The sequence below is a fragment of the Pinus tabuliformis genome, chromosome 4_2 (assembly GCF_031772625.1).
Source record: "Pinus tabuliformis cultivar Carrire ecotype Pingquan chromosome 4_2, CPIR1, whole genome shotgun sequence".
In the NCBI taxonomy this organism is placed as follows: Eukaryota; Viridiplantae; Streptophyta; class Pinopsida; order Pinales; family Pinaceae; genus Pinus; species Pinus tabuliformis.
The window spans coordinates 1,043,871,617-1,043,943,705 of record NC_142304.1 but is presented as its reverse complement, the minus strand read 5'-3'; positions in this window follow the sequence as shown (position 1 = coordinate 1,043,943,705).

Sequence of the window (72,089 nt, the reverse complement as noted above, 5' to 3'; positions counted from 1 at the left end):
GTTCTGTCTATAGTAAAGGGCCATCCAAGTTGATAGTCGCAGGTGGGGGAGAGGTTTTAACTAGTCGATATTGTTTACGTCTCGGCTGATATGCCATACCATCACCTCGAGGAGATTGTTTGGATAAGGAAGGAATAATTATGTCAGCTTCCAGCGTAGCTTTCCAGTTAGTTATTGGCGCCTGTCTGGCAAGGGCCTTCTCAGCTTCCAATGTGGCCCGAACCATGGCTGACTCAGCGGATTGATCAGTGAGGAAATCCATGCAGTATTTAAACCTGACTCCACAGTGTCAGATATCGAGATCCCAATGGATTTTCTGACAGTCGAAGGACCTCATGGATTAATATAAAGGGGAAAGGTTAGGTGGAAAAACCCGCTCAATAAAGATCTTTGAGCCAAACAATGGTATGATACCCAGAAGGAATAAGGAATGACGGACTATGGATTAGAATGTCCATTCACCAGAACCTTCCCATCTGACAAAAAGCTAGAAAAAACAACCATCAGTCATGTAAGATGGTCTATGGATAGGCAGATGTAAAGATCACGAATCAATAAGGGAAGAAATGTATGATGGCAGTCATTAATGGAAAAGATAAGGAGAGGCAGGGATCATGATGTCATGGCCAACCAGACAATCATAAAATTTCCAAATGAAAAATACCGACATCGGAAAAACTAGAGATCAATCTCTGCTCTCAGAAAACACCATCAGGAAGATACATCAGGGCATCTAATGCAGCAGCAACATATTTCGTATATACACCACCAATGTCCTACCCTGAAGCGGATATTAGAACAAGGTTTGGAAATGACAAAATAGTTCTTAAGGTTGTAAATGGATATCCACGACCAACCAAATGAAAAGGACCAAGACATGGGAAACTAAATCGATGAGTGAAAAAAGAAACACCAGGGGAATGGGGATAGAGGAAACACATTCATCGGTCATAGATCATAGATAAATTTTTCTGTCATTCCCCATATTATAGATAAAATATAATCCACAACAAGCTTTATAAACCAACATATAATCCAGATATAACTTGAGAAAATTATGCTAGCAGAAGATAATATGGGTACCAGTATATAAACTGACCTGAACCTGGAGCGTTATCTGAGTGAAGAGCACCACGAACCATTCAGCGGATGCAACGAGAGTCGATGACAAGTTAACTGGGGGCTGCTGACAATAGAGAATCAAAGAGACTGGATGACAAAAACAGATACTATAGTCTTGTAGGACGTATATGGAGAAAAGCCGAGTAGGAGAGTCTACCACTGGTAGATGGAATAAGACGACTCAGTATGACAGGCCAAGAGAAAATTATAGAATGTACCAGAATAGATATTTATGGAAAATCTAAGTCAATATTGAGGACACGTCTATGGACAAAGACTCAAGAGCTATGCGTCTACCTGGCTGGAATGACAGTAAAATAATGGGAAATCAGGCACGTATCAACTTTATAGAATGACATGCGTCCAGTTGACCGGGGGAGTATGCATAAGGGCGTGGTAGGCGAGCACGTATCGGTTCATGAAACAACCCACGTCCAGACTAGATTCTTAGATCATATGTGTACTCTAATCAACATTCATAGGAAAGAAGTTGGACAGACTCATACCTGATTGGTCGTCTCCCGGTGCTCTCCACTCGGCCCTTCAGAATCGGTTTCCTATCGAGAATTGAATTTTTTATTTTCTATAAATTTAACTAAATGGAAGATTTTGGGAATAGAATTAAAATACATTTTTTGGATTCATCACATCAAGATTTTTATTGCCAATCTTTCAAACCAACCAATGTGGTCCATTTATTAGTCTTGAATAGATGAACCACATTGGTTGGTTCAAAATGTTAGTAATAAAATTTTTGATGTGATGGATCTTGAAGATGTATTTCCAAATAAAATTAACAATTATAATGATTATTTATTAATAATTAAATCAACTTAAACCAACCTAAGCCCCAAGAGTTAGCTCAATCATTCAAATCAGTGCCTCACCAATTGGGAGGTCACAGGGTCAATTCCCGAAAGCTCTTGGGGTCAAGTCAGTAAATAGGCTGAGGGGTGTTGATCCCCTTCGGGTGGGGTCCACTTAGTGTTGAACCATGGACGTAGCGGCTGCCCAGTGACCATGGGTATCCGTGAACCACACATAAAAAAAATAAATAAATTAAACCAACCTAGATCCATCTTAATTCTGGATATAGCAAGCACTGAGAGGGTTCAAATCTCTCTAGGTATAAACATTTCTTCAAGTTTTACATTAAAAAAAAATCTTGCACCTTGAGAGATTTGATCTATCTCAATACTTATAAATCTAGAATTAAAATATATCTAAATTAGTGATAATATAATTTTTAACTATTTTATTTTTTATTTTTATCATAAAAAAATAATGGTTTTAGATATTCATTTACCAAAATCTTATTTTTGTTTTCATTTTGGTTAAAGTTTTATTAATCACAATTACACAATGATGATGGAAAGCATATTTTGTTCAAGCTTTTTCGGTGTGCTTGTTGAGCTAAGAAGCCCATTCTACAACCCAATAAGAGGGGATGTGTAAGTTTGTTCCTCAGTAGTTCCCCTTTAAAATAAAATCAAAAATAAAAAAATATATCCTAAATAGAAAAATAATGTAAGTTATAATTCAAAAGACGAGTATGTTATAAATTAATTAGAAGTAAAAAAAAATGTGTGATTCGGATCTTTAAATCTTATACTTTTCAAAATATTTCAACAAGAGATTTATACCAACCTAGATCCATCTAACTCTAGATCTATAAAGGAGTATGTTATAAAGTAATTAGAAGTAAAAAAATGTGTGAATCGGATCTTTAAATCTTATACTTTTCAAAAATATTTCAACAAGTGATTTATACCTACCTAGATCCATCTAACTACAGATCTACTATCATCTGCCAAGTGGGATCATGTAACACATATAATCACACATCACTTGCAATAATATCTTTTTTTAAAAGTGACCTATGATAACTTCACTAGCACATTAATCGGGGTCTCATCTAAGTTACCAGAGTATTAATGGATACACCTTGATCTACTATCATCTGCCAAGTGGGATCATGTAACACATACAATCACACATCACTTGCAATAATATTTATTTTTAAAGTGACCTATGGTAACTTCACTAGCAAATTAATCAGGTTCTCATCTAAGTTACGTGAGTATTAATGGATACACCTTATGATTGATACACTATGGTTTAAATACCATTCTCATATGATTTGCGTTGATACCACTGTACTAATACATTTATTCCTATAGGCATATTCCATTGAAGTTTAATGTATTATATGTATACATTTAATTAATTTTCTCGAGGTAGTGACCACCCTCTGATTCATGGCTTGTACGTGCCTGCAAAACATTTAAATTTTAATTCAATCACCTAGTTGGACTGCTGTCGAATGCCGCTAGTTGCCAGGCGTACACCCTTCCGGTTTCCAAGTGGTTTCTCCTAGCATGGTTGATCTAAGAGGCGTGATCTGATGGTCCACCATGATCCAAGGAACTATGGCTAACCACCTGGTGACCTGCCTTCCTCGTTTGGTCATTTTGCTCGAAGATGCCCCCGGAATATTGCTCTACAAAACCCTAACTCTATTGGGGTTGCGTTATGGCAATTGGGCTTTGTTTCTCCGACTCTACTCGGCAGTAAATTTGTCTCTCCGACTCTATCCACCAGTGAACCTGACCAGAGCATCTAGTCAAACCACTGTTGCAGCCATATATTTCCCGTTGTTACCAGATTACTGCCTTCTAGAAATATGTGAGGTTTATTGGTTATAATGACTTAATTGATACTGCTCAGGTTAAAATTTCCATGTGCCTCATACATCTAATTTGTTTACTTAACTAATGTTTGGTTTCTTACGTCTATCTGCAGGTATTGTGATTGTTGTGACATTAGATGACTTTAGCATCGAGAAAAGGCTCACTCAATCTCCTTGATATAGGTAATGTGTTTGAACCCTAGGTTTTGGCTTCTTTGAATTTTTTCTACAATATTATCTTGGTGTTGAGCTACCATGACATTTGGTGCAGGGCTAGCCTTGAACTATAAGGTTTTGGACACGTTCTCCTAGTTCCAGCACACCCATCGATAAGAGGAAGCTGTGCTTCCTCATGGGTTAGTGGAACGGTATGGATGCCTCTCTTTAGAATTGGTTTGCCTTCTATATGCACCTATAGAAATGGATCACTCTACTCTGTTCTGTTTTCACAAGCAACTCATTAAGGAATTTCTCTTGTAATTAAATATGGGTGCGAAACCCTTGTTGTATTAGGGCGATATGCCCATTTCAAAACTATCTTTCTATTATTTTCTTGTTAGATGTATTATTAATCGAGGGATGGTTTGTCCACCCAATTGTCCTAAACTAATAATGATTCAGTTGTCTTTTAACATGAATTATTCAAAACATACAGACATAATTGTGATTTTGATTTACCCTGCATTTACTTATCAGCAAATTGGTGAGCAATTCTAGTCATTTATTTTAGTTATATATTTCCTGTAGATTACATAACAATATCTTTCATCTTAAGTAGACTATCTAGTTCTATGTGGTTAAAATATATAGTTATTTGCTTTTAAATTTTCTATTAGGTACTAGACATTCATTCATCTAGAACGACTTCTTTGGTGTCCCAACAGGATTGGATGAAGAATAAATCTGGTTAGAACAGTCGTAGTTTACTCCTAATGCTGAGCAATACTAAATCCCATTCACAGTTTCTTGAAGCTTCGGGAACAAAATTGAATTTTTCCGGCAAATTATTTGAGTTTGTTTTCTTAATTCATGATGCAGAAAAGCCACATATTTTGTGACTTGATCCTCGGCCAGTGGGTTATGGGCCCATTGTATGGTTAATTTTTATCATGAGATGCTTTCGTTGCGGTGGCCCATAGTTTCCTTCACAAAATCCTTCACAATATCGCAACTCGCACAATCGTGTGACTCCTCTCGCACGCAATAGGCTTAAACACAACCAGAATGAAACGATCATTTGACTTGTATGACCAGCATTCAAATAAAATTTAACCCTCTTTGATAACATATCGGGTCACAATAGGTCTGTTGACCCACACACATGTTCTTGCGCGATTATCATCGGTCAATCAACCAATGAACGATCTTGATGGCCGGAACTCAATGAGGTTTTAATCTAGTTGTATAAAACCTTATCGCGTCCATTTCTAACGTTAATGTGCGTGCACTTTCGAAAGTGATATGCGTCCAATCACCCATTAAATGGATGGTCCGATCACTCTGAACCTTAAACTCTTTTTAATAACCACATCGTGTTTGTTTAAAATGTTAACTTGCTTGCATGTTCTGACATGATATGCGTCAATCTCCTCCGATCGGACAATCACCGCTTCCCCACGATTTCCGTCAATTTTAGCAGTCTATCAAATTTCTTTATCATCCGCCACTTTTTCCTTGACTCCAGTGTGCACTCTGCGGCCACAATACTCCTCCGAATTCACACAATTTCTGTCAATTATCTTCAATCCGCTAGATTTTAGACTGTCATGATTATTCCTTTGCGGCTAATCAATAACCAAACATGGGTTTACAGAACATCCAACCACCAAGCCAAGGGTAGTTACCAGCATAAACCTCTATCACCAAAAGGATTATTATAGAATCAAAACATAATGAACATAGAATTGTGTGAGTTCAAAACATATGGAACACAGGTTTAATCATTTCACAGGGAATCCAAAACCTCTGGAATTCGACCATTCATGCATATAAATTACGAAGATGTAGCAAGATACTAATTAGGAAATAAATAATCACAGACTCTCGCTACCAGTGCACAAATTCAACTATTCAAATGAAGAAACCCTGATTGTCACATAGATATATACAAATCCACACTGTTTTGGTATTTTTAAAATATTTACAAAGGAAACCATCAAATTCGACTGTTTCAGTTCCTTTCCATAAAATCCCTCTACTACTCTTTCTAACCTGTAGCTAACCTCCAATTCTCTTCCCAGATGGAAGAACTATTTATTGAAAAAAAACCTCTTGAATGTTTCTAAAGCTTACAATATATAAAAGAAAAGGATTCGTGAACCATTTCAGTTTTGATCCCACAATTCTTTCACTTTCTAAATTAGATATTTCAAATCCCTAAAATCCTCACTCTTCTTAGGATTACTCATTCATTCCTCAGACCTCTACAACTCACGAGATATTCCCTATTAATCAAATTACATTCCAATCTCTTTAAAACTCAAAATAAACTAAGGAAAATAAATACATAATTAAGGGAACCCACTCCCTTTAGTGAATTTGTGATAAGACTCCTAGGTCTTATAAACCTTGAAGAATGCTCCTGCATCAGACTCCCCAGGTTGAAATAATTCATGGACTCCTATTCATGAGTCTTCCCACTTCCTCTGTTGTAAACTTCATCAGATTTCATCTTCCAATTGGTTGTCTGACCTTTTCCAATTGTAGGTGTATTTTTTGCATTCTCTCCTTCTCCTGGATGCCAAACTCTGTATTGTGGATGTCCTTGTGCTCTGCTGTCATGAGCATCTCCACTGCATAGTGTTTTGATGCTGATATCCTGCATAAACAACTCCTCAAACAACATACATTTATCCTCCTTTGTCTGTTGCTGTCTTGTCATTATCTCAATAAATTGAGCTCCAACTTTATGCATTTTCCACTGTCTTGTACCTGACTGTATATTTTGATTTTTGACTCAATCAACATCATCTTCTTTTGTCTATAAACCATTTCCTTTATGCTGTCCTGTATATCCTTCCATCTTTCCTTGACTTGCTGACTTTGACGATTTCTCATGCTCATCACCTTTGTTGTTTTCATCATCCACTTATCCACTATTTTGAGTGAAATCTTCTCAATTTCAAAAGAATATTGTTCCTTGCTTGATACAAAAACATATGACCTTTCAGCTATATACTGTCCATCAACTGTAAAATTTTTATTTATTGAACCTTGTTCAGTTGTCTCCATATTCATATTAAATTTGGTTGAACTGTTCACCCAATTGTTCAATTTCAAACTCAAGATAAACTCTCGACATTCAAATATTCTTTTTATCAAAATTAAAATTTGTTCATGAACTATAATTTCACATCCTCTGCAATCTTCTTTCTCTTATGAAATGACTTGTTTAAGAGCTATGCCAAATCTCCTTCCTCTATTCCAAGCTTTTGAGCCAACTAGTTGCTTTCTCCCATGTTCTTGTGTCCATAAGGAAAATTGTCTTTCTGCAATTATGGAACTTACATACTCCTTCATGTTTGCACAAATAAACATATCTCCAATTGAAATTTGTCTTTCATCCTGAAAACCACATTCAACAATTAATAATTCAAAATCAGAAAATACATTACAAGTTCCATTAATTCTGCTCCATAATTTCTCTGATTTGTCATCCTCCTGATGCATATATGACATGTCAAACTTGTCATATCCTCCTCCATATTGTTTTATTTTGAAATGGTCTTCTTTGTTTTTACTTTGCTCTGAATGTTGTCTAATTTATGAATTATGTTCTTTGCTCTTGTCTTTGGCCTTCCTTCCTTTCACACTCCTTTTCATTCTTCGTGTTTCTTCCTTACAAATCTGTAAGCCAATAAGTTGCGTTTTCCATTCCTCTTTATTTTCAATCAAAATCTGCCAATCTCTGATTTTAGAACCTAAAGTTCTCTTTGTTCCTATACAGGAAGCAAAATCACCCTATACAACAAATTTTCCATTCCACTGTAAAGTCCCTTTTACAACAGTAAAAATTACTGTCAACATCATGAATATCACATTCCACTGAACTCCTTTGCTGCTTACTGCAAATGCATAGTTCACAAAAGCATCCTTGCCTTCATCCTCTGAGATTTCCTGTCTCTTTCCAAGTTGCTGATTACATTCACCCTTACTCTTTTTGCAATTTGTACAAATAACACTGTCTTTAATTTTCTGCTGTGCATCAATCTCTATCAACCTCTCTTTAAGTTCCTGATCATCCTCTTTTCCTTTCTTCTTCATAGTCTTTAATGGATTAACTGTACCTCCTTGGACTGAATTCTCCTTATAAATTTCTATTTTATCATCTTCCATAATGTAATCTTTAATAATAGTCCTTTCCATTAATGCTTCATTATATCCTCCCAAGACAAATTCTTTCCCATTAACTATCAATACAAGTTCATAATTTATGAATAAAAATTGAAGAGATAATCCCATTAACTCAAGTGTTTGTACTGCACATATACTCTTGTTTGCTCCCGTCATAAGGTTATCTTCATACCTCTTTTCTACTTCTCCTTTTGCAATCTGCAATTTTATTTTGTCTTCAGATTGTCTGGCATCTTTTTGCCAAGTCTTACTGGACTCATGATTTTCAACTTCCATGTTAGTCTTCAATAATTGTCCATCTTCAATGTCTTTGAACACATGTTCAATTAAAAACTGTTCTATTACGACTATCTCTTCTAACAACTTCATTTCTTCAGCAACCTGCATAAACATATCTTCTAAAGGTTGTTCAATACCTGCATACATACACAAATCACCAGTTTCAAAACACTAGGCTCCTATTTCTTTGATGTCTCAATCATTACATCTCTCTGCTAATTCGAACTTGTCCAACAGTTTAGAAAATCATCAATGATTCCTTCCTCAACAAGGTAAACCTCTTGCTCAAGTCTACAATAGCTATCTTTCACCTCTAACTTAGCTGCTCTGAGTTCCTCACTTAATCTGATGTACATTCTCCTCTTTATCTATCTCTTCAACATCTTCCATTTTATTTTCTTTCTTTTCATAGTCCAACCATACCTTTGGTCTTTCTCACTCCTTTGTAATAGTTCCATCGGTACTTCAAGATGGACTATTATCTCAGCCTTTTTCCTCTCATATTCTTCATCAGTCAACTGCTTCCATATGCCATTTGCCTTGACACCTTTCTTTCTTCTATTGTGGCTTCTCTCTGAACCCCTACTATGCCTATCAGTGGTCATTTTCTCATCTCACTCTATGAGTTTCTCACTCACTATGCGCTGCACTAAGCCTCTTACAACAACAAGTCCTCCCTGCTGTCATTTACCTCACTAATCCCCTCTCTGGACTTGGTCTCTTGGTAAACATTGGTTCTCTATCTATGGAACCTCTTGAGCACTCTCTTCTGCTCTCTTTAGGTTTATATCCTCAACTCACCTCTCTTGAGAACACTTTAACTATCCTCCATATCCAACTTTTAGCTGGAATATTTAGGTTCACTACACTAACACAACTCCTCTCTTTCTTTACACAGTCTGCTACTGTGTGTTGCTGCTATCACTCTCTTCCCTATAAAACAATTCAAATGAAACTGACATCAAAATATAACTCATACCTGAGAGATATTCAAATGATCTATCTCTTTAACCTTTCACTGGCTTGGGAAATACACATGTTGCTTTTCTTTTCACTGTCTGCACTTCAGTTCTTCTTTCAACTAAATTCCTCTTCTTGCCGAGTACATACATATTCACTTCATTTGCTACAATTTCTTCATTTGATTCATTGTCACATCTACTTTCTGGAACATCTATTGTTACTTTTCATTCTCTAGATATCATTGAAATTTTAAAAGCTACACAACCTCTACCTGATTTTGTCTTTGATGAAATGCTGAATTCCTCATTGTCTGCAACATCTCAGGTTTCCTCTATGCATGAATCATTGTGTCTTGTTCTCCTTCTATATCAGATCCATTATAATGCAAATTATGTACCTGCTGGGAGTAAAATTCAATCTCTAAACAAACTCCACAGAGCCTTAGTCTAGCTCTGATACCAAAAATGATGCAACAAAGCTGAATCTTTCATGACCTGATCCTCGGCTGGTGGGTTATGCGCCCACTGTATGGATAATTTTTATCATGAGATGCTTTCGTTGTGGTGGCCCATAGTTTCCTTCACAAAATCCTTCACAATATCGCAGCTCACACAATCGTGTGACTCCTCTTGCATGAAATATGCTTAAACATAGTTGGAATGAAATGATCGTTTGACTTGTATGACTGGAATTCAAATAAAATTTAACCCTCTTTGATAAGATATCGGGTCACAACAGGTTTTTTAACCCACACACATGTTCATGCGCGATTATCGTCTGATCAATCAACCAATGAACAACCTTGATGGTCGGAACTCAACAAGGTTTTAATCCCATTGTATTAAACCTTATCGCGTCCATTTCTAATATTAACGTTAACCTGTGCGCACTTTCAGAAGCGATATGCGTCTTATCACCCATTAAACGGACAGTTCGATCACTTTGAACCTTAAACTCTTTTTAATAACCACATCACATCCATTTAAAATGTTAATCTGCTTGCATGTTCTGACATGATATGTGTCTGTCTCCTCTGATTGGATGATCACCGCTTCCCTAGGATTTCCATCAATTTTAGCAGTCTATCAAATTTCTTTCTCATCTGCCACTTTTACCTTGACTCTAGTCTACACTCTGTGGCCACAATACTCCTCCAAATTCACACAATTTCTGTTGATTATTTTCAATCCGCCAGATTTTAGACTGCCACAATTATTCCTTTGCAGCTAACCAATAACCTGACATGAGTTTACAGAACATCCAACCACCAAGCCAAGGGTAGTTACCAGCATAAACCTTTATCACCAAAAGGATTATTACAAAATAAAAACATAACGAACACAAAATCATGTGAGTTCGAAACATAAGGATCACAGGTTTAATCATTTCATAGGGAATCTAAAACCTCCGGAATTTGACCATTCATGCTTATAATTTACAGAGATGTAGCAAGATACCAATTAGGAAATTAATAATCACAGACTCTCGCTACCAGTGCACAAATTCAACATTTCAAGGGAAGAAACCCTGATTGTCACACAAATATATACGAATCCACACTGTTTTGGTATTTATAAAATATTTACAAAGGAAACCGTCACATTCGACTGTTTCAGTTCTTTTCCATAAAATCCCTCTACTACTCTTTCTAACCTATAACTAACCTCCAATTCTCTTCCCAAAAGGAATAACTCTTTATTGAAAAAAATGCTCTTGAATGTTTCTAAAGATTACAATATATAAAAGGAAAGGATTCATGAGCCATTTAAGTTATGATCCCACAATTCTCTCACTTTACCCTAAAGTATCTTTTCAACTCCATTTTCCCTCAACAAAATCCTAAATTAGATATTTCAAATCCCTAAAATCCTCACTCTTCCTAGGATTACTCATTCATTCCTCAGATCTCTACAACTCACGAGATATTCCCTATTAATCAAATTACATTCCAATCTCTTTAAAACTAAAAATAAACTTAGGAAAATAAATAAATAATTAAGGGAACCCACTCCCTTTAGTAAATGTGTGATAAGACTCCTAGGTCTTATAAACCTTGAAGAATGCTCCTGCATCAATTCAATCTTAGCGTTTCTTCTCCTAGTAACCCGTAAACATATCTACAATTCCCTACTCATTCCTGGGTTGCATTTCAATTTTGATTTCTAACCCTTACCAAACAGTGGAATGATTCCTCTTTCAAGAACTATAGAAGGTTATCGAGGTGGATGTTCAAATACTCAGTTATTTCCTTCTTTTGATTTGAAAACTTCCACAATTAATCATTCATATATTCTTTGTTATAGAATTCAATCATGCATACATTTCCACCCAATCTTTATTTACTGAGAAGTCATTTTCAGTAAAGTAATGAATTTACACAATCTTTATACATTCTTCAAGACAATATTGATTTACCCAGAAAGTAGTTTTGGTACACAACGATTGTACATAATCAAAATAATCTTTCTTCCTGTTAGAAAGCAATTTCAACAACTAAACAATTTTTACATAGTTCTGTGCATATATAATTTTACTTGTTGTGAGTAAATAATTTCAATAACTATACAACTTTACTAAACTTCATTCTCTCACATAGAATCGCTTATCTTCTACTATCACCTTAACTGCATTCTAGATTAAATGCAAGTAGATTAAATGCAAGTATTTCAAACACATACTTCATACCACTATCTCATAATATTAATAGGCTATGAATTTATTACTTATCTATTATTGGAAGATCATTCATTGCCAGATGAAACCTCTCCACCCTTCCAATGAGAATTTGGTGATTACGTCCAATATTCTCCCCCCAAGCTCCTCAATATCCTTCAGAACAGTTCCTCAAGGCAACAATTAATTTGTCTCAGACTTAGGACCCCAAGTCCAACCTGCATACACTTTCTTCCACCAGGGAAGATAATCTCAAGAGGTTTTCCCATTGAACTCCCATTCAGCTCTAGGAATCCTCCTTTTTTCGAACCCCCTTCTCCCCACCTCTCTTCCATTTTCTTAGAGGAAGAGGAGTTAAGGGGATAACTACTCCTAACTAATAATTGTCTAGTGAAAAGAGAGTTATTGAGGTTCATCCATAATTCCCCAGATCATCCATAGAGACAGTGTTAATTTTCCATAACTAACTTAATCATTATTTATTATTACTAACAACACAATAACTAATTGTTATCAGTTTACTTATCCGTAATAGTAAAAATGTCCAAAAAGTAAATCAAAAGTCTGGGGATGTCACATCTCTCCCCCCTTAGTGGAACACCATCCCTAGTGTTCATTCTTCCATCTGCTCTTGGAATAGTCTGGGATATGCCTCCTGCATAAAGTCTTTATCTTCCCAAGTGGCTTCCTTTGGGCTAAAGTGCTTCCATTGCACTTTAACTTGGATGATAGCTCACCTCCACAATGTTACTTCTCTTTGATCGAGTATGCGCAGGGGCTCGACCAAAAATTCTCATTTCGGCTCAACCTGAAGCTCTTGCCAATTTATGATGTGCCTGGGGTCATATACATACTTCTTTAAAAGGGAAACATGAAATACATTGTGAACCCGAATGTGACTGGGTAGTGCGAGTTGATATGAAACTGGTCTGACTGAGTCTAGAATTTGAAAAGAGTCACAAAACTGGGGGGCCAGCTTGTCACATTTCCCCATCTGAGAGTAATTCTCTTTGGTTTAATTCACACGTACACATGATCCCCTAGCTAAAACTCTTGGTAGGTCCTTTTCTTATCGACATAAGCTTTCTGTCTATCTTGTGCAGCCTTCAAATTTTTCGGACATTTTTCATGGTTCTTTCCATTTCCTCCAGCATATCCGGTCCTAATATCATTTTATTCTTGGGAGTGTTTCAGTTTTCACGGATGGTACACTTCCTCCCATAAAGTAGTTCAAAAGGACTCATTTTCAACGACTCGTGATAACCATTGTTGTAAGCAAACTCTACCAAGTGTAGGTATTCTTCCCATTTTCCGGGTTGTTGCATCACATACATATGCAACATGTCCTCTACCACTTGATTGACTCTTTCGGTTTGTCCATCGGTTTGGGGGTGATAAGCAGTGTTGAAGTGAATTTGTGTGCCTAACCCCGTAAATAATGCTTTCCAAAAAGCAGAGGTAAACTTAACATCCCGATCAGAGATTATGACTCGAGGCATTCCATGTAGCCTAAAAATATCTTTCATAAATATATTTGCTATTTGGGTTGTTTGGTATGTGGACTTGATAGGTATAAAATGGGTAGTCTTGCTCAATTTGTCTACCACAACCATAATTGAGTCATTTTGTCTTTTTGATCGAGGTAAACCTGTTATGAAATCTAAGGTTATGGTATCCCACTTCCATTCAGGAATGGGTAAGGGATGTAGTAACCCAACAAGATGCTGATGCTCAGCTTTGACTTGTTGACATTCTAGGCATTGGCCAAATATTCTGCAATATCTTTCCTCATACCAGGCCAGTAGTAATTTTTCTTGATTGCAGAAAAAAGATTTTGATAGCCTGGGTGAGAAGCACAAGGACTTCTGTGAAATTCATCTAACATAATTTTCTTATTGACAACTGATTAGGAACATATATACGATTTCTAAACATCAACAAATTTTCAGGGTTAATACTGTACCCTTTTTTCTCCGCGGAATTCTGTGCAGATTTAGCTTGTTTCCAAAGATAACCATATTTTGGGTCCTTCTGATTCTCAATAAAATTGAATTCTGCTTGACTAAATGAAATTTCGTAGACATAATGCAACTTCCTACTTAACGCATCTGCCACTCGGTTCTCTTTTCCCTTTAAATGTTTGATTTCAAAATCAAATTCACTTAAGAATGCAGTCCATCGAGCTTGGTGCGTGTTCAGGGTATCTTGATAAAAAGAAAATCGTTAAGCTACTGTAGTCTGTTATGAGAAAAAATATTTTGCCCAGCAGGTAGTGTCACCACAAGTTTAAGGTGTGAATTACAATAGTTAACTCCAAATCGTAAGAAGAATATTTCTGTTCATGATATTTTAACTTATGATATTTGTAACCAATTACTTTATCGTTCTGCATTAAAACTTTGCCTACACCCTCTTTTGACACATCTGTATAGACTATAAAATCTTCCTCAAGATCTGCAATCTTCAACACAGGCACGGTGGTGAGTAAATGCTTCAATTTTTCAAAAATCTCTTGACACCCCTTAGACCACTTGAAACTTGTTCCCTTTTTTCGTAAGGAAGTAATTGGATAAGCGACCTTAGAAAACCCCCTTATAAATCGCCTATAATAACCAACAAGGCCCATAAAGGAGCGTATATCTGCCACGTTTGTTGGAATAGGCAAGTCCATGATGGTCTTGATTTTCTCTGGATCCACCGCTATGCCTTCAGAGGAAATAATATGTCCTAGATATTGGATTTGATCCTTGAAGAAATCACATTTGCTAAATTTGGCGTAAAGCTGGTTTTCTCTTAAAGTTTGTAACACCGTCCGAAGGTGTTCTTTATGTTCCTCCATACTCCTAGAATACACCAGGATGTCATCAATAAATATAAGAACAAATTTATCAAGAAAAGGATGGAAAATTCCATTCATCATACTCATGAACGTTGCTGGAGCATTAGTGAGTCTGAATGGTAAAACTACGAACTCATAATGGCCATAGCGTGTTCTAAATGCAGTTTTATATATGTCTTCATCTTTAATTTGAATCTGATGATATCCCGATCGTAAATCAATTTTTGAAAATACCACAACACCTTTAACTTGATCAAAGAGGTCATCAATTCGAGGTAAGGGGTACTTATTCTTAATTGTTAACTTGTTTAGTTGTCTGAAATCTATGCATAACTGCAAAGTACCATCTTTCTTCCTCACAAATAAAACTGGGGCTCCCCAAGGGGATACGCTGGGTCGAATATAACCCTTATCCAATAGCTCTTGGAGCTGCATTTTTAATTTTGTTAACTCAGGGACACTCATTCTGTAGGGAGCTTTGGAAACTAGGGCATATCTTGGGACCAACTCTATGGTAAAATCAATTTTTCTTTTGGGTGGTAACCCAGGAATATCCTCCGGAAAAAAATCTTTAAATTCTTGAACCATTGGTATTTTCTCCAAGGTGAATAGTTTATCTTTAGAGTTTGTGTACCCCACGTAAACTGCATAGATTTGACAACCTTTACACATGCATCTTGCTAGCTGGTGGGTTGTAATGGGACATAACTTAACTTCTCTTCTTATACCCTGAATTTCTATTTTGGTGCCATCGTTGGACAAGAAATTAATTGTCTTATATTTACAATTTACTAAGGTCCATTGTTGTTCCAGCCAGTCCATGCCTATCAACACGTCATAGGAACCTAATGGAAATACATTGAAATTTGTCTTAACCTACTGTCCTACCAATTCAGTTACATAGTCTTCTATTTTTGCATTAACTCTTCTTTTAGCTCCTGTGGCTAGTTGGACCAACCACGGGTTTTTAAACTTTATACTTTTCAAATGGCATAAATAAACTATTCTTGGGCTAACATAGCTTAATCTTGCACCCAGATCTATTAAAATGGAAACATGGTGATTGGATATTTTACCTTCAAGTTCCACCATCGGGGGTTGATATTCTGCCTGGCGATCTTCCAATGCTGTGTTAATTCGGGGTATGTTCCGCACCATATCACCGATAGTAGAAGATTTTTGACTATTTGCAACTAGTTCTCTCTTGCTCTATGGGGGAAATTTTTGTAGTAATGGGGTTCCCCACAACCCCAACACTGCAAAGGAGGTTTAGGAACCTGACCAGATTCCAACTTGCTTGATGCTTCACTTTGCTTCACTTCATTATGAGATCTATACCTTTGCTGATTCCTATTAGCAAATCCATTTGGTCCCTTCCATCCTAGATACTTGGTACCAACATTTTTCATGTTTTTATTGGCTGTAAAATTTTTATGCCCTTTCTTACTTGTCCAATTTTTATTACCTTCACCCTTCAACATCATTTGATGATAACAGATCCGAGCCTTTAGACTGCTTCATCCATCGTTTTAGGGTTGTCAAACTCCAATTTCTCTTTCATGTAGACAGGTAAACTACTAATAAAGCGATGGACTTTAGCCTTCTCTTCACGGATGTAGGGGACATATCTTAATAGTGAAGTGAACTTGGATATAAACTCATCCATAGACTGTTGTCCTAGTTTTAAGTCATGAAACTCTTTTGCCTTATCATCATAGAACCGCTCAGTTAGATATCTGTACTTAAAATTCTTTTGAAATTGCTCCCATGTGACCTCCTAATCATTAATTTATTTGAATGTTTTGGTTTCTTCCAACCATAGGGTGGCCTTGCCCTGCAATTGATAAATTGCTAACCTTTCCCTCAAATTGTCATCATATTCATATATCTAGAAGTATTTATTCATATTAATTAACCAGGCCTCCGCTACTTGTTCAACCTCACCATTATATACTGGTGGCTTGATCTTTTTGAATTGCCCTTGGAGTTTAGTTTTTTGCCTTTTTGTTCCCTTCTTACCAGAGACATTATCGGATTCTTCTTCATTACCGATTCATCCCCCTTCAGACTCCAGACATTCCTCCTGTTGTCTATGTGACTCAACCCTATTTTATCCATCCTGGTTGGGGTTTGGATTCCTCCGATTTTTCCTATCTGAAAGGTTTTTCATAATATTTTCTTGCCTCAAACGTCATCTTTCATTATCATCTCACAAACTTTGCATCTCTGGTTGAAGTTGTTGGACTGTTTCTAATAACACAACATTTGTAATCTGATTTGCCTCACCCAACTATACCCACACCTCTGGATTATGTCCAACAGTCCCTCCTAAGGGGGTGGATCCTACTCCTTATCTCATGTTGCGTCCACTTCTTCTCTGTGCACCATAATTATTTTGTTATTCTATGGTCATCCACTTAGGCCTCAGTGTAGTAACTTGAGGGCTCTGATACCAATTGTAACACATATAATCACACATCACTTGCAACTATTGTTTTTTTTAAAGTGACCTATGATAAATTCACTCGTACATATATTGGGATCTCATCTAAGTTATGAGAGTATTAATGGATACACATTACAGTTGATACACTATGATTTAAATACCATTCTCATATGATTTGCATTGATACCATTGTACCAATACATTAATTCCTACATGCATATTTCATTGAAGTTTAATATATTATATGTATACATTTAATTTCTTTTCTCGAGGTGGTGACCTCCCTTCGATTCATGGCTTGTACATGCCTGCAAAATGTTTAAATTTTAATTCAATCACCTAGTTGGACCGCTGTCTAATGCCGCCAACTGCCAGGAATTCACCCTTTCAGTTGCCAAGTGGTCTCTCCTAGCACTGTTGATTTGAGAGGTGTGATCTGGCGGTCCACCATGATCCAAGGAACTATGGATAACCACCTGATGACCTGCCTTCCTCGTTTGGTCATTTTTCTCAGAGATGCCCCTGGAATATCAATATGCAAAACCCTAACTCTGTTGGGGTCGCGTTGTGGCAACTGGGATTTGTTTCTCCTGCTATACTCGACTGTAAATCCATCTCTCTGACTCTATCCAGCAGTGAACCCGACCAGATCATCCAACCAAACCACTGTTGCAGCCATATATTGCCCGCTGTTACTAGATTACTACTTTCTAGACACAGGTACCATGACTGTGGTAGAAACCAAACATTAGTTACTCCTAATGCTGAGCAATACTAAACCCCATTCACGGTTTCTTGAAGCTCTGGGAACGGAATTGAATTTTTCCTGCAAATTATTTGAGTTTGTTTTCTTAATTCAATCTTAGCTTTTCTTCCCTTGCTAACCTATGAACATATCTACAATTCCTACTCGTTCCTGGGTTGCATTTCAATTTTGATTTCTAACCCTTACCAAACAATGGAATGATTCCTCTTGTAAGAACTGGCGAAGGTTATCGAGATGGATGTTCAAATACTCAGTTATTTCCTTCTTTTAATATGAAAACTTCGACAATTAATCATTCATATATTCTTTGCTATATAATTCAATCATGCATACATTTCCACCCAATGTTTATTTACTCAGAAGTCATTTTCAGTAAAGTAACGAATTTACACAATGTTTATACATTATTCAAGACAATCTTGATTTACTCAGAAAGTAGTTTTGGTACACAATGGTTTTACATAATCAAAATAATCTTTCTTCCTGTCAGAAAGTAATTTCAATAACTAAACTGTCTTTACATAGTTCTGCGCATATATAATCTTTCTTCCTCTCAGTAAGTAATTCCAATAACTATACAACTTTACTAAACTTAATTCTTTCACACATAATCTCTTATATTCTACTATCACCTTAACTCCATTTACATCATTGTACCAATAAAGGGTAAATATCTAGATTAAATGCAGGTAGATTAAATGCAAGTAGATTAATTGCAAGTAGATTAAATGTAAGTATTTCAACCACATACTTCATACCACTATCACATAATATTAACATGCTATGCATTTATTACTTATCTTCTATTGGAAGATTAGTCATTCCAGATGAAACCTCTCCACCCTTCTAATGACAATTTGGCGATTACATCCAATATCCTCCCCCCAAGCTCCTCAATATCATTCATAACAGTTTCTCAAGGAAACAGTTAATTTGTCTCAGCCTTAGGAACCCAAGTCCAGCCTACATACACTTTCTTCCACCAGGGAAGATAATCTCAAGAGGTTTTCCCACAGAACTCCCATTTAGCTCAAGGAATCCTCCTCCTTTTTTTGAACCACCTTCTCCTCCCCTCTCTTCCCCTTTCTTGGAGGAAGAGGAGGTAAGGGGATAACTGCTCCTAACTAATAATTGTCTGGTGAAAAGAGAGTTACTGAGGTTCATTTGTAATTCCCCAGATCTTCCATAGAGACAATGTTAATTTTCCATAACTAACTTAATCATTATTTATTATTTTTGACAACACAATAAATAGTTGTTATCAGTTTACTTATCTGTAATAGTAAAAATCTCTAAAAAAAGTAAATAAAAATTCTGGGGATGTCACAGATCAAATCCCTCGAGGTGCAAACCTTCTCTTTGGATTTAGATTATCATTGTTATGTATATGTTTGAGATAAAATTCATATTTTGAAATTTATATTATGTTTTCTTTTTTCGACATGACTATATAATTCTCTTCTTTAATTTTGTTTTTGTTGCATGCCATGAATGGTGTGTACGTATGCCCTTGGATGCTTTGAGTGGTTTGTGTGTTTATGTGTTTGGATTTGGATGGTAATGTTTGTGAATGTTATAATTGTTTTGTTATATTTTTATACGTGTATGTAATTTTATGTTAGTAATTAGTTGGTGATGAAGAAGGGAGACAATCTTGTCAATAGTTTGCAAGAGGATTGATACTGCACATATATTTCATTTAATTTTATGTATCACAACTTTTGACAATTAATATTTTTTAATAGTGTCCCTCCAGATATTACTAAATATGTTTTGAAGAGTTTTTTTAATAATTTACTGCATCAAGATTACTCTTGAAATCATTTGTTTCATTGCTAATGTTTGAAATAATTTATTTCCTTCAAAATATTTTGATGAGTTTTTTTTTTTTATCTATAGTTTGTTTTGCAAAATTCAAGAAATAATGTAATTTTGATTTTTTTTAATGAGTGGTCAGATATACAAAATCTTTAAATTATTTGTTAGTTTTTCCATATTATATGAAATTGATAGTTGAGACCATTCAATTCTTTAAATAGAACTATTCTAATAAACATCATACCTTGTCTCTCTTGCTCTCCAATATTAATAGGTTGAATTACTATAACACAAAAATCAATGCAAATTGTCAATCATTTTTTTTGTGCTTACATTGAAATCAATGCACATTGTTAATCCAATCACTTTAAGTTAATGTACCATCATACATTGAGTTACATCAAATCAGAAATCATCATCTACACTGAAATCAATGCATCTAATGTACACAATCAAATAAGATTAGAAAACATCTATGCTGAAATCAATGAATCTAATGCAAGCAATTAAATAATATTAGAAATCAACATCTATATTAAAATCAATGAATCTAGTGCAAGCAATCTAATAAGGTTAGAAATCAGCATTTACACTAAGATCAATTCATCTAGTGCAAGCAATCAAATACAATTAGAAATCAATATTTACACTAAAATCAATGCATATAGTGAAAGCAGTCAAATAGGATTAGATATCACCCTCTACACTAAAATCAATGCATCTAGTGCAAGCAATCAAATAGGATTAGAAATCACAATCTACACTGAAATCAATGTATCTAGTGCAAACAATGAAATAGAATTAGAAATCACCATCTACACCAAAATCAATGCATATAATGCAAGCAAGCAAATATAATTAAAAATCAACATCTACACTAAAATCATTGTATTTAGTGCAAGAAATCAAATAGAATTAGAAAACATCTACACTGAAATTAATGCATCTAGTGCAAGCAATCAAATAATATTAGAAATAAATATCTACACTAAAAGCAATGCATCTAGTGTAGGCAATCAAATATCATTAGAAATAAATATCTACAATGAAATTAATGCGCCTAGTGCAAGCAATTAGTTAGGATTAGAAATCATCATCTACCATGAATTTAATGCATCTAGTGTAACAAATATTCTTCCCTCTCTCCCCCCTCCATTTATATCTATATCTCCCTCCATCTCTCCTTCTTTATCTCTCTATCTCACCCCCAAAAATACAAACTCTCTCTCTCTCTCCACTTTTCTCTTTGTATGCAATTTTTGTTCCCTCCCTCTCTCCCCTTCCAAATCCATCTGTTTGTTCTCCCTATCTCCTCCTCTCTCTCTCCTCCTCTTTCTCAATTCATCTCTCTCCCTTTTCCTCTCATCTCTCTTTCTCTCTCTCTCTTTTCCTTCCAACCCTGTCATTATCTCCCTCCCTTTCTCCTTCTCTCTCCCCCCTCCATATTTGTGTATCCATCTCTTTCTCTCTTACCATTCTCTCCCTCTCTCACTCCTCTCCTTCTCTCTCTCTTTATTCCTCCTCTCCCGTGTCCTCCAGTTTATCTCCTTCAATGCAAGCAATCAAATAGGATTAGAAATCACCATCTACATAGAAATAAATGCATCTAGTGTTAGAATTCTTCTTCCCTCTCTCCTCCCTCCATCTATATCTATATCTCCATCCATCTCTCCTTCTTTGTCTCTCTAACTCACCCCACCCCCAAACACACATGATTTCTCCCTCCATATCTATCTATCCCTCCCTCTCTCTATCTCTCTCTTCTTCCATCTCTTCAACTTACATATATATAAATCTATCTATGTTTCTATTTTGTCTCTCTATATCAATCCCAAAACATACACACTCTTTCTCCATATTTATCTATCTCTCCCTCCCTATATTTCTTTCTTCCCCTTCTCTCCTTCTCCCCCCCTTTTATTTCTCTTCCATCTTTCTCTCCTCTCTTCCTATCTCTCCATATCCCTTATCACTCCCTCTCTCTTTCTCCACCTTTCTCTCACCGTGTCTTTCTTCTTACCCCCCTCTTTCTCTCCCTTCCTCTCTCCTTCTCTCCCTCACATCCAATCTCTCTTCCTTCCTCTCTCTCCCTTTCTCTCCCGCCTCCCTCTGTCTCTCCCCCTTATCTCTTTGTCTTTGTCTCTCTCTTTCTCTCCACCCTCCAACTCTATCACTAGCTCTCCTTCTTTCCCCCTCTTCTCTCTATCTCTCCTTGTTTATCTCTCTATATCACCACAAACATATACACTCTCTCTCCATCTCTTCCTCTTTCCACTTTTCTCTCTCTATGTGATTCTCTCTCCCTCTCTTTCCTTCCAACTCCATTTTTATATCCCTCCCTCCCTCCCTCCCTCTTTCTCTCAAGTCTTCTCTCATCTTTCCTCTCTCTCCCTTTCTCTCCCTTCCTCTCACTCCCTCTGTCTCTCCACCTATATCACTCTATCTTAGTTCTTCCCTCCCATATATATCTAGAGTTAATATATATCATGATATATTAATATATATTATAACATGATAAATTTAATATTATATTAAATTTATTGTATTAATCCTAAGTTATTAAATTTATAATATTACTATTAATATTAGATTTAATGATATTTTTACATAGCATGATAACAAAATTTTCAAATATTACAACTTTGACGTGGAAATATTTATGTCTTTAGATATTTTAATATCTCCATAGAATATGGTTTTCCTTGATTCATTCATTTTACAAATATTTAATTAAAAAAATATTAAAAGATTTTGGAGCAAGATTATCGATTCTTTGTGTTGAAATAACCTTTTTACTTTATTTTACAAAATGGTATTGACTTCAATAAAGAGTAAAGATGTTTAAAATTTTACCTAATTTGGAATTTTAATGTGGTAAAATTTTTGTTGAAGGTAAATTTATTATCCATTAAAATTCAACGTATATGATAAAATAACTATTAAAAGCATAAGATAATTGTATTACAATACCATTATCTTATGCGTTTATGTTATGAAACCAGCTCAAGAAAAGATAGAAAAGATAGATCAACGCCTTAGAATTCAGCCTCTTCGAGGGGGCAACCTCCTTTACATTACATAAATGAACAATTCTTGGATGATACAAATGACAAAACCTCCTTTCTATATATAGGAGTCTAAGGAGTCACAATATAATCCAACCGACCTAACAATAATAATATAAAGCCACAAAAATAACAATAGAGGGATTCTATGGGGCAAAGAAATAACAATATGGGGGTAATAGGGGCACAACAATATAAATAAGGGGTATAACTACAATAGTAATGGGGTAATCACTAGTATTATAGGGACCCAACATGCCCCTCTCCTTCAAAAAAGTGTTGTCCTCAACGCTTGAGCAGTTCTGGATACTTCTGCATAAAATTCTCATCCTCCCATGTGGAATCTTCAGCGGATAAGTTCTTCCACTTGATAAGATACTCTGAAATTGATCGATTTCGTAGCTGTCGAGTTCTTGTTTCTGTGACTGCTTCCGGTTCCAATATAATTTTTCCTTCCTCGTCAAGTTCTGGCAATATTGTTTGAACTGGGAGCTTGTCGCCTATAACCTTCTTTAAACATGAAACATGGAAAACTGGGTGCAATCGAGAAGCTGCAGGAAGCTCCAATTTGTATGCCATAGTACCAATCTTTTCCAACACCTTGTACGAACCATAATACTTTGGTGATAATTTATTATCCTTCTTAGCTTGCTTTAGGGACATTTGCTTATATGGTTGTAGCCGTAGGAATACCCAATCACCTACATCAAAACTTCTTTCACTGCGATGTTGATCTGCCTGTTGTTTCATTCTATTTTGTGCCAACACGAGGTTATCCTTTAAGAGTTGGAGGACTTGTTGTTGATGTTCGATGTGATGTTCCACTGCCTGAACCTTAGAATTTTCTCTTAAATATGATGTGATGGATGGTGGTTGGTACCCATAAAGTGCCATAAATGGGGTCATTTTTGTTGCTGTATGGAAGGAAGTGTTATACCACCATTCAGCCAGAGGCAACCATTTGACCCATTGTGTCTGTTTATCAGATACAAAGCAACGAAGATATCCTTCCAAACATTTGTTTACTATCTCAGTTTGCCCATCAGATTGAGGATGATAAGATGAGCTATGAGCTAACTGAGTACCAAGACAAGAAAATAATTCTGTCCAAAAATTTCCAGTGAAAATGGGATCTCTGTCACTTACAATAATCTTTGGGTTTCCATGTAGCTTTTGAACTGTTTCCATAAATGCAGTAGAAACTGTACTGGCTTTAAATGGATGTGATAATGCACAAAAGTGTGCATACTTGGTAAGTCTGTCAACTACCACCATGATGACACTCTTTCCCTCAGACTTGGGTAAACCTGTGATAAAATCCATTGAAACCTCCTCCCAACGTTGGCTTGGAATGGATAAAGGTTGTAATAGACCCGGTGTCTTAATTGTTTCAACTTTATTTTGTTGGCAAACCAAACATTCCGCCACAAACTTTTGAATATCTGATTTAAGGCCATCCCAAAAAAATTCCTTCTTAACCCTGTGGTAAGTTTTTAAAAATCCTGAGTGCCCTCCTAAGGGAGAAGTGTGCAATTCCATAAGAATCTTTTGTTTTAGCTGGGAATTCTTACAGAGGTATAAGCGATCTTTGTACCATAACGAATCATTTTGCCAGCTAAATGTATCAGAAGTACTGGAATCTTGTTGTAGCTTTCGAATAAGTGCCCACACTTCTTCGTCATTCTTCCATTCCTCCTTTGCTTCATTTATCCAATCTGGTTGGATAATAGAAATGGCACACAACAATGCTTCCACATCCTCATCCTTTCTTGAGAGTGCATCTGCCACCACATTTTGCTTCCCTTTTTTGTAGATGATTTCAAAGTCATAACCCAACATCTTTGTGACCCACTTTTGTTGCTCTTCAGAGGATAATCTTTGTTCTAAAAAGTATTTAAGGCTATCATGATCCGTTTTTACCTTGAAGTGTCTTCCCATTAGGTAGGGTCGCCATTTCTTAAGTGCATGGAGTATTGCCAACATTTCCTTCTCATAAATAGCTTTGCTTAAAAACTTTCCCTTGATTGGACGACTTTCAAAAGCAATGGGTCTTTCATCTTGCATTAGAACAACACCAATTCCATTTCCTGAAGCATCACATTCCACAATAAAGGTTTTTGTGAAGTCCGGTGTAGCTAAGACCGGTGCTTGGCACATTGCCTCTTTAAGATGTTTAAAGGCCTTTGTTGCTTCCGGAGTCCATGAAAATGAATCTTTCTTCAATAATGTTGTTAGAGGTGCTGCTATTCTCCCATAATTCTTAACAAACTTGCGATAATACCCTGTCAACCCAAGAAATCCTCGCAGATGCTTTATGGATGTGGGGATTTTCCATTCCTTAATGGCTTTAATTTTGCTAGGGTCTACCTTAACTCCTTCATGAGATACAATATGACCCAAATATTCCACCTCCTGGACTCCAAAGAAACATTTGGATCTTTTTGCATATAATTGTTTCTCCTCCAATAGTTGTAGCACCTTGTCAACATGTTCAACATGATCCTTCCAAGACTTGCTGTAGATTAGTATATCATCAAAAAATACTAACACAAATTTTCTAAGGAATGGTTTGAAAATTGAATTCATCAAACCTTGAAATGTTGAAGGTGCATTGGTAAGGCCAAAAGGCATGACCAAAAATTCATAATGACCCTCATGAGTTCTAAATGCCGTTTTTAGAATGTCTTCAATCTTCATTCTGATTTGATGATATCCCGAACGAAGATCCAACTTGGTGAAGTAAATTGATCCATGCAATTCATCCAGTAATTCATCAATGACAGGAATGGGGAACTTATCTTTAATAGTGAGCTTGTTGAGCTCCCTATAATCTGGACACATGCGCCATGATCCATCCTTCTTGTGCACCAATACTACTGGAGCTGAGAAAGAACTTTGACTCGGTTGAATTATACCAGCCTCTAGCATTTCTGCAACCATACGTTCAATTTCACTTTTTTGGACATATGGATATCTGTACGGCCTGATGTTTGGAGGAACACTTCCTGGAATCAGATGAATAGCATGATCATGATCACGCATAGGTGGGAGACCTTTGGGAGTCTCAAATACCTTGGAATGATTGTCCAGGACTTTTTGGAGATCTGGAGAAATAGATGATTCCAATGTGGAAACATCTAGCGAACATAATTGTGCAATTACACCTCTTTGCTCCTTTTTTAGAAGCTTTGTCATGCCATTAGAGCTGATTATCTTTCCTGGTTTCCCTGCAATACCCCTTAATTCAACTTCCTTTCCTTCCACAGAAAATTTCATGAAAAGTTCTTGAAAATTAAAAGCTATTGTACCCAAGGATTGTAGCCATTGGACTCCTAGTACAACATCAGCACCTCCCATTGGAATGGAAAGCATTGGGCTAGTCAATACATATTCTCCCATGGATAGCTTGATATTATGGCACTTTCCAGAACAATTTATTGTTCCTCCATTTGCAATCATCACTTGACACTCTGGTGCTGGATATAGGAAGCAATTCAATTCTTTTGCTACCCTACAATGAATAAAATTGTGGGTGCTTCCTGAATCAATCAACACTATTACCTTTTTCTTCTTGATTTGTCCTTCTATCTTGATGGTTTGAGGAGTGGTAATTCCCGCCAATGCATTACAAGATATGGTCGGATTTATTTGTTCTTCATCTAGGCTTTGTTCCTGGAATATATCCTCTTCTTTTGACCTTTCTTGCTCCTTTTCTTCTTCCTCTTCACAATCTATGTAGAATAATTTCTTCTCAGCACACTTATGACCTTTTGTGTATTTTCTCACAATTGTAACAAAGCCCTTTTGCTCTTTTTTCTTCCAATTGTTGTGGTGTCAACCTTGTAGGTTGTGGAAGACTATGGGCAACAACACTTCCGTCTTTATAGTTGTGAATGGTATGCTTCCTAGTTGCCATAATTTTGCTTTCCATTTTTCTTGCTAACCTGAATGCCTTCTCTAATGAATCAGGTTCCCAAAGGCGCACATCATGTTGGATATTATCCTTTAAAGACCCTATGAACACATCAATCCTATGCTCCTCTGGAATATCTTTTACCCTTATGTTCAATTTTTGGAACTCCTCAATGTGCTCCATTATTGAACCCTTTTGTTTGAGACTTATCAATTGGCTAAAAAAAGTGTTGCTTTTTGTATCCTCATAATGTGCTATCAATTCTTCCGTAAAAATTGCCCAAGTGATAAATTGTTTACGAGAGCAAAGCCATTGATACCATACAAACTGATTTGGTTCCAAATATAAAGTTGCCATACGTACCTTTTGTGTGTTTTGCACATTATTGAGATCGAAGAATTGCTCCATCTGTAATATCCATGTGGCGGGATCCTTGCCATCAAACTTCCTCATATCGATTTTTGGAACATGGTGAGTCTTCGATCCAACATTAGAGTCTATGGAATCATGATTAACATTTCTTTTGTTCTCATCATGAGTTTCCTTTAGTACTCTTTCACCCTTAGTGACCATTTCTTGTAGCAACTTATTCATATTTATCTTCAATTCTTCCATCTTATCATCCATGCCATCAATTTTAGCGTCCGTGCCATTCACCTTAGCTTCCATGCCATCCATCTTAGCTTCTACGCCTTTCTTTAAACAGTCCATCTTAGCTTCTACACCCTTCTTTAAACCATCCATCTTAGCTTCTACATATTTCTTTAAACCATCCATCTTAGATTCTGTTCGTTTTTGTGCAAGGGACAGTTGTTGCACTTGGTCTTGTAATTTTGATATATCATGTTGCATTTCTTCCTCTTCTTCATGAGTCATGCTAGAGCTTTCAGGTTCCTTACTAGGTGTTTGCATTTTCTTTCCTCGGGGCATCAGTTACCGATAATAATGATCTACTATGCCCTTTGAATTCCTTCAAAATAAATTTTCAAACCAAGCTTAAGCAAAAATTTAAAAAAATCTACACACCTTTTTTCACTTTGTAGAAGCTTGATATTGCCTCTGATGTATCTCTGTACTTTCCAATCATCTAGTTCTGAAATTGTGACCTGTAGTAGCTCTCTGTGTCCTCTTTCCAATGCCACCAGTCTGATTCAAATTGGATTCTCCAAGAAAGAGTTATGCACAATCGCCCAAGATGACCTGATTATAGACCTTTCCAGAAGAGTGAACTTGTATGAAGTTCCACGTGTAAAATTTTCGACCTTTGGTTCTGAAAAAGATATAAAAGAAACTACAGTCTGTCCTCTTTCTGTACCTTCTTACTAAATTTCAATCCGATCCCCAGAGAGAAAGTTATGACGATTTTCCCTAGGTCACCTGTTTTGAATGTAATTCAGGAGTCTGTAAAAAGACCAACTTCCTCAGAGCATATCTCTGCAAATATCGTGCGAAAAGATCTGAAATTCGGACCCAAGGTTTAGCGCGATTTCTTCTCAAATGGGTTTTTTTTTCGACTTCTGAAACGTCACAGAAAAATAGTTATAGCGAAAATGCCACGATGACCTGTTTGGAGCAACGAAACCCTAGAATCCAAAGCTTTGATACCAAATGTTATGAAACCAGCTCAAGAAAAGATAGAAAAGATAGATCAACGCCTTAGAATTCAGCCTCTTCGAGGGGGCAACCTCCTTTACATTACATAAATGAACAATTCTTGGATGATACAAATGACAAAACCTCCTTTCTATATATAGGAGTCTAAGGAGTCACAATATAATCCAGCCGACCTAACAATAATAATATAAAGCCACAAAAATAACAATAGAGGGATTCTATGGGGCACAAAAATAACAATATGGGGGTAATAGGGGCACAACAATATAAATAAGGGGTATAACTACAATAGTAATGGGGTAATCACTAGTATTATAGGGACCCAACATGATATTAATATTACTAATATTAATATCAATTGAAAATTTATAATATTACTATTAATATTAGATTTAATGATATTTTTACATAGCATGATAACAAAATTTTCAAATATTACAACTTTGATGTGGAAATATTTATGTCTTTAGAGATTTTAATATCTCCATAGAATATGGTTTTCCTTGATTCATTCATTTTACAAATATTTAATTAAAAAAATATTAAAAGATTTTGGAGCAAGATTATCGATTCTTTGTGTTGAAATAACCTTTTTACTTTATTTTACAAAATGGTATTGACTTCAATAAAAAGTAAAGATTAAAATTTTACCTAATTTGGAATTTTAATGTGGTAAAATTTTTGTTGAAGGTAAATTTATTATCCATTCAAATTCAACGTATATGATAAAATAACTATTAAAAGCATAAGATAATTGTATTACAATACAATTATCTTATGTGTTTAATAGTTGTTTTATCATATACGTTGAATTTAAATAACTATATGAAACATTTTGTAACAACCTTAACTCCTAATTTTCTTTTTTTACTTGGTAATGTAACTATGTAATTAATCTCATGAAGGACTTGAATCTTTCATATGTTAAAACCCATACATGATTATTAATGTTATATCAAACATTTGGCTTGTATGAATTTATGTTTAATGCTGCGGTGGTTCTGCTGGGTCTCCTCGTTGGACCTCCACGTAGTCGGCTATGGTGTAATTTGCAATAACTCTCCTCGACTCGATCGACCTCAGGTAGGCCCCTCCTCATTAAGGCGGGAGAGCCCTGAGGTCCTTTCATGTCATATTTGTTCATCTCCTTGCTGGCCATTTGGTTCGGTGTTAATGCCATTAACTACAGCTTCTCGGAAAGGTCTCAAAGTACTACACCTGGCTTTCCATCCACCATTGGATTCATTTAGATATATATCTCGATGCATCAGGTTTGGCGGGGGAGTTTAATGACCTTCTCAATGGTGAGGGAGGTTCATTTGATTGAGTCTCGGTTCGTCTCTTGGCTCTGCAATGACGACCTGGTGCATTGCTCAGTCATGCTTGTGTCTGCAACTCCAGGTACTTAGCAAGCCCCTTGTTACTGGTACCTCGATATTTCTTCATTAATATTCCTCTGTTGATGCTAAGGTTCACTGTGGTGATTTATGAGGATGTTTGACGGGTTTTTGGGCCACTCTGGAATAGGTGTAATGGCTATGACATGGATTCCAAAATCCTGGTGGAGAGGGTCGATTTCGTGGCAGTAAGAGGTAACCATTGTTTTTTTCTCATAGTATTGACATTAAGGTTTATTTTCCACTTTCTTTCTGCTGAGACTACTTGGTCCATTTACAGGTTCGACCGCCGCTTTGAGGGATGCCCAACTTCCACTCAGGTAAGCCCCTTCAATTTATCATAAGGTTTCCATATGGTAATCAAGATTTTGCAAGATTTCGGGTCCTCACTAATGGTGTTTACTATGTAGGTAAGCCTAGGTAAGCCTAGTGATGGCTCGAATCCTTCGTTCGGCATGGGGATTTTGGAAGGCAACTACCTTACTAAACCAAGCTTCTTTCTTTGTTTACCAGGTGGGTTTGGATTCTTAACATCTCTACACCTTAAGCTCTTCGATTCGATTTTCCATGACAGAGGGTTTCAAGGAATGTTGATAGACAGGGTTTAAGGCTGCGACCAGAGTGTGTGCTTTTGATAAAGATTGTATTTATGTTATTTTGAAACTATCGACCTTTGAAATTCCAACATAGTACTTGGATTGGTTATTTAATTCCATGCATTTATTCTATGGAAATATACAAGACATTTCTTGGCATAATATTTGTATATTTATCTATATTTAGACTGATGTATCAAGCTTGCCACGGTATCTCAACTTTTAGTAATTTTTTTGGTTATGAGATACAGTTTTGTGTCGTATCAATTTTAATGAATTGATTTTAAGGGTTTTGTATGAAAACCGTTCGACTGTGCTATTATGTTATGGCTATCGATACTGGGTTATTTAAACAAAGTCTTTCAGTTTCTGTTTAAATATAGTTGATGTTTAATAGTTCAGAGGTTCAAGGTTTTAACAATACCTGGGTACTTGACTCTTGGTGAGTTCCTTCCCGAACTCGTCCAAGAGCCAATAAACCCTAGGTTGTTGCTATAAGCAACATAAACTGTAGGATAATTGTCGAATATGTTTATAAAGTTTCCTTCTGTCATTGATAAAGAAATATTACCAGTGTGCAATATGAGAACTGATACTTTGTATACTATGTGTGTTTTTCCATGGACTATCAAAATATAGTGTTATAGAAAATACAAAAAGACCAAAAAAGAATATTGATTAAATGTTCTTGCTTAACATGTTTTTCTGAATTTAATCATTAAACTATCTATTGTAAATATCTTGCCTAGTAAGCTAGTACATTCGCTATAACAATAAACAGTCTATCCCTTCTTAGTAATAATAATTGACATGGTAATATCACTTATCTGTTTTCTTGTTATGCACGTAACTTTTTATTTTGGAAGGTCTCACCACCCAGCCTCAGAATTGGCAATTACATCCATATTACCCCTCCGAGTGTTGGGTCTAGATCCTGATTATGTTATGTATTCAAAGGTCTCAGCTGGATGTATACCACAGGAAGATTGTACACCCCTCCATGCGGGGGGGTGCGGGGGGGGGGCTTGTCTCCCCTGCGGGGATTCAGGGGGTCCGATCCACCCTGGCTAGGGGGTTCGGGGGCCAGCGGCCCCTTGGTAGGGGCTCGGGGGCAGCGCGCTGGAAGCTAAAAATAGATGAAAAATTGCCTTGTAAAAGTTTAGTAATTTCTAGTCAATCTGTGCAGTTCATTAGGCGAATGATCTGATGGTAGAAGTTATGTTTAGTTTAGGGTTTTTTTCCCGAGAAGGCAAACCCTCTCTATATATGAGGGAATTGTATTGTGTCTATGTATATCTGTATTCTGAGTGAGGAAGACTGAGGAGATTGAGAGCGAAGAGGGAGTTACAACGGATTTGCTGTAGGTTGTATCTCTTCAGTTTGCTAGATAATATAATAAAAGAAGGACTGGCTGTTTCTTCATGGAAGTAGCCCAAACTGGGTGAACCACGTATATCTGTGTCTCTCTTATTTTATGTGTTTTCTGTGTTTATATTTCTGCAATATTTTATGTGTTCCATTGCTCTATAATATATAATTTTCTAACAACTGGTATCAGATTCGAAGGTCTATTTGGTTGATAAACTCGCAGGAGAGAAGGGTTCCTAGTTCGAGTGGGAGGAATGGTGGAAGATGGTAGGTTTAGGGTCAAAAAATTCAACGGCCAAAACTACCACCTGTGGAAGATGCAGATGGAAGATTATCTGTATCAGAGAGATCGGTACTTACCATTGAGTGGAAAGACAAAGAAGCCGATGAGTATGACAGACACAGAATGGAATATTCTCGACAGAAAGGAACTTGGAACAATACGGCTATGCCTAGCGGCGTTGGTAGCATTTAATATTTCAAAGGAAAGGAAATGACAACAGAGGGTTTAATGTCGACATTGGTCAAACTATATGAAAAACCCTCGGCCTCAAATAAGGTATTTCTTATGAAGCATTTATTTAATATGAAGATGTCAAAAGGTGGATCTGTTGCAGACCATTTGAATGATTTTAATACAGTTACAAGTCAATTAAGTTCTGTAGGGGTAAATTTTGATGATGAAGTTAGGGCTCTATTATTTCTGTGCTCATTGCCAGAAAGTTGGAATGGTTTAGTTATGGCCATTAGTAACTCTATGTCTGGATATAGTACTTTAAAGTTTGATGATGTTGTCGGTGCAATCCTTAGCGAGGAAATGTGACAGAAAAGCTTTGGTGAGACATCAGGTAATGCTTTGACTGCAGAGACTAGGGGAAGAAAAATGGAAAGAGGAAAGAGCTCAGGGTATCGTGGTAAGTCAAGAAAAGGTAGATCCAAGCCTAGATTGTGGATAGTGTGCTGGAAATGCAGGAAGAAAGGACACATGAAGAAAGACTGCAAGTCTCGGAAGGGAAAAGAAGGAGACGCGCAACAAGAAAACAATCATGAAGCGAATGTAACAGGTGATGTGTTTCAAGATGCTTTGATTCTTTCATTAGAAAATATTATTGATGCCTGGGTGGTAGATTCAGGGGCCTCATTCCATGCCACACCTAATAGGAAACATTTTCATGATTATGTTCAAGGAGATTTTGGACAGGTTCGATTGGGTGATGATAAACCCTGTAAAATCATTGGAATGGGTACAATTTTCATAAAACAACAAAATGGAAATCAATGGCTATTGAAGGAGGTAAGGCATGTTCTAGATCTGAAGAAAAATCTAATTTCAACAGGGCAGTTGGGAGGTGAAGGTTGCGTAACTACTTTCACAGATAAAACCTGGAAGGTCACTAAAGGATCCCTGGTAATAGCGAAAGGAGGAAAGGTTGGTACATTGTATTTATGCAATGGTATTTCTAATTCTGTTAATGATTTAACCTATATAGGAGAAGATACGACATTGTGGCATCATAGGCTCAGGCACATGAGTGAGAAGGGGATGTAGATCCTTCACTCAAGAAATTAGTTGCTAGGTTTGAAGCATGTCGATTTAAAATTCTGTGAGAATTGTGTTTATGGAAAACAAAAGAGAGTCAGATTCCTTAGAGTTGGGAAAGAAAAGAAGAGCGAAAAATTAGAGCTTGTGCATACAGATGTATGGGGACCTGCTTAGGTATCATCTCTTGGCGGCTCTCGTTATTATGTTACTTTTATTGATGATGCAACCAGAAAAACCTGGATTTATTGTATTCAAAATAAATCTGATGTATTTGATACTTTCAAGAAATGGAAAGCTTTGGTTGAAAATGAGACAGGAAAAAGGTTGAAGTGTCTCAGATCAGATAATGGAGGTGAATATTGTAGCAAAGAGTTTGATAGGTACTATTCAAAAAATGAAATTCGTAGAGAGAAGAGAGTTCCAGGAACACCACAAGAAAATGATGTGTCAGAAAGGATGAATAGGACAATCATGGAGTGTGCAAGGTGCATGAGATTGCATGCAAGATTGCCTTTACAATTTTGGGCAGATGTTGTAGATACTGTTATTTATCTAATAAACAGAGGGCCTTCAAGTTCCTTGGATGGTGGTATTCCAGAGGAGGCATGGACATGTAAAAAGGTAAACTACTCTTTTTTAAAGACTTTTGGTTGTGAAGCCTTTGTCCACATTAACAAAGAAAATAGAACAAAGCTTGAGGCAAAATCAAAGAAATGTACCTTTATTGGATATGGTGTTAATGATTTTGGTTATCGCTTTTATGATTATGAAAAACATAAAATCATTAGGAGTAGAGATGTCATATTCAATGAAAAGGTTTTGTATAAGGATCAGCTGCAGGAAAAGAAACATGAAAAAGAAAACAGAGAATACTCAGTGCTTGACTAGATCACAGAAAAAGTGACGGTGCCTGAAAATCATAATGATCAATAGCCAGAACAACAACCACAATAGCAACAAGCACTTCAAACACCTGAAAGTGGTGTTAGAAGATCTACCAGGATGAGTAGACCCCCTAAACAATACTCTCCTTCATTATATTATGTATTGTTGACTGATTTTGGTGAACCAGAATGTTATGAAGAAGCAGTGCAGGTAGATACCAGGAAGAAGTGGGAGCAAGCCATGAAAGAAGAGATGGACTCCTTAGCACATAACCAGACTTGGGACTTAGTCAGGTTACCTGCTGGTAAAACAACATTGCAGAATAAATGGGTTTACAAGTTGAAGGAAGAAGATGGAGGTAGAAAAAGGTATAAAGATAGACTTGTGGTGAAAGGGTTTGCACAGAAAAAGGGTATATACTTTGATGAGATATTTTCTCCTGTTGTGAAAATGACTTCAATAAGAACTATTCTAAGTCTAGTAGCAGCTGAATATTTGCATCTTGAGTAGTTAGATGTAAAGACATCCTTTCTCCACGGGGATTTAGAGGAAGAGATATATATGCAGCAGCCACAAGGATATGAGGTAAAAGGGATGGAGAAACTAGTGTGCAGGTTGAAGAGGAGCTTATATGGCTTAAAACAAGCTCCAAGGTAGTGGTATCTAAAATTTGACAGGTTTATGTCTGAACAAGGTTATACTAGGTGTCACTCTGATCATTGTGCTTATCTCAAAAGGCAAATTGATGGAAGCTATATTATATTGTTATTATATGTAGATTACATGCTTGTTGCAGGTTCTAACATGCAGGAAATAAATGTGCTTAAAAGAAAATTGGCAAACTCATTTGCAATGAAGGATTTGGGTGCTGCAAAAAAAATCCTTGGTATGAGAATAACTAGAGACAGGAAGAATCTCAAATTAACATTGTCTCAAAGTGAGTACATAGAAAAGGTGTTGAAAAGGTTTAATATGCAGAATGCAAAACCAGTTAGTACACCTTTGGCTAGCCATTTCAAACTTAGTAAGGAGATGTACCCAAAGACCCAAGAAGACATAGATTATATGTCTAAAGTTCCATATGCCTCAGCAGTTGGAAGCTTAATGTACGCAACAGTCTGCACAAGGCCTGATATTGCACATGTAGTGGGAGGTTTAAGTAGGTACATGAACAATCCAGGAAAAGAACATTGGATGGAGGTGAAGTGGATTCTCAGGTATTTGAGAGGTACCACAAATCAAGCATTATGCTTTGGTGGTTCAAACATTTCTATATAGGGATATGTTGATGCAGATATGGCGGGTGATAGAGATAACAGGAGGAGCACAACAGGGTATGTGTTTACTATAGGTGGAATAGCTCTCAGTTGGGTCTCAAAACTGCAAAGTGTTGTTGCACTCTCAACAATAGAAGCAGAGTATGTTGCTACTACAGAGGCTAGTAAAGAAATGATTTGGTTACAAAGGTTTCTGGATGAATTGAGTAAGAAGCAGGAGTTGGGCAGGTTATACAATGACAGCCAGAGTGCCATACATCTTGCAAAGAACTCTGCATTTCATTCCAAGACTAAGCATATACAGTTCAAGTACCATTTCATACGGTCAGCATTGGAAGATGGATAGTTGAAGATGGAAAAGATACACATTAGCCAGAATCCTGCAGATATGTTAACAAAAGTTGTAACCAAGGAGAAATTGAGAATCTGCTCAGTTTCAGTTGGTCTTCAAGTATGATGAAGAAGATGAGAAACAACCAGGTGCAAAGTGGAGCTATTTTTTAGCAAATGAAGCAGTGGTGGAGTTGCTATAATCAGTCTCCAAGTGGGAGATTGTTGGGTGTGGAGCCTGATTATCTTCTGTATTCAAAGGTCTCAGCCAGATGTATACCCCAAGAAGATTGTACACCCCTCCACGTGGGGGGGAGGGTGCAAGGGGGACTTGTCCCTCCTATGGGGGTTCAGGGGGGCCGATCCCCCCCCCTCCCCCCCCGACTGGGGGGTCCGAGGGCCAGCGATCCCCCAGTGGGGGCTCGGGGTTAACGACCCCAAAGCTAAAAACATATGAAAAATTTCCTTATAAAAGTATAGTAATTTCTAGTCAATCTGGGCCATTCATTAGGCGGATGATTTGATGGTAGAAATTATGTTTAGTTTAGGGTTTTTTGCCCTAGAAGGAAATCCCTCTCTATATATGAGGGAATTGTATTACATTTATGTATATCTATATTCTGAGTGACGAAGAATGAGGAGATTGAGAGCGAAGAGGGAGTTACAGCAGATCTACTATAGGTTGTATCTCTTCAGTTTGCTGGATAATATAATAAAAGAAGGATTGGCTATTTCTCCGTGGACATAGCCCAAACTGGGTGAACCACATATATCTGTGTCTCTCTTGTTTTATGCGTTTTCTGTGTTTATATTTCTGCAATATTTTATGTGTTCCATTGCTATATAATATATAATTTTCTAACACCGAGCTCTTCCACTTCTGACAATGATGAACAGTTGGTAGCTTGGGCGTCAGGACTCTGTCCAGCCTCAAGTCTCATACCCCACAGCTATTATCACAATTTTCTTTCCCACTGGTTATGTTTGCCCAGCTCTAGGAAGAATTCATCAAAGTGCAGTTCCTTTAACCCCCCCAGGGTTCTGTCCTTTTTCCTCTTAAAGGAAAAGGGTGAAGAAACAGTTGTAACTATTTTCATAAGTTAATTCAACTGTTTCTTTAGTCCTTTAACCAATTGATCCAAAATCTTTTAATTAATACTTAACAACATTTGTTCTGGCTTTTTAGCCTAATAGTTTTAACAATTCAGATTAAAACAAAATGAAATTAACAGTGATAAATAAACTTGGTAAAAAAAATTGACGATGTATCACTGTATGTTACATCTCCCTCCCCTTGAGAGGAACATCATCCCTGGTGTTCTTTCCTCTAAGTAAACAATGTAGGATAAGCTTTTCACACGGCTTCCTCTTCTTCCCAATTAGCCTCATCCAGGCCAAAGTGCTTCCACTGCACTTTAAATTGGGTGATGGCTTGCCTCCGCAAGGTGGTTTCTCTTTGATCGAGGATATGAAGAGGCTTTGCCAGAAATTCTCCCTTGGGTTCTACCTGCATATTCAGAATACGATGTCAGAAAATTCCTATAAACAACAATTCTTAATATATTGATTCCATTCTATCATTACCTAAATACTTTCCCAGTTAATAATATGCGAGGTTCGTATACATGATTTTTAATAAGGATACATGAAAGACATTGTGGACTCAGATGTGGCCCAGAAGTGCTAGCTTGTATGCCACAGGCCTAATCCATTCTAAAATCTGAAAAGGTCCACAATACCGTGGTGCCAACTTTGCACAACCTTTCCATTGTAAGGTGCTTTTCCGGGGTTTAACCTTCAAATACACGTGATCCCCCAGTTGGAATTCTTTATGAGTCCTCTTCTTATCTGCATACACCTTTTGCCTATCCTGCACCACCTTTAAGTTATGGCGAACCTTCTTAATGGTGGCCTCCATTTCCACTAACATATCAGGGCCCAATGCTAATTTATTATCCGGACTATTCCAGTCCGTGGGTACCTGACACTTTCTTCCATATAGTACTTCGAAAGGGCTCATACCCAATGATTCATGATGTCCATTATTGTAGGAAAATTCTACCAAGTGGAGGTAATCCTCCCACTTCTGCGGTTGTTGCATTACAAACATTCTCAACATGTCTTCCAAGACTTGATTCACTCACTTTGTCTGACCATCTGTCTGAGGATGGTAGGTAGTGTTGAAATGGATTTGGGTACCCAACCCCGCAAATAGAGTTTTCTAGAAAGCGGATGTAAATTTTACATCTGTTGGAGATCACCACTCGGGGTATCCAGTGTAGTTGGAAGATTTCTCTCATAAATATGTTTTCAATCTCCACCGTTTTATAGGTGGATTTTACAGGAATGAAATGAGCAGTCTTGCTTAGCTTGTCCACCACAACCATGATTGAGTCATGTTTCTTTTTAGTACAAGGTAATCCAATGATAAAGTCTAAAGTGTTTGTCTCCCATTTCCATTCCAGTATGGGTAATGGTTGCAACAGACCGAAAGGATGTTGATGTTCTGCCTTCACCAATTGACACTCTAAGCATTTGGATAAATATTCAACCACATCTTTTCTTAAGCCTGACCATAAATACCTTTTATTGATAGAAGAAAACAGTTTCTGGTATCCTAGGTGGGCGGCATAAGGCTTCTTATGTAACTCATATAATAACAATTGCTTCACAGAGTTTTGGTTAGTAATATAAATTCTATTTCTGAATGTTAACAATTTGTCGGGGTTAATTGCATACTCACACTGTTCCCCTTTTGACTGAGCTTCCAAAGCTTGCTGCCATAGGAATGCATATTCTGGATCTCTAAGGGATGCCTCTCGGATAACCTTTGGTAGGTTAGATTTTTCTTGACTAAAATGTACTTCATAGATGCAATGTATTTTTCTGCTTAAAGCATCTACTACTCGGTTTTCTTTTCCTTTGAGGTGCTTCATGTCAAAGTCAAATTCGCTCAAGAATGCATTCCATTTGGTCTGCCGTGCATTTAAATTAGACTGATTAAAGAAATTTGTCAGACTATTGTGGTTAGTTAATAGCAAAATTTTCTTTCCCAGAAGGTAGTGTGGCCACATTTTTAATGCATGCACTACCGCGGTCAACTCCAGATTGTAAGCATAGTAGTGCTATTCATAATCATTCAGTTTACGTGACTCATAGGCAATGACCTTTCCTTCCTGAATTAATACTCCACTGACACCCTCTTTACTTGCATTTTTACATACTGCAAAGGTTTTTTCTGGATCTGCTACTTTTAGCACTGGAGTGGCTGTAAGCAGTTGCTTTAGCTGCTCAAAACTTTGCTGGCATTCAGTTGTCTAGTGGAAAGCACGCCCCTTTTTTTGAAGTGAAGGCATCGAAAAGGATATTTTCGAAAGGCCTTTAATAAATTGACGGTAATACCCTGCCGAGCCCAAGGAGGATCTTATGTCCGCAACGCTTTTCAATGTGGTCCATTCCATAATAGTTTTTATCTTCTCTGGATCCACCGCCATTCCTTCTGCTGATATAACATGGCCTAGGTACTAAATTTGATTTTTATAAGAATTTCACATGCTAAACTTTGTGTACAACTGGTTATCTCGCAAAATCTGCAATACTGTTCTTAAGTGATGCTCATGTTCCCCCTGATTTTTTGAATACATTATTATATAGTCGATAAAAATTAGTACAAATTTATCTAGAAATGGATGGAAAATGTCGTGCATTAGGCTCATGAAAGTGGTTGGAGCATTGGTAAGGCCAACAGGCAGTACTACGAACTCGTAATGTCCATGACGAGTTCGGAATGTAGTTTTTCAGATGTCTTCATCCTTTATTCTGATCTGGTGGTAACCGAACCTTAAATCAATTTTTGAGAACATGCTAGCTCCTTGCACTTGATCAAATAAATTGTTGAAACGGGGTAAACAATACTTATTCTTGATGGGCATCTTATTTAGCTGACAATAACCAATGCATAATCTTACGGTTCTGTCATTTTTCGTACAAATAACATAGGGGCTCCCCAAGGGGACACACTAGGGAAAATGTACCCTTTATCTAATAGCTCTTGAAGCTGTATTTTAAGTTCTGTTAACTTAGGAATGCTCATATGATAGGGGGATTTCGAAACAGGGGCTGCTCCAGGCACTAGCTCAATGGTAAAATCGATATCACATCTTGGTGGCAACCCAGGGATGGATTCAGGGAATACGTCTATGAAATCCTGAATTACAGGAATATTCTCTAAGGAGGTCATCTTATTTCTGTCATTGTTGTACCCTACCTAGACATCATAGATCTGGAAGCCTTTCCTTATGCATCTTTCGAGTTGGTTAGCCATAATAGGGCGTAATTTGATATTTTTCTTGATTCCTTGAATTTCTTTTCGTTGTCCTGACTCAGTAAGATAACTTACAAATTTTTCTTTGCAATCCACCAGGGACCAGTGACCTTCCAGCCAGTCCATCCCTATTAATACATCATATAGAACCAGGGGAAGGATATTCAGATTAACATGGATGGGTTGTCCTGAAACTATTATAGGGCAGTTTTCTGTTTTTGCAAACACCTTCCTTTTTGTTCCAGTGGCTAGTTGAACTAGCCAAGACTTCTTAAATTTACTACTTTGCAGCTGACATTTTTCTACCACTTTAGGACTAATGTAGCTTAGGCTAGCACCTAGATCAAATAAAACAGAAACAGGTTGATCAACAATCATACCTTCACATTCGATCATGGTGGGATGATATTTTGCCTGATGATCTTCAAGGCAACATTAATTCTGGGCATGCTCCTTGCGATATCTCCTACCATAGAGGCTTCTTGCATGTTTGAAAGTTGTTCAGTTCGAGCTTTGTGTGGGCATTTTTTGTAATAATGCGCTTCCCCACATCCCCAACATTGTAGTGGCAGATTTGGTGGCTGTTCAATAGCAGTTTTGCTAACCCCCTAAGGTTGTCTATTCTCAGTGTATGTCTGAGCTTTGGGCAGATTTCTTGAAAATTTTCTGAAAGTCCTTTGCTGATTATTTTTGCCATTTATGACCTTTTATTTCCTGTTTAGTGGTAAGTTCCTCATTTTCTTGCCAATAGCTCCTTTATATCCTTCATTTTTCTGCTTCATCTACTGATAAAAAATGTGAGCTTTTCGTACTGCATCGTCCATTGTTCTAGGATAATTGAATTCTAGTTTTTCCTTCATGAAGTTGGGCAAACTGCTAATAAACCGCTAAATCTTAGCCTTTTCCTCTTGCATATATGCAATGTATCGCAATAGGGAAGTAAACTGTTTTATACTCATCCATGGTCAAGGCTCCTAGTCTTAACTCATGGAACTCTTTTGCCGTTTCATCATAGTAACATTCTGTTAGATATTTATATTTAAAATGTTTCTAGAATTCTTGCCACGTTACTTGTTCCTCATAAATATTTCTCACAGTTTTAATTTCTTCCCACCAGAGGGTGGCCTTTCCCCGTAATTGGTAAACTTCCAGTCGTGCTTTAAGTTTGTCAGTATATTCATAAATCTGAAAATATTTACCCATGTCTATCATCCAAGCTTTTGTGGCTTCTTCAGATTCTCCTTCAAACAGTGACAGTTTGATTTTCTTGAACTCGCCTTGTAACTTTGTCTTCTGTCTTTTAGTTTTACTTTGATTGGAAATGTTATTTGAATGCCCTTCTTCTTCCTCCTTATAGCCTTCCACTAACTCTGCATTATCTTCCTCATTATGGGAAGTTGGGGTCTTTTCCCTATTCTCTGTACTGGGGTCTGGTCCTTGCTGATTTTGTCAGTTGGACAAACTTTTAAGGATCTTCTCTTGTTCCTGCCTTAACTGTTCATTGTCCATCCTCAGGTTCATCATCTCTGCCTGTAATTGTTGCACTGTTTCAAGCAGGGTAGCGTTAGCTTGTCACAATTCTTCTCCCAGTTGTACATATAGTTTGCTGGCCTCCACCTAAGGCACTTCTAATTGGCTCGACGGTCTGGGGCTCCTCCGCATCTTACCCTTGGTGCTGACCTCAATCTCTCTCTCTCTCTCTCTCAGTGTTCATATTCAACCATACTCAATTTATTTTTCTTTCATCAATATTAAAGTATCATAACTTAATTGGCTGCTAAAATAATCCAGATGTCTCAGTATGTGAGCCTAGACTCTAATACCATTTGTAACAACCTTAACTCCTATTTTTTTTTACTTGGTAATGTAACTATGTAATTAATTTGACGAAGGACCTGACTCTTTCATATGTTAAAACCCATACATGATTATTAATGTTATATCAAATGTTTGGCTTGCATGAATTGATTAAGTTTTATGTTTAATGCTGCGGTGGTTCCACTGGGTCCCCTCGCTAGACCTCCACATAGTCTGCCACACTGTAACCTACAATAACTCTCCTCGAGTCGATTGACCTCGAGCAAGCCCCTCCTCATTAAGGTGGGAGAGCCCCGAGGTCCTTTCCTATCATATCCATTCGTCTCCTTGCTGACCATTTGGTTTGGCGTTAATGCCCTTAACTGTAGCTTCTCGGAAAGGTCTCGAAGTACTGCACCTAGATTTCCATCCACCATTGGATCCAATTAGATCTACGGTCTCGATGCATCAAGTTTGGCAGGGGAGTTTAATGACCTTCTCAGCGGCGAGGGAGGTTCATTTGATTGTGTCCCGGTTCGGCTCTTGCTCTGTAATGGTGACTTGGTGCATCACTCAGTCATGCTTGTGTCCACAACTCTAGGGACTTAGCAAGCCCCTTGTTACTCTTACCTCGACATTTCTTCATTAAGATTCCTCTGTCAATGCTAAGGTGCACTATGGTGATTTATGAGGATGTTTGACGGGTTTTTGGGGCACTCTAGAACAGGTGTAATGGCTACGACATGGATTCCAAAATCACCGTGGAGAGGGTCAATTCCACTGCAGCAAGAGGTATGCATTGTTTTTTTTCATAGTATTGACGTTAAGGTTTATTCCCCACTTTCTTTCTGTTGAGATTACCCGGTGCATTTACAAGTTCGACTGCTTCTTCGAGGGATGCCCAAATTCCACTCAGGTAAGCCCCTTCAATTTATCATAAGGTTTTCATATGGCAATCAAGATTTTGAGTCCACACTATCGGTGTTTACTATGTAGGTAAGGCCACTGATGGCTCGAATTCTTCGTTCGACATTAGGCTTTTGGAAGGTGACCACCTTACTAAACCACGCTTCTTTCTTTGTTTCCCAGGTGGGTTTGGATTCTGAACTTCTCTACACCTTAAGTTCTTCGAGCCGGTTTTCCATGATAGAGGGTTTCAAGGAATTTCGATAGATATGGTTTAAGGCTGTGACCATAGTGTGCTTTTGATAAAGATTTTATTTGTGTTATTTTGAAACTATTGACCTTTGAAATGCCAACATAGTACTTGAACTAGTTATTTAATTTCATGCATTTCTTCTGTGGAAATCTACAAGACATTTCTTGGAATAAGATTTGTATATTTATCTATATTTAGATTGATGTGTCAAGCCCGCCGCGGTATCTCGACTTCTAGTAATTTTTTTGGTTATGAGATACAGTTCTGTTTCGTATCAGTTTTAATGAATTGATTTTAAGGGTTTTGTATGCAAACCGTTCGACTATGTTATTATGTTATGGCTATCGATACTGTGTTCTTTAAACGACGTCTTTCAGTTTCTATTTAAATATAGTTGATGTTTAATAGTTCAGAGGTTTAGGGTTTTAACAATACCTGGGTACTTATCTCTTGGTGAGTTCCTTCCCGAACTTGTCTGAGAGTCAATAAACCTTAGGTCATTGCTATAAGAAACATAAATTGTAGGATAATTGTTGAATATGTTTATAAAGTTTCCTTCTATCATTGATAAAGAAAGATTACCAATGTGCAATGTGAGAACTGATATTTTGTATATTGTGTGTGTTTTTCCACAAACTATGCAAATCCAATGTTATAGAAAATACATAAAGATCAAAAAGGAATATTGATTAAATGTTCTTGCTTAACATGTTATTCTGAATTTAATTATTAAACTGTCTATTGTAAATACCTTGTCGAGTAAGCTAGTACATTCGCTACCCCCCATTAGGAACTAAGGTCCAAACATGACTATGATGCAAATAATATAACACACACCCAACCTTCTCCCACTTGTTTTTTTATTTGAATACAAGGGGTCATCGGAGTACATGATCAATAATATAGGGTAGTAATGCCCATTATTTCTCTACACCAAGAGAATTTCTTGGTGATCACAAATTTTGACAATCAATTTGCAACATTCTTCAAAGTGTACACCTTTACTAGTAGCACTTTCTTCACATCAATCATATCTCTCACAAAGTGATACTGAATATCAATATGCTTTGTCTTAAAATGATAAGCAAGGTTCTTTGCTAAGAAAATTGCACTTTGAATGTCACAATATATCCTCATAGCTTATTGTATCAGCCCAATATTTGAACACAATCTCTATAACCAAATGACTTCCTTGCTTGCATGTTAGGCCCCTATACTACTAGTGTACCCCCTTATTGTTATTAGTGCAACCCCCTTATTATATTGTTGTGCCCATGTAGAAGCCTACTATTGTTATTATTGTGCCCTTACATTATTATTGTTATGTCGGCTCTAATTATATTATGACCCCTTAGACTCCTATATATAGAAAGGAGGTCTTGTCATTTGTAGCATCCAAGATTTGTTCATTTGTGTAATGTAAAAGAGGTTTGCCCCTTGAAGAGGCTTATTTCTAAGGTGTTTATCTATCTTTTCTATCTTTTTGTGAGGTGGTTTCATAACATTTGGTATCAGAGCTTTGGATTCTAGGGTTTCGCTGCTCCAAAATTGGTCAGCGTGGCATTTTCACTATAACATCTTTTCTACAACGTTTCAGAATCTACAAAAAAAACCCATTTGCGAGGAAATCGTGCTGAATGTCACGTCTGAATTTCAGATCTTTTCTCGCTATATTTTTGGAAATATGATCTATGGAAGTTAGGGTTTTTTCAAGCTCAAAAATTTCATCTAAAACAGGTCATCATGGAAGTTTCAATATACCTTATTCTCTACAAAGTTTAAGAAGCTAAAAAAGAAACCCATTTGAGAAGAAAACAATCTGAACCTTGGGTATAAATTTCAGATCTTGGATCGCTATATTTTCGGATATATGATCTAAGGAAGTTAGGATATTTGCAGACTCCTGAATTACATCTTAAACATGTGACCTTGGGAAAATCATCATAACTTTCTCTCTGAGCATCTGATTGCAATTTCGTAAGAAGTTATAAAAATAGGAGGAACTGTGGTTTGCTCTTTATCAATTTTAGGTCCTAAGGTTGAAACTTTGACATGTGGTATTTCGTACAAGTTCGCTCTACTGAACTAGTATATAATCAGGTCATCATGGGAGATTTGACATAACTCTTCCTTGCAGAATCCAATATTGATAAGACTTGCAGGGTTAGAAATATCGTTCAAAGGGCTACTGCAGCACGCAATGCTAGAACTTGGAGATATGAAATTACAAATTTATAGTCGTTTCAAGATCAAGCTCCAAAAATCAAGAAAAAGTGAGATGAGGAAGTTTGATGGCAAGGATTCGGTAAATTAGGATACTACCTATTGAGAAATATTTTGATCTACATGGTGTACCACTGTTACAAAAGTTATGTATTGCATCTAATTATTTAGAACCGAATCAATTTTTATGGTATAAAGGGCTTTGTTCTCGTAAACCACTTGTCACGTGGGCAATTTTCACGGAGGAAGTGATAGCACATTATGAGGATACAAAGAGAAACACCTTCTTTAGCCAATTGATAAATCTAAAAAAAAGGGGCTCAATGGCAGAGCACATTGAGGACTTCCAAAAATTGAATATAAGGGAAAATGATATTCGAGAGAAGCAGAGGATTGATGTCTCCATAGAGACTTTAAAGAAAAACATTCAACATGAGGTTCGTCTTTGGGAACCTAATTCATTGGAGAAAGAATTTAGGTTGGAAAGAAAAGTGGAAAGAAAAATTATGCCAACAAGGAAGTCTACCCCTCACAACTATAAAGATGGAAGTGTTGTTTCTCCTAGCCTTCCATAACCTATAAGGTTTACACAACAATAATTGGAAGAAAAAAGAGAAAAAGGGCTTTGTTACATTTGTGATAGAAAATACACTAAAGGTCATAAGTGTGCTAAGAATAAATTATTTTACATAGATTGTGAAGAGAAGGAAGAAAAGGATCAAGAAACATCAAAAGAAGAGGATATACACCAGGAACCCACCCCAGAGAATGAAGAAATGAATCCGACCATAACTTGTAAAGCATTGGAAATAATTACCACTCCTCAAACTCTCAAGATAGAAGGACATATCAAGAAGAAAAAGGTTTAAGAAGTGAAATATCACATCAAGAAAGAAGAAATGGATCTGACCATATCTTGTAATGCATTGGCTGGAATTAGCACTCCTCAAACTATCAATATAGAAGGACATATCAAGAAGAAAAATGTTCAAGAAGTGAAAGATCACATCGAGCATCAAGAAATGAATCCGACCATATCTTGTAATGCATTGGAAGAAATTACCACTCCTCAAACTATCAAGATAGAAGGACATATGAAGAAGAAAAAGGCAATAGTGTTGATTGATTCGGGCAATACCCATAATTTTATTCATTGTAAGATAGCCAAGGAATTGAATTTCTTCCTATATCCAGCACCAGAGTGTCAAGTGATGGTTGCAAGTGGAGGAAACATAAATTTCTCTGGAATGTTCCATGATGTCAAGCTATCCATGGGCGAATATGCATTGAATAGCCCAATTCTTTCCATTCCAATGGGCGGTGCTGATGTTTTACTAGGATTCCAATGGCTACAATCTTTGGGTATGATAGCTTTTAATTTTCAAGAACTTTTCTTGATTTTTTTTTTTGGTAAGGAAAGGAAGTTGAATTGAGGGGTATTGAAGGGAAACCAGGAAAGATAATCAACTCTAGCAGCATGGCAAAGCTTCTAAATAAATAACAACAGGGTGTAATTGCACAATTATGTTCACTAGAGGATCCCACTTCGAAATCATGTATTTCCCCAGATCTCCAAAACTTTTTGGACAATCATTCCAAGGTATTTGAGACTCCCAAAGGCCTCCCAAAGGCCTCCAACCTATTCGTGATCATGATCATGCTATTCATTTGATTCAAGGATGTGTTCCTCCAAAAATCATGACTTACAGATATCCATATGCCCAAACGAGTGGGAACTCATTCAAAAGTTGCAGAAGATCCCAATTCAAACAGTATTGTGAGAACTTGACAAGGAAAAATCATATTGGAACCTGAAGAAGTCACAAAATCGAGAAATCGACAGCTATGAAATAGATCAATTTCAGAGTATCTCATCAAGTGGAAGAACTTACCCACTGAAGATTCCACATGGGAGGACAAGAATTTATACAGAATCATCAAGAACTACTCCAGCGTTGAGGACAACACTTTTTGAAGGAGAGAGGCATGTTAGGTCCCTATACTACTAGTGTACCCCCTTATTATTATTAGTACAACCCCCTTATTATATTGTTTTTCCCATGTAGAAGCCCACTATTGTTATTATTGTGCCCTTACATTATTATTTTTATGTTGGCTCTGATTATATTATGACCCCTTAGACTCCTATATATAAAAAGGAGGTCTTGTCATTTGTAGCATCTGTTAACACCCAGGTTGTTCCCTATGACTACCAAGGGAATACGGCCGGAGTAACCACTAACCAATCTTTGGATTATAGTATCTAGCCAAGCTGTAATCAGAGAGGGCTCTCTCTTTATGATTTGTCTCTGTTATGATGGTATTTTAGGCTAGCTATTATGCTCAGGTTTTTGTTTATGTTTTGGTTGAAGGATGTCTTTCAATGCCTAAGATGTAATGTTTAGACAGTTGTACTTCATTGGGAAATGGAGTCTAGAGCTGTGAAAGGTTTGAAATGCTTGAGTGAGAATGTTCAGACTGCAGGGCCTATTGGGTATCTCAACAAACAAAATTTAAACTTAAGTGGTGATGTATGGTCAGCCAACGGAAAGCAATTAAGAATTCTCCATTAAGCTGGTGATGTGAAAGTGAAAAATGTTGCTTAGGAGCAAACTTGAATTCCTGAAACAAAGGTCACTGTGAAAGATATATTCTGATAGTGTAGCAATTAAGAATTACACTTATCAAGATTATAGCTGAAGAAAACATTCATTAACAACATAGATTGAGCTCAGGGTATTGCATGAATAAATCCTGAAGGCTATTCTTTTTCTTTGTTGCTAAATACTTAGAAATTAGAAACATATATGGATTGTAAAAGATTGAAACACATAACAAAGAGAGTCACAGAAAACTTATTGTATTGTGAGGTACACAGGAATCCTGCAGTTTTCAACAAACACCAGAACGCATTCAACACTTCAGAACTTTGAGAAATTCCATCACTTTGTTTATTAAACTCTGAAAAGATTACAGCACAAGAACTTCTTCAAGAGAAATCAACAACAACTCCTGCAAGCTTGTGCGAGGGGCAAATATATACAAATAGTATTACAAAATATCTAAGGCGTTGAGTCATCTGAGAAATAAATATTTCACCAACTTTGTACAGAACAACAGATAAGAAGTTATTGCTGCCTTTAATACAACATAAATGCATCTTTCTATCTGTCAGAAGATATTTTTGGCTTTCGGAAGCCAACGAGTCGGTTGGAGTGATCTGCATTAATGCTGAAAAATGCACTTTTGGAGCTGCTCTGCTGTAGCTTCTCGGCCTGGACACCTGTAGCTTCTCACCTTGCTTTGTTGGCCGTAAGTTCTGCTGAGTTGGCTCAGCTTTCATCTTTATTGCATGCTAATTCTTTTAAACTGCCCTGTGCATGACAATTTGTATTTTCTATGAACAAAATTTATTAAATGGTTTCCTGTTTATAAAATCATCTGTATTGCCTTAGTCCACCATTCTTGTGTAGGTAGTTGATGCCTGAGAATTGCATCCATAGTCTCCTCTGCCTCTGTATATTTATAAAAATTGGGAGGCACTTCAAACAGGTGTTTAATTTCATTCATTATAAAAAATAAACTTTCTACTCTGTTGTAGAGAGTTTGTCCTGTGGCTGGCCCTGTTTCCTCTGAGGTGCTGGGCTTCTCATTGATCTGACTTGTGGCAAATGCATTGACCCTCTTGGCATACTGCTCATGTGTGAACAGTCTCCCTGCGCTGTTCAGTAAGCTAGGGAGCCCTCTGTTTTGTAATACCTGAAATTTGTCCATAAACCTGTTTACCTCAGTCTGCATGTCTTGGGTTCTTCTCTCTAATGTCTGCACCAAGTTTCTCAGTGTAAGAACCCTCTTGATTAACTGAATGGTCTCAGTTCTGTTTGAAATTCCCATGGTAGCCAACTGAGTACTTGTTCTATTGTTAAGCACATTAATCATCCTGGTGGCAACTTCAGGCATGTTGCTTAGAGCAGCCCTTGATCTCTGAATTTCAGTCTGTGCTTTTGGAATGAGCTCTAACTGCTCATGGATTGTTTCAATATACTGCCATTGGTCAGTAATAGACTGGCCAATATTAGCCCACAACACTGTTTTAAGCTCAGCCACAACCTTATCTAATTTGAGCTCATTCTCTAGCTCTTTGATCCTGTCTTTGAGGGCTTTTATCTCCCTGCCCTTTTCTGCCACAACCTGCTTGGATTTGTCATATCTATCATTTACTTTGGCCAATTTCTCCCTGGTCTCATTTAGTTCTGTCATTTGAGCTTCCAGGGCCTGAATCTCATTTCTTAGCTTTTGCATATCCAAGCTAGGGGCCTACTCTGTTGTTGGTGGTGCTGAAGTAGATGGTGCTGCTTGTTCAGTCTGTTGAGGAGGAGGAGTAGTAGTTGGAGCAGCTTCCTCAAGGTTAATGATTTGAGGAGGAGGCTGGGAGGTCCGACCTTCTTCTCTTTGTTTCAGAGTTGCTTGTAATGCTGCCTGTGCATCCTCTGATTCTCCCAGCTTTTCTTGTGTCTGGATAAGCTGCTTATAGAGAGACACCAGCAAAGCTGTGGCATCTTGATCATGCCTTTGTTGAGCTACTTCATCTGTTTGAGGGTGAATTGTGGCTGGGAGTTTGATCTTTCTCCTCAAAGCTGCCATATCTGCATCCCTCAATTTCAATATTTCTTGTATACCCTTGATATCCTTGGGATCATGCCCAATCTCAATAATTATATCTTCTAAGGACCTTATTCTGTTGTCCTTTGCTTGAGAGGATGCTCTCTCCAACTCCAGTTGAGAGGCTGTATTATTAAGGCTATTTTCTAGCCTGTAGTTATCCAATGTCTTGTCTGCCAAGGAAGCATAGACCATCTCACCTGTTTGTTTATGCAATTCAATTTTGTCCATTGGGTGGATGTCCTTGGCCAGGACCTCAAGATTGGTCCTTAAGTAATCTGAAGGGGACTGTGGCTGCAAAGTAGTTGGCATGAAGTGACTCATGATCATCTTGCCCTCCTGGACATCATATGCAGACATTAGTCGCTGCTGGTTGGTGGGAGCCATTTTCAACAAATGGTTATACAGCTGTATTTTTATGGGCTCATTCCTTTTCTTTATTTCAATGAACTGCTGTTTAATGCTCAGTTCACCCTCTCTCTTCTGGCTAGAGGAGCTGACTTCTCCTCCCACTGTCCTCTCTTGTTCCTGTTGGAAGGAACTTGCAGATGCCTCCATACTGGGCGGGCCCATACCCAAAGATTGCCCTATAGCCATCTCTTCCTCTGAAAGGGGATTCATCCTGTGCCTTTTCTCACCATGGCTTATTGATGTAGTTAAGGGGGTCTCTCTGTCCCTTTTTTCTGCTTACATCCTCCTTTTGTGGAGTTTGGAGGACTGAGGCTTCATTAACAACTTCTTGCCTAGGAGGTACTATGTTTTGAGCCTGCTGCTCAGTGAGAATTGGGGCCTCAACTGCCCCTTCTTGCTGTGTGGGCTGCTCTCTGTCATGCTGCCCTTCTCTTTGCTGTGATTCATGTTGTTGTTGTTTCTCTACCTACTGCTGCACTTCTTCTTGCTGTTCCATCTCTTTATCTGTTTGGTCTTCAGTCATGGGAGGTGGTTGCTCTTGTTCCACCTGCTTTTCTTTGCCTTTGCTGCATGTCTGTTGGGTGTCCATGGCAGCTTGCTGATGTGTTGTTGAAGAAGAAGCAACTGCTCCAGTTGCCTTTGATATGATAAGGAAACCTGTCCACAAGTTTCCAAGTCAGCCTCTTTTTGCATATTCCTAGCCTCTCTCTCTAGTATCTACTCTCTAGAGATTGGCTCTTCTAGAGTGCCCTCTTTCCAGCTTAAAGAATTTGCATACTTTTCAATATGAGGCAGCCTAACATGTGAATAGTTACCCAATTTGTATCTTATCCTTCTGAGGGAGATAAAATGATTACGGTCATAAGGTATCCATTTAAAACTGGTTTGCAATTTGAAACCCTCTAAGATCATATCTGCCTCCTTCCATCCCTCCTCTCTTTTATTGTATAGAAAAGGGCCTAGCTGGTTCCTTACCTTCAGCTGCACCTTCTTATTCCTACTTTGGAAATGGAAGCAGTCTGCACTTCCAAACTGCCTGAAGTATTCTAGGGCAAAAAGTCTCATAGGGACATACCTTGGCAGCCTGTAAGGGTCCAATTCACAGCCATATATTCTGATTACTGTGTGGTGTTGGTAAAAATACCAATCACCAATGCTGTAGGATTTGGAGAGATGGAGAATTCTCTGCATGTCATCGGTTAACCTTGGAGGAGGGACACCATACAACAATGTCATAGCTGGGTGAATGAACAGGTCTATAAATTCACAGTATGTGTATGGTGATTGAGAAACATTATGGAAAACTGAAGTCCAAAACACAACTGACCTTGGAACTCCCTGGGCATTTAGTTTCTTGAGGGGAACGGAGAAACTGTCTAGTTGATAAAATAAGAACAGATGGTAGATGTATGAGGTGAATCTGAACACCCTTTCCCTTGGTAGATTCATTAGCTGTTCATGGATCTTTTCTGCAATATATGTGGCATAGTCATAGTGTACAGCTGGAGGCTTTCCAGGAGAAAATATGGACAGCATTGCCATTATAGTGTCATCAACATCCTCAATTCCTCTGAACCCCAAGACATAGCTGATCAAATCCACTAGCATTCTGCCCAAGTCATTCAGGTAGTGATATCCAATAGGAGGAGTTCTCATAGTTTCAGAGCTTGGTTGTACAAATAACTGGTTAATTTTGATAATATGGACTCTTGACAAATTACTCCCCTTCTTTATTAAATCCAACATGGAAAGAGGGGTCAATGGCCTTGCAGTATGGAAATGCAGCATCTCATTTATGGTTTCTGGGGTGATAAAGAACAAAACTGAGCCTGTAGGACTGAGAACAGCTCTCTGGCAAGGATCATAGCATTCCTGGCATTTATGGATCAAGTCTGGAAGGGGATTGACTTGAGGGAGGTTGTAAATGGGCAAATTTGAGTCCCAAATCCCTAAAATATCAGCTCCATTAAGGTGTTGGGCTTTTAGTTCATTGAGCATATGAATATTAAACTTAGAGTTCATTGGGAACCTGTCTAACATCTGATAATCCATGTCTCCCAGGGCTTTCCATTCTATTTCCCTTTGAGGGGCATTCAGAGGCTGAACATTCAGGGCTATTGGTGTCTCCATGGCTAATGAGGCTTCTGAATTGTATGTGAACTGGTTCGAGTGAGCAGAATAACACAGAGGAGTTTCTATGCAATGGAAGTGCGAATTTCAAGGAATAGAGGGTAAATTGAGAAAACAACAATTGAAATACTGTTTAAAGAACTGATTAAAACAGTAGCAGGACTGACATGAGTGTTTCTATGGTGAATTTAGTCAGTTGAGGTTTCTAGTTCACGACTGCGCGAACTAGCTGTGAGTTCAGGTCAATTTGTCAAATGCGGGCTCTGCAGAAGGTTTATTGTTCCACCAGTTTGAAATAGGTGCAGGTCACTGGGTAATTGATGGTGAAATCAGTGTTTTTAGGCCTTCTTAAACAGTTTGTTTGCAGAAATATGATAAAACCAGGTACAGGGAATTATCTTGAGAAATACCTTGCGAATGGCCGATAACAGGTTGCAACTGCAGGTACAATGGAGGCACCGACGGTTTCGGAATCAAATTTGGCAGGTTGGCGCTAGTTTGAACATAAACAGCATGCAGAAATAACAACAGTTTCTTTTGAAAAAGTGGAAAAAAACATGAAATTTTGGCCAATATATGGATTTTTGGCATATTGGTGCGTTTTTGGGATGACGTCAGCATGACATCATCAGGTGGGGTCGAAGTCGGATGACGTCAGCACGACGTCACCGGGTGAGGTGGTAGACATATCAGCGCGGGGGCGGACGAAGGAGCTGATGCGGCGGCGGGGTGGCAGTGGCGTGGCTCTGACGTGGGGATGACACAGGCAGGCAAAACTGGTGGTAAACAAAAAGGCGGTAATGGTTTTCTCGGACCGCCTACGATACGACGATGGTTTTGTCAGAGGGAAACCCGAGAAATTGTGAGGGCGACACGTGGCAGAGGCCTGACGTCACCCTCTGACAGTTTCTCGGGTGCTAAATGTCGGACGTCGGGCCCAACCCGATATGTATAATGGCCGCCCGATCAAAAGCACTCGATCGGACGGTTGACGGGTTGATGAGTTGTGTGGTTGATACGACAGTGGAGAAGGATTAAAATAATATATATTTTGGGGTCTGCGCCCGGCGGAAAACCTTTGGGATATGGTGGTTTGCAATGTTTTCCAATGTATTTTTGGAATAAAAATAATGCGGGCAGATACTTTGGATAAGCGAATAAAAGTGGGTTTTGATGTTATTTTGCAATTTAAAGCGGGTATGGGTAAAAAAAAGGTCTTTTATAAGGTTTTCTTAGCAAATGAAGGTTTAATGGGTCAAATGGATTCAGAAGGGGGAAGAGGAGTAAGGCTTAGGTTTATCAAAGTGACCAGCTGTCATTTTGATCCCTGACAGAGAACATATGGCTATAATGCCAAGGGAAGGGATATTTATACCATGTTTGGGGTTTATACACCATGGTGTTATAATAACAGGGAAAGGGTAACATAGGGGAATTATACAATAGATGTTAGAAATTAATGTGGATGAAAAAGTGGATGATGGGTGATATTACTAAGTTTATTTGAAAATAACTTAGTTTAGGGAGTAGATCAAAATGAAAAGAATTTAGACAAGAAATGTGGCTTCTAATAGGACTAAGAACCACCATAAAACCACCAATTCTTCCATGAATCTCAGCTGATGAGGGGATATTAGTAATGAATGGGAAAGGGGATAAGTGGGAAGTTAGACATGCTTCTTTGCTTTGCTGCAACCTGATAGAGAAGAAGGACTTCTCAATCCATTGATTCTGATTTTGTGAAATAGGTTAGCATACCTTCAATTATAAGGAATGACACTTCTGCAACCCCATCTGCCTACCCATCTATTTGCCTAGCATTTTTTGTTTCTTCTTGGAGGGTGCACTTGGACTTGCAGACCCTTATTTGCCTTTTCTTTTCTCTGGCTTTTTTCCTTTTGATTTTCTATCTACTGCTACCCTTATTTCTTCCAAGGTCCCAGATTAAGCAGTTGGGAGCCTTACTTCTCTACCTAAGCTACTTGTCTGCCAAGATTAAACAGTTTGGACAGACTTCTTTCTCTATTCTACAACTGAAAATTTAAAACATGGCATGATCCAGATTAGGCAGTTGGACCATCCATCAAAATTGAGTCTATATCAAGCTATATGCACAGCTTGTCTTCTCTTGGAAATATGTGATCTTTGCATCATCAAAGCAGAGCATATTTGGACCTTTTCATTGCCAATCATGAAATATGAAACCTATTGATATAGGTAGCTAACAGTGGCTCCACATGGGGATGGTTTTTCATTTGAAAGACCAAGAACAACAGGTCAGATTGCCTTGCCCCTTGACTGCTTTTATCAAAATTTTGAAGTTTGCTGCTTTGAAATGCCAAAATTGTGTACTTCCCTTCTTGGTAGACCTCTGATCGTATTTACCTTTTGCTGATAGTCAATAAAACTTTGAGAAACTGCATTTTTACATCTTAACAGAAAGTAATATATACATCTGGATATGTACAAGGGAAACTCAGGCTGCACTTATGGGTGGTAGTCAAAATAGTTCTTCAGCATCCTACCATTCACAGGACCTTCATCCAAGTCAGTTTCATTAAGACTTTTAAGGAAATAAGTATTGTTTCCTTGCACCGCTTGGACAGCAAATGGTCCTCTCCAAAGGGAATCAAATTTTCCATGTTTTCCCTTATCCTCTCTTCTTGAGTCCCATTTGAGGACTTTGTCACCAATGTTGAAATCTTCTGCCTTGGTTCTTCTGTCAAAGGCCTTTTTTAATTTTTCTTGTAAAACTTGAACTCTGCTGAAAACTTGGTCTCTAGTTTGCTGTAAACATATGATTTGATTGATCCTTCTTTGCATATCATTTGGTTCAGCTTGGCTTTCTTGAAGAAGTTTCATGACAGGCACTCCTAGTGATGAAGGAAATTTGGCTTCTAATCCATAAACCAACTCATATGGGCTGGTCCCAATTGATCTTTTGGTTGTTAGTCTATCTGCCCATAAGGCATTGACCAGCTTCTTATGCCAATTCTTCTTGTTTTCTTCCAGCACCTTCTTTATGATGTTTACTAGGATTTTGTTTGATGATTCAGCCAGGCCATTACCTTGGGGATAGTATGAAGTGGAATGGCCCAAAGTAATATGAAATTTGTGGCAGAAATTCACCATGTTTTTAGATCTGAAAGCAGCAGCATTGTCTGTTATTATTTTGTCAGGGCAGCCAAATCTAGCCAATATGTTGTTCTCCAAGAACTGAATGATTGTTGAATCATTTGCCTGTCTGCATGGAGCAGCTTCAATCCACTTAGTGAAGTAGTCTGTAGCTGTTAGAATCCACCTGTGTTGTCCTGAGGATGAGGGATGAATTTCCCCAATGAAATCCAGGCCCCATTGTTGAAAAGGTCTCTCTGTTGCAATAGGCCTTAAGGGAAGTGGCAGTAACTGTCTCTTTCCCTCAAACACTTGACATTTATGACATGAGGTGGTAAATTTCTTGACATCAGAGAACATGGTGGGCCAGTAGTAACCAGCCCTCAGTATTTTATCCACAGTGGACTTCCAATACAAGTGTCCACCACAGTCACCTGCATGAAATTCTTTTATGATATTGTTAGTTTCATTCTCAATTAAGCAGTTTAACAATATACCTTCATGGTTTTTCCAAAGTAAATTTCCATCCATAACACAGAATTTAGAAGCTTTCATTTTTAGGAACCTACATTTAGTTCTGGACAATCCTGGGGGAGCATACAGGTTTTGTAACACATAACATATATCAGAGTACCAGGGGGATTGTTCAAAGGCTACATTGATCTTTGGAGTCGCCAGCTCCGGTTCACTGTCCAGCTGGTTGATATCTAAGGCTTGAAAGTTTGCTTCTGTCATTAATTTGGCCAAACCTTGCCCTTTTATCAGTTTTGTAGGTTTTATTTCAATATCGAATTCCAAGATGTTGGCAATCCATTTTCCTCTTCTGCCCTCTAGGTTTTCTTGAGTGAGTATGTCTTTTACAATAGGACTTGGCACATATGCTACAACATGGGAATAAAGGATGTAAATCCTAAAGTCTTTAATGGCTTTGACCAAAGCATAAGCTTGCTTTTCCATGATTTGATATTTTAAAGGTGCATCTCTAAGAGCTCTGCTAAAGAAAGCAATTGGCTTCTCATTTCCTTGGTCATCTTTCTGTAACAAAACAGCAGCAATAGTATGCTGGGAGGCAAAAGAGAAAATGATAAATTCTCTGTCAAATTGAGGATTGGTCAAGACTGGGGTTTGGGTAAGGGCCAGTTTTATACCTTCAAAGGCTTGATTTGCCTCAACTGTCCATTTCACTTTTGAATCTTTCTTTAACATGTTATTTAGTAATCTGATTAGTTATGCTAAGTTTGGGATAAACCTTCTCAAAAAGTTGATCTTTCCCAAGAATGCTTGTAATTCTTTGATATTTCTTGGGTGGGGCATTTGTAAGATAGCTTGTATCCTATCTGGATCAATTCTTATGCCATCCTTTGAAATGATATGTCCTAACAGCTTACCCTCTTCCAAACCAAACAGAGACTTCTTGGGATTCAAGGAAATTCCATATTTCCTACATGTTAAGAAAATCTGCCTTAAGTGTTTTAAATGTTCTTGGTCAGATTTTAAAAAAGGTGTGAGGTCATCTAAGTAAATGACTAAAAAGTCATGAATCTCCTTTGCAAAAGCAATATCCATTGCTCTTTGAAATGTTGCCCCTGCATTTTTCAATCCAAAAGGCATTTTTACATATTTGAAAGTTCCCCATGGGGTTGTAAATGCAGTTTTGTCTTGATCATCAGGGTGTACTAAGATTTGGTTAAAACCCGAGAATCCATCAAGTAATGAGATCCTTGAGGCCCCTACCACTCTTTGGAGAATGTGATCCATCTTGGGTAAGGGATAGTTGTCTTTGAGGGATACTTGGTTCAGATTTCTTAGATCCACACACAACCTTATTTCACCAGTTTTCTTTCTTGTAGGGACTAAGTTTGAAATCCACTCAGAGAATCTGATAGGTGCTATGATGCCTGCCTTGAACATTTTCTGTACCTCTTGTTCCATTGCTGGGAGAAGCATAGGATTGATTCTCCTCAATTTTTGTTTAAAGGGTTTTTGATCAGGCTTGAGAGGGATAGTATGCTGGATAACAGAGGTATCATAGGACTTTAGATCCTCATAACTCCATGCAAAGACATCCTGGAACTCTTTAAAGAGGTCAATGTATTTAGGCTTTTGATCAGGAGGTAAAGATGCAGACAATTTTATTATTTTGGGCTTGTCAATGGTACCAATGTTGCATTCTTCAATGGCTGCATTTAAGGGCTGCATTTTTGGTTTTCTGGGAATATCATTTGAATCAAAGATGTCCTCTAGTGGAGTTAGGCCTGTTGGCAGAAAATTGTCTTTCAGCTCTATGATTTCAGTTTCAGCATTGGCCACTTCTTCACAACTGATTGGTTGAATTTGCTGAATGTTTTCTTTGTTGAAAATGGTTGGATGTAGTATTCGTTTTGCTGTTCTAGGTGATATTGGGTGAATAACCCGTTGAAATTGTAGTTGTGATTGACTTGCTCTGTCAAGTATTTGTGATTGACTCGCTCTGTCAGTGTCAATATTTAATCCTGCAAATTCTTGTTGCAGCGTTAAAAAATTGTTTATTTGCATATCATCCTCAAATACTTGCCAATCTTTAACATTGTTTGGAATGGAGGGTCTGTGTTTTATCTCAGCTGTGAAACAATTGTTAGGTTCCAATGGTAATTTGCAAGTACTAGCAAATGTGGCCAAACTATGAGCATGCAGATTGTGGGTTCTAGGAATTTTAGTGATTTGGAATTCAGAGAAAAAGTTTAGTACTTCAGCAACAACAGACCTATAAGACCTTAGTCTTTTGTCATTGGTGACAAAATTTCCCTTCACTTGTTGGATAACTAAATCTGAATCTCCCATGATTGAAACCCTGGCAGCTTGCAAGAACTTTACTAACTTGAGGCCTAGTAAAAGAGCTTCATATTCTGCCATGTTATTAGTACATCTGAAGTTTAATCTATAGGCTCTGCCTTCTGCATGACTGTTTTCTTTATTGTGTACCCAAACTCCAGCTCCTGCCCCTAATTTGTTGACTGAGCCATCAAATTCAAGGAACCATAGAATATCTTGTTGTGAAGGAGATTTAATGATCTGTTCATGGGCTGGAAATGTAAGTTGAAGTTCTGGTTTTTCATCTGGCTTGTCTTCTAGGACAGTCTCATCATTTGATTGAATATGCTTGACAACTAGAGCAACAGCAGTGTCTAGTGATTGATTGACTGTTGTTTCATGGGTGGTAGTTCTTTCATTAGTGTCTTCCTCTTGTATGAGTATCTTGGTTTCAACATCATTTTTTGAGAGAGTTGTGCTGTCATTGAAGAGAATGTATGAGTCTATGTCTGAATGGACAGCATATATGGGAAAGTTTTGAGGCTTTTCTTCACTGCTGACCATGTATTTCATGAGTGTTTCTCTGTATAGTCTTTTTGGTTGCCCAAAAACAGAGATGGTGGCATATGACATGTCTAATTGTAGGGAACCTTGGAGTTTAGCTCCCCATGATCTTGATAACAACATCCCATACTTAGGTGGGATATCAGCAACTACAACATCCATTAGAATTGTTTTGTTTGGGTATTGAACCAGAGACACACATAAATCTTTTATGAGACCTAAACACTTGACTTGGCTGGAGTCAAAGGAAAACAGGTCCTTGTATGGTCTTGTTATATCTAGATTCAATCTCTCCATGACTGCTTTTGGCATGAGATTGTGAGAGGCACCTGAGTCAAACATTGCATTATGTAATATTTTATCATGAATGTGTAAGCTGACATAAAAAGGTAATATCCCTGTGACTACTGTTTTTCCATCCACTTCTGGGCCAAACAGTAATTCTGGGGTGTCATCCAACACATTGACATCATCTTTGATGCTTGTGAGTTGAAGGGACTTCTTAATCTGTTGTTTATAAATGTCATGCTTGGCTAGTTCTGAGAGAGGAATTGCTATCTTTAGTTTGCCAATTTCAGTTTCTAGGTCAAAGGGTTTTTCAGATTGGGTCTTAGGGTTATGGATAACAGTCCTTTCCTTGTTCACTAAATCTTCTTCTTGATTCTTATCTTGATTTTGGGACTTGTCTTTTTTACTCATCTCTTGAGGAGTAACATTTAAATTAGGGTGAGAGGATGAAGTAGCCATAGGCTGCTGTTTTAAGGACAATGGTTCAGTGATCTCTTCAATAATTACTTCTTCTGCAGGTGAATTTGTTTTGTCATTAGGCTCTGTGACTATGGCTCTTTTAGGCTGCTGATTATCCTTTATCTTTTCCGGCTGATTTACATTCACAGTTCTGCTCCTTAGCTTGTATTGTTTATGGACTTCATAAACAACAGTGTCATAGCCTTGTTTAAAGTCAAAGGATTCACCTGATTTGATTGGGAACAGCTTGATTACCTCATCCTCATGGTCTTCTTGTGTAAAAAAGACTTGACTTTCACCATCTAGACCCATTAAATTAATCTGAGAATCTTCATTGGGTTCACTTGATGTGGAAGTTTCAGCATAGTTTTCTTGGAAAGGGGGTCTTATGTCTTGGTCAGCACTGGCCTTGCCAACGTTTGGATTTTGAGTTCTCCTAAAATTTGGATTCCTAGGAGGGTTGTTTTGTGGTGCTTCCCATGATGATTTTCTCTCAACCGATTCCACTCTATCCCCCAATCTCTTCATACCAGTGAGTATTGCATCCAGTTTTTGATCAAAGGCTGAGGGTTCCTCTTTGAAAGCGGTTCTCTTTTCCAACCTTGCTCTGTTTCTTTTGGCAATCAGGTTAGCTTCCACTGTGACAGCAACCTTTTGGGCCTCTGCAAGGGTTTGAGGGTCTCTTTCCTTTAACTGATAGGCCATGTCAGGGTCAAAACCATCAGGGAATTTGTACAAAGCTAAATCAGGAGGGGGTCTTAAATTTTGTGGGATTGCGTTATATACATTGTTGAATCTTGCACAATACTCCAAAACAGTCTCTTGGGGACCTCTTTTGATAGTGTCATATTCCCCAAGTATGTGCAGAGGATCTTTCTTTTTCTCCCATCTGTTAGTAAAGGCTTGATACAGCTCATCAGGAGTTGTGATGGAATTTGCATTCAGGGATCTAAACCAAGTTCTTACATCCCCAGTTAGGCTTTGAACAAACATCCTCATTCTCACACTGTCATCATCTATTTCATAGGTCTCAAAATGGTCTTGCATCCTTTTGGCATGCTGAACAGCTGTCAAAGGGCCAGTGGAGTCAAAATATGAGATTTTGGTTTGGTAGTCTTGGGGTAGAGCTGCAGCATTAGCTGGTATTTGCAAGGGTGCATATCTGTTAGCCATATTCACAGGGTTTAAGGGGTTGACAGGGATGAATGGGACCGGGATGGCTGGTATAACAGGGTTAATGGGAGGGGTAGAAACTAGGATGTTGGTTAAAGGAGTATGTGCAGTGGATGAAGGTGTGAAAGGAGGGCTTTGAGATGTAGAAAGGGAACTGGGGGAATCAAGGGTAGATCGAAACAGAACCTTGATTGGAGTTGGAACAAGGTTTGGATAACCTGTTTCAGGAGTTGAATCAGCAAGAGTTTGCTGTCCCTGCTGCTTCCTAATGATCCTAGGGATTATATTAGGATTTTCAAAAACAGTTGGTGGCTCTGGGTCAGAGTTTGACCTAGTATGTCTGGTTTTCCTTTTAGGAGCCAGTTTCTAAACTTCTTTTTGGTATTTTGTAGGATATATTTGTGTCTACAGAGGCCAGATAGGATTTTGAACTTACTGTATATTTTCCAAAGCTAGCAGCAAAGGGAATGAGCAGCTTTCAAGAGATAAACAACAATTAGAAAATCTTGAGGAACTCCCCAGTGGAGTCGCCAATTATGTTAACACCCAGGTTGTTCCCTATGACTCCCAAGGGAATACGGCCGGGGTAACCACTAACCAATCTTTGGATTACAGTATCTAGCCAAGCTGTAATCAGAGAGGGCTCTCTCTTTATGATTTGTCTCTGTTATGATGGTATTTTAGGCTAGCTATTATGCTCAGGTTTTTGTTTATGTTTTGGTTGAAGGATGTCTTTCAATGCCTAAGATGTAATGTTTAGACAGTTGTACTTCATTGGGCAATGGAGTCTAGAGCTGTGAAATGTTTGAAATGCTTGAGTGAGAATGTTCAGACTGCAGGGCCTATTGGGTATCTCAACAAACAAAATTTAAACTTAAGTGGTGATGTATGGTCAGCCAACGGAAAGCAATTAAGAATTCTCCATTAAGCTGGTGATGTGAAAGTGAAAAATGTTGCTCAGGAGCAAACTTGAATTCCTGAAACAAAGGTCACTGTGAAAGATATATTCTGATAGTGTAGCAATTAAGAATTACACTTATCAAGATTATAGCTGAAGAAAACATTCATTAACAACATAGATTGAGCTCAGGGTATCGAATGAATAAATCCTGAAGGCTATTCTTTTTCTTTGTTGCTAAATACTTAGAAATTAGAAACATATATGGATTGTAAAAGATTGAAACACATAACAAAGAGAGTCACAGAAAACTTATTGTATTGTGAGGTACACATGAATCCTGCAGTTTTCAACAAACACCAGAACGCATTCAACACTTCAGAACTTTGAGAAATTCCATCACTTTGTTTATTAAACTCTGAAAAGATTACAACACAAGAACTTCTTCAAGAGAAATCAACAACAACTCCTGCAAGCTTGTGCGAGGGGCAAATATATACAAACAGTATTACAAAATATCTAAGGCGTTGAGTCATCTGAGAAATAAATATTTCACCAACTTTGTACAGAACAGCAGATAAGAAGTTATTGCTGCCTTTAATACAACATAAATGCATCTTTCTATCTGTCAGAAGATATTTTTGGCTTTCGGAAGCCAACGAGTCGGTTGGAGTGATCTGCATTAATGCTGAAAAATGCGCTTTTGGAGCTGCTCTGCTGTAGCTTCTCGGCCTGGACACCTGTAGCTTCTCACCTTGCTTTGTTGGCCGTAAGTTCTGCTGAGTTGGCTCAGCTTTCATCTTTAATGCATGCTGATTCTTTTAAATTGTCCTGTGCATGACAATTTGTATTTTCTATGAACAAAATTTATTAAATGGTTTCCTGTTTATAAAATCATCTGTATTGCCTTAGTCCACCATTCTTGTGTAGGTAGTTGATGCCTGAGAATTGCATCCATAGTCTCCTCTGCCTCTGTATATTTATAAAAATTGGGAGGCACTTCAAACAGGTGTTTAATTTCATTCATTATAAAAAATAAACTTTCTACTCTGTTGTAGAGAGTCTGTCCTGTGGCTGGCCCTGTTTCCTCTGAGGTGCTGGGCTTCTCATTGATCTGACTTGTGGCAAATGCATTGACCCTCTTGGCATACTGCTCATGTGTGAACAGTCTCCCTGCGCTGTTCAGTAAGCTAGGGAGCCCTCTGTTTTGTAATACCTGAAATTTGTCCATAAACCTGTTTACCTCAGTCTGCATGTCTTGGGTTCTTCTCTCTAATGTCTGCACCAAGTTTCTCAGTGTAAGAACCCTCTTGATTAACTGAATGGTCTCAGTTCTGTTTGAAATTCCCATGGTAGCCAACTGAGTACTTGTTCTATTGTTAAGCACATTAATCATCCTGGTGGCAACTTCAGGCATGTTGCTTAGAGCAGCCCTTGATCTCTGAATTTCAGTCTGTACTTTTGGAATGAGCTCTAACTGCTCATGGATTGTTTCAATATACTGCCATTGGTCAGTAATAGACTGGCCAATATTAGCCCACAGCACTGTTTTAAGCTCAGCCACAACCTTATCTAATTTGAGCTCATTCTCTAGCTCTTTGATCCTGTCTTTGAGGGCTTTTATCTCCCTGCCCTTTTCTGCCACAGCCTGCTTGGATTTGTCATATCTATCATTTACTTTGGCCAATTTCTCCCTGGTCTCATTTAGTTCTGTCATTTGAGCTTCCAGGGCCTGAATCTCATTTCTTAGCTTTTGCATATCCAAGCTAGGGGCCTGCTCTGTTGTTGGTGGTGCTGAAGTAGATGGTGCTGCTTGTTCAGTCTGTTGAGGAGGAGGAGTAGTAGTTGGAGCAGCTTCCTCAAGGTTAATGATTTGAGGAGGAGGCTGGGAGGTCCGACCTTCTTCTCTTTGTTTCAGAGTTGCTTGTAATGCTGCCTGTGCAGCCTCTGATTCTCCTAGCTTTTCTTGTGTCTGGATAAGCTGCTTATAGAGAGACACCAGCAAAGCTGTGGCATCTTGATCATGCCTTTGTTGAGCTACTTCATCTGTTTGAGGGTGAATTGTGGCTGGGAGTTTGATCTTTCTCCTCAAAGCTGCCATATTTGCATCCCTCAATTTCAATATTTCTTGTATACCCTTGATATCCTTGGGATCATGCCCAATCTCAATAATTATATCTTCTAAGGACCTTATTCTGTTGTCCTTTGCTTGAGAGGATGCTCTCTCCAACTCTAGTTGAGAGGCTATATTATTAAGGCTATTTTCTAGCATGTAGTTATCCAATGTCTTGTCTGCCAAGGAAGCATAGACCATCTCACCTGTTTGTTTATGCAATTCAATTTTGTCCATTGGGTGGATGTCCTTGGCCAGGACCTCAAGATTGGTCCTTAAGTAATCTGAAGGGGACTGTGGCTGCAAAGTAGTTGGCATGAAGTGACTCATGATCATCTTGCCCTCCTGGACATCATATGCAGACATTAGTCGCTGCTGGTTGGTGGGAGCCATTTTCAACAAATGGTTATACAGCTGTATTTTTATGGGCTCATTCCTTTTCTTTATTTCAATGAACTGCTGTTTAATGCTCAGTTCACCCTCTCTCTGCTGGCTAGAGGAGCTGACTTCTCCTCCCACTGTCCTCTCTTGTTCCTGTTGGAAGGAACTTGCAGATGCCTCCATACTGGGCGGGCCCATACCCAAAGATTTCCCTATAGGCATCTCTTCCTCTGAAAGGGGATTCATCCTGTGCCTTTTCTCACCATGGCTTATTGATGTAGTTAAGGGGGTCTCTCTGTCCCTTTTTCTGCTTACATCCTCCTTTTGTGGAGTTTGGAGGACTGAGGCTTCATTAACAGCTTCTTGCCTAGGAGGTACTATGTTTTGAGCCTGCTGCTCAGTGAGAATTGGGGCCTCAACTGCCCCTTCTTGCTGTGTGGGCTGCTCTCTGTCATGCTGCCCTTCTCTTTGCTGTGATTCCTGTTGTTGCTGTTGCTCTACCTGCTGCTGCACTTCTTCTTGTTGTTCCATCTCTTTATCTGTTTGGTCTTCAGTCATGGGAGGTGGTTGCTCTTGTTCCACCTGCTTTTCTTTGCCTTTGCTGCATGTTTGTTGGGTGTCCATGGCAGCTTGCTGATGTGTTGTTGAAGAAGAAGAAGCTGCTCCCAGTTGCCTTTGATATGATAAGGAAACCTGTCCACAAGTTTCCAAGTCAGCCTCTTTTTGCATATTCCTAGCCTCTCTCTCTAGTATCTGCTCTCTAGAGATTGGCTCTTCTAGAGTGCCCTCTTTCCAGCTTAAAGAATTTGCATACTTTTCAATATGAGGCAGCCTAACATGTGAATAGTTACCCAATTTGTATCTTATCCTTCTGAGGGAGATAAAATGATTACGGTCATAAGGTATCCATTTAAAACTGGTTTGCAATTTGAAACCCTCTAAGATCATATCTGCCTCCTTCCATCCCTCCTCTCTTTTATTGTATAGAAAAGGGCCTAGCTGGTTCCTTACCTTCAGCTGCACCTTCTTATTCCTACTTTGGAAATGGAAGCAGTCTGCACTTCCAAACTGCCTGAACTATTCTAGGGCAAAAAGTCTCATAGGGACATACCTTGGCAGCCTGTAAGGGTCCAATTCACAGCCATATATTCTGATTACTGTGTGGTGTTGGTAAAAATACCAATCACCAATGCTGTAGGATTTGGAGAGATGGAGAATTCTCTGCATGTCATCGGTTAACCTTGGAGGAGGGACACCATACAGCAATGTCATAGCTGGGTGAATGAACAGGTCTATAAATTCACAGCATGTGTATGGTGATTGAGAAACATTATGGAAAACTGAAGTCCAAAACACAACTGACCTTGGAACTCTCTGGGCATTTAGTTTCTTGAGGGGAACATAGAAACTGTTTGGTTGATAAAATAAGAACAGATGGTAGATGTATGAGGTGAATCTGAACACCCTTTCCCTTGGTAGATTCATTAGCTGTTCATGGATCTTTTCTGCAATATATGTGGCATAGTCATAGTGTACAGCTGGAGGCTTTCCAGGAGAAAATATGGACAGCATTGCCATTATAGTGTCATCAACATCCTCAATTCCTCTGAACCCCAGGACATAGCTGATCAAATCCACTAGCATTCTGCCCAAGTCATTCAGGTAGTGATATTCAATAGGAGGAGTTCTCATAGTTTCAGAGCTTGGCTGTACAAATAACTGGTTAATTTTGATAATCTGGGCACTTGACAAATTACTCCCCTTCTTTATTAAATCCAACATGGAAAGAGGGGTCAATGGCCTTGCAGTATGGAAATGCAGCATCTCATTTATGGTTTCTGGGGTGATAAAGAACAAAACTGAGCCTGTAGGACTGAGAACAGCTCTCTGGCAAGGATCATAGCATTCCTGGTATTTATGGATCAAGTCTGGAAGGGGATTGACTTGAGGGAGGTTGTAAATGGGCAAATTTGAGTCGCAAATCCCTAAAATATCAGCTCCATTAAGGTGTTGGGCTTTTAGTTCATTGAGCATATGAATATTAAACATAGAGTTCATTGGGAACCTGTCTAACATCTGATAATCCATGTCTCCCAGGGCTTTCCATTCTATTTCCCTTTGAGGGGCATTCAGAGGCTGGACATTCAGGGCTATTGGTGTCTCCATGGCTAATGAGGCTCCTGAATTGTATGTGAATTGGTTCGAGTGAGCAGAATAACACAGAGGAGTTTCTATGCAATGGAAGTGCGAATTTCAAGGAATAGAGGGTAAATTGAGCAAACATCAATTGAAATACTGTTTAAAGAACTGATTAAAACAGTAGCAGGACTGACATGAGTGTTTCTATGGTGAATTTAGTCAGTTGAGGTTTCTAGTTCACGACTGCGCGAACTAGCTGTGAGTTCAGGTCAATTTGTCAAATGCGGGCTCTGCAGAAGGTTTATTGTTCCACCAGTTTGAAATAGGTGCAGGTCACTGGGTAATTGATGGCGAAATCAGTGTTTTTAGGCCTTCTTAAATAGTTTGTTTGCATAAATATGATAAAACCAGGTACAGGGAATTATCTTGAGAAATACCTTGCGAATGGCCGATAACAGGTTGCAACTGCAGGTACAATGGAGGCACCGACGGTTTCGGAATCAAATTTGGCAAGTTGGCGCTGGTTTGAACGTAAACAGCATGTATAAATAACAACAGTTTCTTTTGGCAAAAGTGGAAAAAAACATGAAATTTTGGCCAATATATGGATTTTTGCCATATTGGCGCGTTTTGGGATGACGTCAGCATGACATCATCAGGTGGGGTCGAAGTCGGATGACGTCAGCATGACGTCACCGGGTGAGGTGGCAGGCTGTGATTGGTCCACGGATATGATGAAGTGGCAGACATATCAGTGCGGGGGCGGACGAAGGAGCTGATGCGGCGGCGGGGTGGCAGTGGCGTGGCTCTGACGTGGGGATGACGCAGGCCCGACAAAACTGGTGGTAAACAAAAAGGCGGTAATGGTTTTCTCGGACCGCCTACGATACGGCGATGGTTTTGTCAGAGGGCAACCCGAGAAATTGTGAGGGCGACGCGTGGCAGAGGCCTGACGTCACCCTCTGACAGTTTCTCGGGTGCTAAATGTCGGACGTCGGGCCCAACCCGATATGTATAATGGCCGCCCGATCAAAAGCGCTCGATCGGACGGTTGACGGGTTGATGAGTTGTGCGGTTGATACGACAGCGGAGAAGGATTAAAATAATATATATTTTGGGGTCTGCGCCCGGCGGAAAACCTTTGGGATATGGTGGTTTGCAATGTTTTCCAATGTATTTTTGGAATAAAAATAATGCGGGCGGATACTTTGGATAAGCGAATAAAAGTGGGTTTTGATGTTATTTTGCAATTTAAAGCGGGTATGGTAAAAAAAAGGTCTTTTATAAGGTTTTCTTAGCAAATGAAGGTTTAATGGGTCAAATGGATTCAGAAGGGGGAAGAGGAGTAAGGCTTAGGTTTATCAAAGTGACCAGCTGTCATTTTGATCCCTGACAGAGAACATATGGCTATAATGCCAAGGGAAGGGATATTTATACCATGTTTGGGGTTTATACACCATGGTGTTATAATAATAGGGAAAGGGTAACATAGGGGAATTATACAATAGATGTTAGAAATTAATGTGGATGAAAAAGTGGATGATGGGTGATATTACTAAGTTTATTTGAAAATAACTTAGTTTAGGGAGTAGATCAAAATGAAAAGAATTTAGACAAGAAATGTGGCTTCTAATAGGACTAAGAACCACCATAAAACCACCAATTCTTCCATGAATCTCAGCTGATGAGGGGATATTAGTAATGAATGGGAAAGGGGATAAGTGGGAAGTTAGACATGCTTCTTTGCTTTGCTGCAACCTGATAGAGAAGAAGGACTTCTCAATCCATTGATTCTGCTTTTTTGAAATAGGTTAGCATACCTTCAATTATAAGGAATGACACTTCTGCAACCCCATCTGCCTACCCATCTATTTGCCTAGCATTTTTTGTTTCTTCTTGGAAGGTGCACTTGGACTTGCAGACCCTTATTTGCCTTTTCTTTTCTCTGGCTTTTTTCCTTTTGATTTTCTATCTACTGCTACCCTTATTTCTTCCAAGGTCCCAGATTAAGCAGTTGGGAGCCTTACTTCTCTACCTAAGCTACTTGTCTGCCAAGATTAAACAGTTTGGACAGACTTCTTTCTCTATTCTACAACTGAAAATTTAAAACATGGCATGATCCAGATTAGGCAGTTGGACCATCCATCAAAATTGAGTCTATATCAAGCTATATGCACAGCTTGTCTTCTCTTGGAAATATGTGATCTTTGCATCATCAAAGCAGAGCATATTTGGACCTTTTCATTGCCAATCATGAAATATGAAACCTATTGATATAGGTAGCTAACAGCATCCAAGAATTGTTCATTTGTGTAATGTAAAGGAGGTTGTCCCCTCAAAGAGGCTTATTTCTAAGTCATTCATCTATCTTTTCTATCTTTTTGTGAGCTGGTAACATTGCATGAGTAGTTTCCATGTATTAAGTGTTTGCATTTGAGAGTGAAACTACATACTTACTCTTGCTCATCCAACCGATTTCTCCTCCAAATAGGTTAAGATATATAACCCAATCTACATCAACAAAACCATGTATGTCCAAGACTCTATTCAATCCTAGTTTTCCTTGATAGCACAATCCATAATTAGTAATGCCATAGAGATAATTCAAAACGCTATTTATTTTTGTCTAATGATCCTCCCTTGGTTTTGACATATATTCTCTGAATACTACCACTACATGTGCAATGTTCATTCTGGTACAAACCATTACAAACATCAAACTTCAAAATAAATTTTCATATGGAACATGAGACATATCCTCTTCCTCTTCATATGTCTTTGGACATGGATCTGATGATAACTATACACCTATAGGAATAGGGACTTTTACCAATTTAATTTCCTACATATTAAACCTCTACAATATTGTGTTGAAAAACTTCCTCCGATTTAACCAAAGTTTTCTCTTTTCCTATTCTCTTTTAATTTCTATGCCCAAAATGGAATTCACAACACCACAATGCTTCATGTCAAATTTAGAGGAAAAAATAGTTTTCACATCATGTATAATTTCCATATCATTTTCAATAAGCAACATATCATCCACATTGAAGATCAAATAAATAATAAAATCACCAACTAATTTAAAAAATACTCATTGATCCACTTTGATCCTTGTGAAGTCAGATCCCAATATATATGTATCAAATTTTTGATACACATCCTTGGTGATTTTTTAAACTCATATAGGGACTTATTCAACATGTATACTATCTTTTTATTTCCCTTCACTACAAAGCATTTTGGTTGCTTCATGTAGATATATTCTTCTAGATCCTCATGTAGGAATGTTGTCTTCATGTTCATCCATTCTACTTCAAAATCAAAAGAAACAATGACAAATAAAATAAATCTAATAGAAACTAACTTGGAAACAAGAAAAAAAAGATCACCAAATTCAATTCCTTGGACCCAGGAATTACCGTTTTCTACTAAGAAAGCTTTGTATTCCTCCACTTTTCCTTCTGCATTCAACTTCTTCTTAAACACCCATTTGCTATTAATGGATTTTCTTCCAACTAGAAACTCCACTACAACCCAAACCCCATTCTTTTCGAACGCTGCCATTTCTTCAACCATAGCCTTTTTCTATAGTTTTTTGTCCTTTGAATATACTACCTCCCTAATAATTCTAGGATCATCATTAATAATGAACAAAGAAATATTTGAATTAAAATCAAGTGGAGCATATCTTTCTAGCTTCCTTCTTTCCTAAACCAATCTCCTCAAAACCTAAATATGTGATTCTTCTTCTTCTAATTCCTATTTTTTGTAGAATATGATTAATTATCCTTCAACTCAAAATCTATCCTATATGGTTCCTTCTACCTTGGTATGATTTCCTATTGATAACATCTTTCACTTCTCTAAATACCACATCTCAACTATATACAACCTTCTCAGTTTTTGGTTTCAAAGCTTATAACATTTCAAACCATCTTTATAACAAAAAAAAATGCACCTTTTATATTTCCTATCCAACTTAGTTCTATTTTCCTTTAGAACATGTACATATGCATCACAACCAAATACCTTGAGACATGTGAGATAGGTTTTGTTACTAGTCCATACATTGTGTGGTATCTTATCATCCAATGCTAATGAGGGTGATATATTTACTAGGTAGCATGCAGTATCCACTTTCTCTTCCCATAATTTGTGTCTTGTTTCAATAGCACTGAGCACGTTCCTTGCTTTTTCCATCAACGACATGTTCATCCTTTTTGAAAATCCTTTTTTATAAGGTTTTTATGGAGTAGTATTTTGTTGTGCTATACCACAATTTTTACAAAACTTTTCAAATCCCTTGTCACAAAATTCTCCACTGTTATCTATCCTTAACACATTTTTTTTTCTTCTTTATTTGATATTCCATTAGAGCCTTAAACTCAAATCTATCAAAGACTTTAGATATATTCCTAAGGAAATATATACATGTATTCCTTGAGAATACATTTATAAATGAGACATAGTACACATATTTACCCAATGATGGAACAAACACAAGCCCAAACACATCACCATGCACTATTTGTAGTATTCCCTTTGCTCTTTTAGCACCAGAGGAGAATATTACCAGATTTTGCTTCCCATATAAACAATGTTCATAGAAATCAAAATCTACCATACCACTATCGTGTAATACTTGAAGCCTCTTCTCTCTAATATTTTATAGTCTTTGACGCCACAATAAAGTATTTTCCCCAAAGATTATAGGAGTTTTTCCTTCTTATGCTCCAATCTTAGGAAAAAAAATTCTTACACCCATTGCTAACAATACTTGATCCGGATTTAAACAGGAACACAACAAATTACAGAGATAACCATATACACAAAGATGCAACGGAAATAATACTTCATTTCATTAATGGAAAATACTGAAATATGCTTACAACCAGAAATGGAAATAAACCAGCTAGGGCGATGGTAGCTTATCTCTGAGAAGAGATGTGATGGCTACATGCCTCTGAACTGTGTTACAATGAAGCTCGAAGGCCTATTTATTGTTGAGAAACAATGGCAAACCCTTAACATTCCAAAACCTAACCCTAGGAGATGAAACGCCAAACTGTGGGCCCCGTTTGGGGTAAATTGGTACATCAACTTCCCGGGGTCGTAACTTTGGCATATGATCTCCGTTTGACGCATACAATAGCTCGTTAGAAAGATCTATCCGAGTACTACCATTGTTGGAACGGGCAACATCGATCCATTCCATGGAACCATGTTGCCCCCGGATTCCCCAAAAAACGTCGTTTAGGGCCTGAAAACGGCTCCGGAAGTTCAGGACCCGAAAAACTGCTAAAAATAGTAAGTTGTGCTACAATTAAGGAAACTGAAAATGCTGAGAAAGAAAATGGTGGGGGTCCAGGTGGACTTGGCAGGTGGCAACCAATATCCACCTGGATCATTCCTCCCCCCTTAGGAAGCAATGGTCCCCATTGCGTTGAGCTCCTCCATGAGATGAGGAAACTTTTGCTGAACTTGTTCCCTGGTGAGCCACTTGCCCTGCTGAAGGAGTTGGCCTG